The 72,089-nt window shown below is 38.0% G+C and overlaps 1 protein-coding gene and 2 long non-coding RNA genes across 3 annotated transcripts; 2 read left to right on the top strand and 1 right to left on the bottom strand.

Annotated features, from left to right (window-relative positions):
* Nucleotides 1-51,672: 51,672 nt before the first annotated feature.
* On the top strand, nucleotides 51,673-53,437 carry LOC107817360 (FCS-Like Zinc finger 1-like). The gene is made up of 2 exons (XM_016643165.2): nucleotides 51,673-52,131; nucleotides 52,780-53,437. The coding sequence occupies exons 1-2, from the start codon at nucleotides 51,746-51,748 to the stop codon at nucleotides 52,964-52,966; spliced, it is 573 nt and encodes a 190-aa protein (XP_016498651.1). The 5' UTR covers nucleotides 51,673-51,745; the 3' UTR covers nucleotides 52,967-53,437.
* A 4,298-nt stretch (nucleotides 53,438-57,735) lies between these two features.
* LOC142180105 (uncharacterized) lies at nucleotides 57,736-59,576 on the top strand. Its single transcript, XR_012708330.1, has 2 exons — nucleotides 57,736-58,495; nucleotides 59,187-59,576. It is a non-coding gene; the product is annotated as an uncharacterized LOC142180105 (long non-coding RNA).
* Nucleotides 59,577-67,831: 8,255 nt separating this feature from the next.
* LOC107817362 (uncharacterized) lies at nucleotides 67,832-70,689 on the bottom strand. The gene is made up of 2 exons (XR_001655163.2): nucleotides 70,249-70,689; nucleotides 67,832-68,110 (listed from the first exon to the last, which is right to left on the bottom strand). It is a non-coding gene; the product is annotated as an uncharacterized LOC107817362 (long non-coding RNA).
* Between the last annotated feature and the right edge of the window lie 1,400 nt (nucleotides 70,690-72,089).

Genomic DNA, 72,089 nt, shown 5'->3' with positions numbered 1-72,089 from the left:
CATATTAAATAGAAGAGAAAAACAAATATTAACAGAAAGTAATAAAAATTATAATCATAAATACAACATGGAATTATCGAAAAATAAAATAAAAAAATAAAAAAAAACTAATTATCCCATAGTTGGATTAAACTTTAAAATTGTTAGTAAGACTTAAGCTTATTGAAACTAATTATTTACAAATACTGAAAATTGAAAGAAAGAAAAAAAACTTGATTACTAAACCATATTTCTAAAAAATTTAAACAATTTAACCTTAACTAACTTTGTTTTAATTCACATCATGTCCTAATACTTGTTCGCAAACTAATTCATGTTTTAACTGAAATTGACTACATGATTCCGATTAACTTATCGTTGACGAAAAACCTTATGAATAAGGAACTTATTTAATTTTTTGCCAAACTGATTCAATAACGCCATTTTTACGTTATTTCTTCTATTTTTTTTTATTAAACAGTTTTAATTAATAATCAGGCTTAAATATATTTCCTAATAATCTGGTTAAGGCGTTATTTAATATGTCGCTATAATATGCCTAGTTATGCCAAATGACAGTGATTTACAGAATAATAATACATGAATAACCTAAATACAATACAAAAAATTAAATTAAACTAAATTAAAAATTTAACACTCCATTCTTCATTTCAGCTTACAAAATGCCAAAATTACAGTTGTGTACCTGATATTGTCAATATAAGAAGAAGAAAGTCAGCAACGTAATACGTAACACAGCAACAGCAACAATAACCAGCAATAACCAGTCAACGAAAATCTCAGTGACAGCTTTGAAAAATTCAAAATAAAATCCAGGAATGCCGAAAATAACGGACAGAAACCAAGGGAAATTTTCAGATTTTTGAAAGGCTAGTTAATCTTCAACCCTTAATTTCTACACCTGTATACCAGAATATTTATCAGGTGTGTACTACTTTCTCTTCTAATTTTCAATTTTTTTTTATTTTTCTTTGTATGTTTTTCTTTTCTTGAGAGTTTCAATGTTTTTTTCGGAATAAATGTTCAGCTCCTTTTTTTCTTTAATCTCTCTTTTTTCTTCTGTCTCCCGATTTTTTCAGACCTCTCTATATATAATCCCCACCCTTTAATCAATTAAAATCAATCCCTTTCTCTACCAAACCCATTATCTTCCCACTCATCCCCATTACATTAAATAAATATATCACACCACCCCATTATATTTTGTCCCCCATGCCTAACATAAACAAATACAAGATTCCCCCACACTAAAATTTTGTCCCCCCTTTATATTAAATAATCATATCACAACCCACCCCATTTCATTTTGTCCCCCATGCTTCAAATAAACAATTACAAAATGTACAATTCCTAAACTACCCCTTCCGACCTTACTGAAATTACCAAACTACCCCTGAACGTATTACAAATTTACCAAACTACCCATCAGCTATAACACATCAATTAATCAAACTTAACCAAAATATAGACAATATGATCAATTTCTAACAATGTTCAAACAACAATATGAACTCGGATGAACATCATAACAACAATATCACATGAACATGATTTTAACAACATTTCAACAACAAATCACATGAACACAAATTGAACAACCAAGAACAACTAAAATTTGATTGAACAATATTTTTGGCAACAACAAACCTATTTTTCGGATTTAAACAACAACAACAATCAAACAAGTATATTTAGATTCCTAAATTCAATAATATTGAACTTAAAATCAACTCTAACAACATTACAACAAACAATTCTTATATTAAACTTTAAACAAGATTATGAGAACAATTCAAGAAATAATCATAAATGGTAAACAAGAAATCAAACTATACAAAATTCGGATTCAAGATCATCCAAACATGAACATGAATGAATCTATTTTAACACAACAAACATGACGGATTAAAACGATTAAATCAATATATTTCCTTTAACACAACTAAATTCTTTTTAGACAAATAACAAGATCGACAAATAAACAATTATGACCTTTGAACTTAACAATTTCTAACAATACATAAACACATGAAACAAATTGAAGAAATAGTTAATTAAATTTCAATTTGAATCTAACAAACATCAAACTAACAAATATTCACTTAAACAATAATACAAACATGAAATGAATATGAAAACAATTAATTAAACTTCTATTTTGAAATCTGAAAATTAATTTTAACAAAGCACATGAACATGAACAAACTAGAAAAATGATTTCAACGATGAACAACGAACAAAACAAGAATTGAATTCTTTAACGATTTTGGATCCGGAAAATACCAAACAAAAATATGGACGATAAATGAGATTCAAAAATCAACTAACCGGAAATGAAACGACGAACAACGATTGTAAACAAATCCGTCCGGGCTTCGACTCAACGAAAAACCCTCGACCTTTGACAAATCGAAGAAGACGAAGCAACAACGAAACAATAGCAACTGCTGCGACGAGCAGCAGCAGCAGTCCGTCGAGAAGCAGCATGAAGCAGACGCCCTGGCAGCAGCGCGACGGAGGAAGAAGAAGCTGCATGAAGCAGTAGCAGCTGGGAGCCGAACGCAGCAGTAATGACGAGGATGCAGCAACGACGGGCAACTCGACGAGACCGGCAGAACAGCCGCGATAGCAGTGTCGACGAAGCTTGGAAGAAACAGTCGCAACAGCAGCATGGTGGAGAAGCAGGCAGCCATGGCAATCTTAGCTCAAACTTGAGCTCGACGAGCTTCATTAATGGCGGATAGGGCTGGGGTCGTTTAGTCGAGCCGGGGTCGTGAGGGTGACGTGCGTGTGTGTGTGAGTGTGACGGGGTGAGGGGGAAGGGCTGGAGGGGGTGGTCGTTGGGGTAAGGCATCCATGGATGGAGCTTGAAGTTTTGAGGAAGAAGAAGGAGAATAGGGGGGATGGGGGGGATGCTTTAGGCATTTTTAGGGTTTTCTTACTATTTTTTTTTGTTTTCTTTTGTTTTATTTTTTTGAAATGCAAGATAATAGGGTGTTGGGTTATGGACCGGGTTGACCCAGTTCGAAATGGACTGGGTCGTAGGGAAGATTGGGCCATTTTTTGGGCCTGTGGCTTGAAATTGAAGAAGAGGCACAATTCCGACTTTCTTTATATTTTCACTCTCTTTTCTTCTTTTATTTTTCTAAAACTAAATTATAAAAATACTTAAACTATTATTAAGAACTAAATTAAGTTATAAAAGCGCAAATTAACTCTCAACAACAATTAACGCACAATTAAGTATTAATTAAGCATAAAATTGTATATTTGGACATTAAATGCTAAAAATGCAAACGATGCCTATTTTTGTAATTTTTAATTTTTGTAAAACAAATTTAATTATTATCAATTGTAGAATTAAATCCTACATGCAAAATGCGACATATTTTTGTATTTTTTATTAATTTAGCAAATAAACACGCACAGACAAATACAAATAATTATTCAAAATATCACAAAATTGCACACCAAAGAAAAATCATTTTATTATTTGAATTTTTTTTTGGGAGTAATTCTTATATAGGGCAAAAATCACGTGCTTACAGCTGCCCCTCTTTGCCCGGAGACACGAAGGGTTTTCGTGCAAAGATAAAGCGAGCGATTTTTGCCCATCCGAGTACTCTGTTGAAGCATTTTTGAAAAAGATTTGACCGAACCTTTGATTCAAAGGTTTCCTACATATCCTGGGCTAAACAGGAATCAGGTCAATGTAGTTCGGGAAGTCTTGGTAGCTGGGACTACCATGGGACTGCAATGTTACTGCTGTTGCATGCTACTTTTACTGTTTGCTGACCTCCTTATTACACCATGCTTAAAAAATAAGAAGCTAGACTAAGCTAGAAATTACAGAATCTTATCTGTTTTCCCCCTTGCTCCGGTTGCCTTGCTTTTTGTCGGTTTGTGTTTCCTCTTGTGCCTTTTTACCAAGACTTCTGGTCCTTCGTTTTTTTGTGAATACCAATTTTCATCATTTTGTTCGGTCCGCTGGGGACATGGCTTTCTTCATTAAGCTTTTTGGCGGTTCCTCTGGGGACACGATTATCTTCATCAGATTCATTAGGTTGGACATGATTTAATGTTCACACACCATTTTTCAAGACGCGTCTTTTCTTTCTTTTGACTCATGCGCTTGAATTTGCGCTGGGACTTCTTGTTGCCACCTTCTGCCTTCCGGTGTTGGGATTTTTATTGTTTCCTGCTGGGGATTCTTGTTGTAACCTTCTGCCTTCCGGTGGGGTTACTGACTTCAAAATCTGCAGTATAAGACTGAAAAGTATTCCTCTCGTTATACAGGTGGGCGCCTGGACATGAAATGAAAATGTATACCCGCATTATACTGGTGGGCGACCTGGAAATGAAAAACTGAAATGTATGCCCGCATTATACTGGTGGGCGACCTAGAACAGAAATGAAAAGACAGAAATGTATTCCCGCATTATACTGGTGGGCGACCTAGAACATGAAATGAAAACATAAATGCATACCCGCATTATACTGGTGGGCGACCTAGAACATGAAATGAAAAGAGAAATGCATACCCGCATTATACTGGTGGGCGACCTAGAACATGAAATGAAAACATAAATGCATACCCGCATTATACTGGTGGGCGACCTAGAACATGAAATGAAAAGAGAAATGCATACCCGCATTATACTGGTGGGCGACCTAGAACATGAAAAACATAAATGCATACCCGCATTATACTGGTGGGCGACCTAGAACATGAAATGAAAACATAAATGCATACCCGCATTATACTGGTGGGCGACCTAGAACATGAAATGAAAACATAAATGCATACCCGCATTATACTGGTGGGCGACCTAGAACATGAAATGAAAAGAGAAATGCATACCCGCATTATACTGGTGGGCAACCTAGAACATGAAATGAAAACATAAATGCATACCCGCATTATACTGGTGGGCGACCTAGAACATGAAATGAAAACGTTCTCACACCCGCATTATACTGGTGGGCGACCTAGAACATGAAATGAAAAGAGAAATGCATACCCGCATTATACTGGTGGGCGACCTAGAACATAAAATGAAAACATAAATGCATACCCGCATTATACTGGTGGGCGACCTAGAACATGAAATGAAAACATAAATGCATTCCCGCATTATACTGGTGGGCGCCTAATTGGTAAAGAATAATTTGAATTTGTTTCCTCGATTCTCCGAGAAAATTTCCACTTATGGCAGAAAATTTTCTGCCCCAATTCTGGCGATCTTTCTTATGGCGTATCTTTAGGCCATCATCAACACTTTATTTTCCTGTTCAAATCAAAGAAAATTTAGTTAGTTTTTTTTTTGAAATATGGCGAGTGGTCATGTCACTCCTGATGGGGATGATTGTTCCCTTTCCCTTATTCCTGTTCGGCGTTCTCAAAACTTGTTGGGGATGATGTTATTTGCTGGGGATAACATTCTGCTGGGGATGGTTTTTCCATTTATCCCTTCACCATTTTGTATCTCAAAAATTTCTGGAGGTTATTTTGCCGAAGATGGATTTTCCTTTCTTCCCTTCCCATTTTGTGTTGTCCGACCACCTCGGAGCTTGGTCGATATTCGGTCGGAGTTCTCTGGGGATCGTCTTGGAACTTGGCCCACAATTTCTCAACATGTTTTTTTTTTCGGCTCTTCCCCGTACTTTCCTTGCCATTTTAGGACAGTATTATTCGGCCTGGCAATCAACGTCTTTTGTCTTATTGCCTTGTCTCTGGATTGCCCTTTTCACATTTTATGTTGTACCATTTTGGCAACTGGTAGTAAGCTCTGAAAGACCTTCCTTAAAACATAAATTTCTAGAAAAATTCTTTTAAACAAAGAAATGAAAAGATAGAAAAATGAGAAAATCTTTCTGAACAAATGATGGAAAAAAATGAACTTATCTGGGTGATATAACCGATTCCAATGATCATGTTGTGCATTCCGGATTAATCAACCCAGTCTATTTGTGTTGATCAAACTTTCTGATGTCTTCACTTGATGGGGATAAATAGGTGCCCAATTCTTCGCAAAATGCGGATCTTTTCCGTCAATCTATCTTGTCGCCTCATAGTGCCCTTCGCGGGGTTTTCACTAACAAGGCTCTCTCATTTCTCACAACTCCCGTCGCCTTATGGTGCCTGTGAAGGTTTTCACCGATAAGACTCTCTCATTTTGTATTTCTCAGCTTACGTCGCCTTATGGCGCATGTGAAGGTTTTCGCCGATAAGACTCTCTCATCTTATTTTCTCAGCTTGGGATTGGAGTGTTGCCGATAAGATTTTTCTCTGCCGGGAATTCTTTTGGCTATCAATTCTTTCAATTCATGATCCTCATTCAGTCAGGGACCGACGTTTTATTCTTGGTTTTCATTTGCCTATCTTAACACCTCTCGGATACTGATCGGGAGGTCTTTTTTGGATATCAATATAGGTTTTAGAAGAAAAGGATATAAAATTCAAAATAACTTTGATGGGTAAAGTATTACAACTCTTGGAATCAAACTCTTTTTTTTTCAAAATTTAGAAACATAATTTCTGCCCCAGTTTTCTTACTTGGGGATTTTTCTTTTGATTTTTTTTTCTTTTTTTTTGTTACCTTATGACCGAGCCGTGAGGCGCCTACGTATCCTCTTTGAGGAATCAGGTCGAACGTAGTTCACTGACTCCTTTGTTTTCTTGCGACCTTCAAAAAGTTTTTTTTTTCATACATTTTTTCATTAATGATTCCAAGAGAGGGGTATAAAAAGATAAGTATGGCTCAAAGGGGTAAAGCAAAGGTTAAAAGTGTTTGGATAGAAGAAAGAATTGCCTCCGTCATTTCATTATCCGATAATCACTAAGTACAAACAAACAAAAAAACAACAAAAGAAATGACACATAATATCTTTTGACTGCCTCAGAATTGATAGCCATGTCGACGCATCTTCCTTCAACATCTGTCAGACGTAAAGCGCCGTTGGATAATACTCTGGTCACAATATACGGCCCTTGCCAATTCGGGGCGAACTTGCCTTTTGCCTCAATCTGATGTGGGAGGATCCGTTTCAATACTTGTTGCCCTACTTCAAATTTCCTGGGGCGCACCTTCTTATTGTATGCTCTTGCCATTCTCTTTTGATATAACTGGCCATGACATACTGCTGCCAATCTTTTTTCATCCATTAAACTCAGCTGCTCTAGTCGGGCTTTGACCCATTCATCATCGTCAATCCCGGCCTCAGCGATAATTCGAAGGGAAGGAATTTCAACTTCTGCTGGTATTACTGCTTCAGTTCAGTATACCAACAAATAAGGAGTCGCACCTATTGAAGTACGAACAGTAGTGCGGTATCCTAACAACGCAAATGGTAGCTTTTCATGCCATTGTCTGGATCCTTCAATCATTTTCCTCAATATCTTCTTTATATTTTTGTTGGCTGCCTCAACTGCTCCATTCGCCTTGGGCCGATACGGGGTGGAATTACGGTGTGTAATCTTAAACTGTTCACATACTTCTCTCATCAAGTTGCTGTTAAGATTAGCACCATTGTCCGTGATTATTATTTTTGGGATCCCAAATCTACAAATGATATGGGAATGGACGAAATCCACCACTGCCTTCTTGGTTACAGACTTGAAAGTTTTGGCTTCAACCCACTTAGTGAAATAATCGATGGCTACCAGAATGAACCTGTGACCGTTCGAAGCTGCCGGCTCGATAGGCCCAATGACATCCATGCCCCATGCTACAAATGGCCATGGTGCGGACATTGTGTGCAATTCCGTTGGTGGAGAATGAATCAGATCTCCGTGTATCTGACACTGATGGCATTTTCGTACGAAACTGATACAATCATGCTCCATAGTGAGCCAATAATATCCCGCTCGCAGAATCTTCTTTGCCAACACATATCCGCTCATATGGGGCCCACAGACTCCAGCATGTACCTCTGTCATCACTATCGTGGCTTGACCTGCATCAATACATCTCAGCAATCCCAGATCTGGGGTTCTTTTGTACAACATTCCTCCACTGAGGAAAAATCCATTTGCCAGTCGTCGAATGGCTCTCTTTTGATCTCCGGTTGCCTGCTCCGGGTATATTCCCATCCTGAGGTATTCCTTGATATCATAAAACCATGGCTCGCCATCCATTTCTTCTTCTATTATGTTGCAGTAGGCATGCTGATTACGAACCTGAATATACAATGGGTCAACATGGATTTTGTCTGGATGGTGCAACATCGATGCTAAAGTGGCCAAAGCATCGGCAACCTCATTGTGAACTCTCGGGATGTGTCTGAACTCCACTGATCGAAATCGCTTGCTCAGATCGTGCAAACATTGTCGATATGGTATAAGCTTCAAATCCCGTGTTTCCCATTCACCCTGGATCTGATGTACTATGAGGTCCGAGTCTCCCAAGACCAAGACGTCCTGAACATCCATGTCTGCAGCCAATCGTAGGCCCAAAATACATGCCTCATATTCAGCCATGTTGTTGGTACAATAGAAACGTAGCTGAGCTGTAACAGGATAGTGATGTCCTGTTTCTGAAATAAGTACTGCTCCTACTCCAACTCCTTTTGTATTAGCAGCCCCGTCAAAGAAAAGCTTCCACCCTGGTTCCTCATTCAGTTCTAACTCCTCTATATGTATCACTTCTTCATCAGGAAAATACGTCCTCAAAGGCTCGTATTCTTCATCAATAGGATTCTCAGCCAAGTGATCGGCCAATGCTTGAGCTTTCATGGCCGTCCTCGTCACATAGACAATGTCGAACTCTGTGAGTAATATCTGCCATTTTGCCAATCTTCCTGTGGGCATAGGCTTCTGGAAAATATACTTTAATGGATCCAGACGTGAAATAAGGTAAGTAGTATGTGACGACAGATAATGCTTAAACTTCTGTGCTACCCAAGTTAGAGCACAACATGTCTTCTCAAGTTGAGTGTACTTATTCTCATAGACTGTAAACTTCTTGCTGAGATAATAGATGGCTTGCTCTTTTCTTCCTGTGATGTCGTGTTGACCCAACACGCAACCAAACGAATGATCCAGGACCGTTAGATAAAGGATTAATGGCCTCCCCGACTCAGGTGGAACCAATACAGGTGGATTGGATAAATAACCTTTGATCTGGTCAAATGCCTCCTGACATTCTGCCGTCCATTCTATCGCGGCATCTTTCCTCAGCAATCGAAAGATGGGTTCACAAGTTGTTGTGAGCTGAGCGATGAATCTGCTGATATAGTTCAACCTTCCCAACAGACTCATTACTTCTGTTTTGTTCCTCGGTGGCGGCAATTCCTGGATGGATTTGATCTTTGACGGATCCAACTCAATGCCTCGCCGACTGACTATAAATCCTAACAGCTTTCCAGATGGAACACCAAATGCACATTTGGCTGGGTTGAGCTTAATGTCGTACCTTCGAAGTCTTTGGAAAAACTTCCTAAGGTCTGCTACGTGGTCTTCCTGATGCTTGGATTTGATGATCACATCATCTACGTACACTTCGATCTCTTTGTGTATCATATCAATGGAACACAGTAGTCATTGCTCTCATGTACGTTGCCCCAGCGTTCTTCAAACCGAATGGCATTACCCGATAACAATAAGTCCCCCATGGCGTAATGAAAGCTGTTTTCTCTGCATCTTCTTCATCCATCAAAATCTGATGATACCCAGCGTAGCAATCCACAAAGGAGCCGATTTCTCGCCCGGCGCAATTGTCGATCAAGATATGGATATTGGGCAATGGAAAGTTATCCTTTGGGCTTGCCCTGTTCAGATTACGGTAGTCGACGCATATCCTGATCTTCCCATCTTTCTTTGGTACTGGCACCACATTAGCCAACCAATCAGGATATCGAGAGACCCGAATAACCTTTGCTTGCAGCTGCTTGGTTACTTCTTCTTTAATCTTCACACTCATATCTGTCTTGAACTTCCTCAGTTTCTGCTTGACGGGAAGGCATGCCGGGTCAATGGGCAATTTGTGAACCACTAGCTTGGTGCTTAAACCCGGCATGTCGTCATACGACCATGCAAAAACATCTTTAAACTCAATGAGTGCTTTGATTAATTCTTCCCTGATGCCAGGCTCAATGTGGATGCTGATTTTGGTTTCTCGGACATTATCCGCATCCCCTAGATTTACAGCCTCGGTGTCATTCAGATTAGGCTTGGGTTTCTCTTCAAATTGGCATAATTCTCGGTTTATTTCTTCGAAGGCTTTATCCTCATCATATTCAGACTCATCGTCATAATCGATCTCTTGTATCATTAAATCAGAGTCAGATTGATTTATTAGACTAGGTTGAAGATCCGTCGTGCATTCCATGTCATTAGAACCAGTAAAAAGAGAACTGTTCAGAAAGAGAAAAGAATAAAACAAAATTAAAATGAGACAAGAAAAGAATTTTATTAAAATGCGGGGTAACAGGGTTCACACTTTTACAAGACAAAATAAGATTTGGATTACACCCTGAATAATCCGAAAAATAAGAAAGCAAAAATCAAAGCCTACTACCAGGACTCTCCCCGAGTAGGAAGAGGAGTAACCGTCCAATTGTTGGTTTTGGCCTCAGGCCCCATAAACTGTATGTCTGTTCCGCTGGAACCCTCTCCGACTTCTACCATATTGACATTAGTGAACAATCTTTCGAAGCTCTGATTCAGATCCCCGTCAATCCCAATCAATGGACCGAGAACTTTCGGGACCGGTGACCCCTTGGCGCTTGCTCTAACAAAAGATCTTGAGAGACGTGGCACAGGTTTGGGAAGAAACCAAACTTTCTTTTTCATTTTCCGCGCTCGTTTTACATCTGCCGCAGTCGGTTTGAACCCCAACCCAAAGGTCTCCAAATTCTTGGGCAAGGAAACAGGTTGAACAATTCCCTGAAGTTCAGCTCCCAAGCCTTTTCCTGGCATAAACCCATTACCCAGCATTTCTGAGACCATCATAACCGTTGCGGAAGCTATCCTAGGATGCTGAATGATTTCACCCTCGGGGATCTTGTTTGCCGACACTGCATCAAAAATCTGGTAGACCCAGGGACCTTTATCATCATTGGTCTCTATGAAGGGTACAATGGCGCCTCCTACGGTGCACGCAGTGTCCTCGCCGTGCAACACGACCTCTTGTCTATCCCACTCGAACTTGACCATCTGATGCAAGGTGGATGGCACTGCTTTGGCTGCATGGATCCACGGTCGTCCCAACAGAAAGTTATAAGATACCGTAGCATCTAATACCTGGAATTCCATGGTAAACTGGACTGGACCGATGGTCAACTCAAGTACAATATCCCCCACGGTGGCTGTTCCATTTCCGTCAAATCCTCGGACGCAAATGCTATTCTTGTGGATTCTTCCGTGGTCGATCTTCAATTGGTTCAGGGTGGATAATGGACAAATATTGGCACTTGAGCCATTATCCACCAATGCCTGAGTAACTGTCGAATCTTCACATTTGACAGTTAGGTAGAGAGCTTTATTATGCTCCGTGCCCTCCACTGGCAGATCATCATCTGAAAATGTTACCCTGTTCACCTCGAAAATTTTGTTGGCAATCGTTTCCAGGTGATTTACAGAAATCTCATTGGGCACATGAGCTTCATTCAGTATCTTCATCAGGGCCCGACGATGTTCATCCGAATGGATTAATAATGATAGCAGTGAGATCTGGGCCGGTGTTTTCTTCAACTGTTCGACCACGGAGTAATCCTGCACTTTCATTTTCTTTAAGAAATCCTCAGCTTCTTCTTCTGACACAGGTTTCTTTGTTGCAGCTGGATTGGGTCTTCTCAACTCCGCCGGAGCAAAACACCGTCCTGATCGAGTCAGTCCCTGCGCCTCACAACTATTCTCCTCCACTTGTTGTCCCTTGTACATCACCACTGCCTTCTCATACTTCCAAGGCACAGCCTTGCTATCAATCACTGGTGTTTGGACTACTGGTTTTATGATGACCGGTTCCCTGCAGACCCCCTTCACAACAACCACGGGTGCAGATGATGCTCCCGTTATTACCAACTTGGCTGGTTCTGGTTTCCTTGTAGCGGCAGATGGATTCTTCCCCAATATCACCACTGGCTTGACATCTTCCCCCTTCAACTGTACCCCTGCTTCCTCATTGATCGATTTTTCTTTCGGAGTGGCACGGATCATCATCACTGTCTGTGAGGGTTTCTTCGGCTCCCCTCCTTCGTGCACAAGCTCGATCATGTGGGCTTCAGGGTGCTTTGGCAATGAGTTCTGGTTAATGTTGGGTTCCTCCGGTGCCTGTACCTCGATCTTGTTGGTATCAATAAGATCTTGTATTGCATGTTTCAGCCTCCAACATTTCTCGGTATCATGTCCGGGAGCTCCCGAATAATATTCACTTCTTACCGAGTGATCCATATTTTGGGGTAAGGGATTTGGTAATCTAGGCTCAACAGGATTTAATAAACCCAACTGCCTCAATTTGTGGAACAAGGCAATATAAGTTTCCCCCAACTCAGTAAAAGTTTTTTGCCTCTGCAATCTTTCATTTCTGGCGGCCGGATTTCCCCTGAAACCCATCCCTGGAGGGTTCCTGTAGGCTCTTGGTGGTGGATAGGTGTTTTGTGGTGGTGGGTATGTGTTATGTGGAGGTGGGTATGTATTGTGGGGAACCGGCGCGCGCCATTGTTGGCGAACCGGAGGTTGGGTGTATGTCTGGGCTTGATGGACGGTGAAATGTTGTTCTTGTGGTTGGTAGTAGGGTTGTGGAGGGTAATTTGGAATGTGTGGGTAGTTTAGACGATGGGGTCTGGGTTGGTAATGAGGGGAAGGACCTCTAGATCTGGACCAATTGTCGGCCTCTAATGTCGTGACCTCCTCTCTCCTTTTCTTCCCTAGCGCACCTCTCGTGCCGCTCTGAATGGCCTGAGTTGTTGCCTTAATTGCCGAATAACTCAGGATCTTATTGGACTTAAGTCCCTCTTCTATCATACCTCCCATTTTCACCACTTCATTAAATGATTTGCCAACTGACGTCACCAAGTGACCAAAGTAAGTTGGCTCGAGAGTTTGTAAGAAGTAATCCACCATTTCCCCTTCTCTCATTGGGGGATCAACTCTGGCTGCCTGTTCTCTCCATCGGAACCCAAATTCCCGGAAGCTCTCTCCGGGTTTCTTCTCGAGCTTTAGCAATGTGAGACGGTCTGGGACTATCTCAAGGTTGTATTGGAAATGTCCTGCGAAAGCCTGTGCCAAGTCATCCCAGGTGTACCACCTGCTCGGATCTTGTCTTGTATACCATTCTAATGCCGACCCGCTCAAACTCTGGCCAAAGTAAGCTATTAATAGCTCATCTTTGTCCCCTGCTCCCCTCATTTTGCTACAAAAACCTCGTAGATGTGCCATAGGATCACCATGCCCTTCGTATAAATCGAACTTGGGCATCTTGAACCCTACTGGTAATTGAACGTCAGGGAAAGGGCATAGATCCTTGTAAGCCACGCTGACCTGGTTACCTAACCCGTGTATGTTCCTGAAGGATTGCTCCAGGCTTTTAAATTTCCGCATCACCTCGTCCTGCTCTGGGCTCTTAGCCGGCTTTTCAATCTCCGCCGGGACCTCAAAGTGGGGATTATAGGTATGTGGCTCGGGTGCTTTGAATGTGAGTTCAGGGGGTAATATTGTGTATCGTGAGCCTGAAACAGTGGCTCACTAGATGATCTGTGCAATGGGGCTGGGGGAGGTGCCACAAAGACGGGAACATTTGGTGGAGGAGGGTTTTGAGTGGGTGGTGGAGCTTGGGAATCATAAGCCTCTCTTCCCTGATAATAGTGATGGCTTGAGAAACTTGTTGAAGGACCGGGAGAGGGGTATTCCGGCGTGTGTACTGGTTGGAGGGTAGGAGTAACGGGTAGTTCTTGCCCCTTTTGGGCTCTAGCTAAGGCTATATGCATTTCATTCATTTCTAGCCTCATTTTTTCCATTTTCTCCAGGGCTTCCTTCAGCATCTGATTGGCCGTTTTTTCTGACTCAACGCTGTTATCTGACCCAGTCATGCTTTCTGGTATAGGACCTTTTGATCTTGTTTGATAATGGTACGGTGCCAGTACGCTCTAACAACTAACTGATATTGATTGGAAAAACAACAAACTTGTCAATGTTAGAGTCTTAACAGATATTGTAATTGCACATTAGGGGGATGCAATGCTCCTAGGCAGTTAATCATTTCTAACATGCTTTTGCTCTGACCGCATGCATCATCCCGGCTTATTTTTGCTCTGACAAATATATATTCTTCTTTTTTTTTTTTTATAATTACGGTCGAATCCTATAGAGATTGCCTACGTATCGTGACCCCGCACGAATCAGACCAAGCGTAGTTCGTGCCACAAGACCAAATTTTATTTTATTTTTATTACTCAAAATAATGCTATTACTAGCCATCACAAAAAAAACAAAAATACAGACTTTATATATATATATATATTTTTTTTTATTTTATTTTTTTGAGAATGTTTGAAGAAAAAAAAAACATATGGGTAGACAACAGACTCGAAAAACAAACAAGTGCAAGATTGAACTAGGGATACATTAAAGCTTTGAATTTTGGTGCCCGCGAGGCATCATTCGGCCTTTCCGCGGGCTTGGGGGCCAGACCTCTTTGCAAGCTTTTTAGTTCCTCCATGATCTGATGGACATAACCCATGACTGAGGCAAAAAGGATATCACGAGGCATCTCTTCACATGTTAGGCACTTCATGGTGATATAGCGCCCTATATCATTGATCCTACCCCTAATTCTATCCCTCTCTATGCATAGCTGTTCTATCCGTTGATTCTTTAGTCCCAATATTCGAGTATTGTCAATGAGCTGCTCTTGGAACCTCTCCATTTGTTCTTCCATCCGGGCTATCGACTCATAGCAGCGTTCTCTATCTGTTCTAGCATCCTGGGCTTGTTTGAGGACCCGATTATTGAGAATGGAGTTTATCTCTCTCAATGTCGCAACACTCATTTCGTAGTCCCTTTTTACTTGCCATAGGTGCTCTCTCCGTGATGTTGTAACTGTGGCCCACCTGACCCGCATTCTTGTTATACAAACCTGGGATCTCTCCAAGTCTTCTCGGCTTTGGCTGACTTGATTTCTCAATTCCGCTATCAACCTTTCATCAGAGCGACGTTTCTGTCGGTCGCTATCACTCTTACTGACTTGGCGAATTCGGGCTTTCAGTGCCTGGTTTTCTTTGGCTAATTTGTTCTTCTCACCCTGCTCTGAGGCTACTTGAACGTTGTTTTCAAACATAAGCCTTTCAATTTGTCGCTTCAGCTTCCCGATTTCAACCCGGTAGCCTTCCTCTCTCACTAACCAGCCCCACTGTTCCTGTGAATCATCCGTAAATTGTTGGACGTGAGCTCTTTTGGCAGGCCTCTGACGAATCTGAAACCTTTTCCCGAAGCAAACATCGTATTTTGGGTCTACCTCACCCTTAGCCAGCTCTCGAACCATAGTCTTGGGTTCAAGGAATCTACATTCGTGCCACAGCTTTCTAATTTTCCCTTCGGGGAACACGACTCCTGGACTCAACTCAATGGCGTGCTTGCTTAGATCCTCATCAGTGGGAATTACCTGAAATCTTCCTAGTTGGCGCAATACCCGATGAGGAGCATATGGCTGGATGCTATGAAGTCCCATCAAAAGAACATGACATTCCTCGGCCGCCATGTATATTACCTCAGTATCATTCAACCACCCAAATGCCCATTCAACTTGGTCAGCTGTTGTTGACCTTAATTGTGCAAGCCATGCTTCGACGCCTTCGGGAAATATGACGCCTGTCATTCGTTTCTCAAAGCCGCTAATGCAGTTTCTCTTAGTCAACCCGTGGTTCATGTATCCCACTCGGTGATGGAGGTGTTCTTGCATCCACAGCTGGAGTAACAGATTGCATCCCTGAAAGAACTTGCCTCCTTCTCGGCATATAGTTAATGCTCGGTAGATTTCGGACAAAATCAAAGGAACCACAGTACTGTCGGTTCTTTTGATTGCAACATCGGCCATCCCTACAAGGCCTATCTCTATTTTTTTATCTTTGCGGGGACAGACCACAACTCCCAGAAATGCTGTGACAAATGCCAAAGTACGTCTTGCTTCCCACTTGATTCTGTTCCCAGTGTGAATTAATCCGAGGTTTGGTTCTTCCAAACCCTGAGGAATTCCGTACCGTTGATACAAGAATTGGAGAGTACAACATCCCTTCGACAAATTATCATTCTGCACCTTCCGACTAATGCTTAGCAAATCCAAGAACGCGTGCGGAGATACTGGTCTTTGTGAAAGTAAATACTGCCCTCTTAGTTTCCCATTCAACCCCGCATATCCGGCGACTTCCTCTAGTGTAGGTGAAAGTTCAAAGTCAACAAAACGAAACACGTTGCGTGTTGGGTCCCAGAACGGTATTAGAGCCTCGATGATATCTGTCCTTGGCTTGATATTCAACAGATCGACAAAACCTCCCAAAACTCTTTCCACTATCTTTATACTATCCTTTCCCATATCATTCCACCACATGTGGAGTTGCAAAGGGACCTCGCTACACACTGAGAATGGTTCATTTTGACTTGTGCTCATCCTGCACATTTATTATAGTGATTAAAGAAGGAAAAACTTTTATTTGACTTAAAAACTATCTATATTCTAAAGAAATATTTTTTGGATTTTATTTTTTTTTTTTTTTTGAAAAAACTTTTAAGGAGAAAGGAAATATTTTTGAACTAATATTCTGAATTTATGAAAGAAATACTACAGAAAAAAATATTTTTGAATTTTATTTTGAATATCTTTTAAACAAATAATTGGGATTTTGAGATTAAAAGGAAATATTTTTTTTTAAAAAAAAATTGAGGTCTAAAAGAAAAACTTTCTAAAGAAGTGAGTAATGTTAAATATTTTTAGATTTTTTTTTTGAATACGGTGAGCCGAAACCAAAGAGGTTTGCCTCTGATCTCACATCCGGTGAGAATCAGACCCGCGTAGTTCAAGCTATAAACTAACTAATTTTTGAAAACAAACATATTTTTTCCTTTTTCTTTTATAGCAAAAAAACTATTTTCCTTTTTCATTTTTTTTTTTTTTGAAAATAAAGCAAATTAAAATAAAAGACTTATTCCTACACACTTTCTGCTTGCTTAGGCAAACAAACAATTCTAAAAGTAAAAATATATATGTTTTTTTAAAAAAAAAAATTCGGCAGCATTTCGACAGTACTTGGACACTGATTTTTCTAAATTAATCATCTAACTTTCCACTTGCTATTTTTATTTTATTTTATTTTTTACACTCCCGAGACTCAGAAGCCGGTCAACATGCAAGACCGAGCAAATAAATGCACATAAAACAAATAAGATGCATCAGGATGGTCATTTTCATTTTTGGTGCACCTGTCCTAGACAGACCCAACCCCTGTGTTGAGCCTCCAAAGTCAGATGCACGTGATGCAAACAAACGTTCCTACTAGGGATCCGGCATGTGGCTTTGTTATACTAGGTTCAGAACCTGGGTGTTTGTTCTAGACCTGGCTTACCCGAGCGGACAGCTCGAGCCGGGGGGGGGGTAGCGTACCGGGAATACAGAAGCTTCACCGGCTTAGCAACTTGTCCGAACCTCGTTCTAAATTGGGATTTTACACTATACAGAAAAGAAGTCGTACGAAGTACACCCTTCTTCATGATTTAGAAGACTCAGAGAGGAGATGGGTTTCGGCACAGTTTATACACAGTTCACGTAATATCAAAGCGGTAAAAGCAGCATTTAGCACATTAGGCTCAAACATGTAAAAATCAGATAAAACCAAATATAACAATTTATATGAGCTCGAATTTCTAACCCTGAACCACTGGTTCTGGGTTAAGTCCCCAGCAGAGTCGCCAGAGCTGTCACACCTCCTTTTCCGGCACCGCGAGGGGCGTAGGGAGTTTTTCCAATTAAAGGACAATCGAAACGGGATTTATTTATTTATTTCAGAGTCGCCACTTGGGAGATTTAGGGTGTCCCAAGTCACCAATTTTGATCCCGAATCGAGGAAAAGAATGACTCCATATTACAGTCTGCGTACCAGAAATCCGGATAAGGAATTCTGTTAACCCGGGAGAAGGTGTTAGGCATTCCCGAGTTCCGTGGTTCTAGCACGGTCGCTCAATTGTCATATTTAACTTATTTATCTGATTTTAATACAAATTGTGAACCGATGTGCCAATCTTAACTTTTTACCACTTTATTATTATAATTATTATTTTTAAAAAAATAAAAAATTGTGAACATCATTTAAAACATGTCTTTGGATTACGTCACATGAAATGCACCCACAATACGAAACATATTTTATTTGATATTTTAGGATTTAGATTTGGGTCGCATGAAATGCGCATCCGAGTTTAAGAAGGTAAAATTAATTAAATCGCGCCTAAAGAGTCTAGCGCGTCATTATCTTTGGGGAAGGAAGTGAAATTCACTAAACAATCCATCCCAAATTCTAAGTAATTTTTTTAAAAAATAATTAAATAAATAAATGAGATTGGAGAATCCTGTAAATTTGTATTATTTACATTTATTTATTTTTAGCGAAATCCTTCCTTATTTTAAGAATATCCTTTAATGACTACCTTTTTATTATTACTAAGTTTGTCTATAAATATAAAATCAATATCTACATTCTTGAAAATAACATATTAAATAGAAGAGAAAAACAAATATTAACAGAAAGTAATAAAAATTATAATCATAAATACAACATGGAATTATCGAAAAATAAAATAAAAAAAAAAACTAATTATCCCATAGTTGGATTAAAATTTAAATTGTTAGTAAGACTTAAGCTTATTGAAACTAATTATTTACAAATACTGAAAATTGAAAGAAAGAAAAAAAACTTGATTACTAAACCATATTTCTAAAAAATTTAAACAATTTAACCTTAACTAACTTTGTTTTAATTCACATCATGTCCTAATACTTGTTCGCAAACTAATTCATGTTTTAACTGAAATTGACTACATGATTCCGATTAACTTATCGTTGACGAAAAACCTTATGAATAAGGAACTTATTTAATTTTTTGCCAAACTGATTCAATAACGCCATTTTTACGTTATTTCTTCTATTTTTTTTTATTAAACAGTTTTAATTAATAATCATGCTTAAATATATTTCCTAATAATCTGGTTAAGGCGTTATTTAATATGTCGCTATAATATGCCTAGTTATGCCAAATGACAGTGATTTACAGAATAATAATACATGAATAACCTAAATACAATACAAAAAATTAAATTAAACTAAATTAAAAATTTAACACTCCATTCTTCATTTCAGCTTACAAAATGCCAAAATTACAGTTGTGTACCTGATATTGTCAATATAAGAAGAAGAAAGTCAGCAACGTAATACGTAACACAGCAACAGCAACAATAACCAGCAATAACCAGTCAACGAAAATCCCAGTGACAGCTTTGAAAAATTCAAAATAAAATCCAGGAATGCCGAAAATAACGGACAGAAACCAAGGGAAATTTTCAGATTTTTGAAAGGCTAGTTAATCTTCAACCCTTAATTTCTACACCTGTATACCAGAATATTTATCAGGTGTGTACTACTTTCTCTTCTAATTTTCAACTTTTTTTTTATTTTTCTTTGTATGTTTTTCTTTTCTTGAGAGTTTCAATATTTTTTCGGAATAAATGTTCAGCTCCTTTTTTTCTTTAATCTCTCTTTTTTCTTCTGTCTCCCGACTTTTTCAGACCTCTCTATATATAATCCCCACCCTTTAATCAATTAAAATCAATCTCTTTCTCTACCAAACCCATTATCTTCTCACTCATCCACATTATATTAAATAAATATATCACACCACCCCATTATATTTTGTCCCCCATGCTTCATTTAAAATAATGCAAGATTCCCCTTTAAATTAAATCTTGTCCCCCTTTATATTAAATAATCATATCACAACCCACCCCATTTCATTTTGTCCCCCATGCTTCAAATAAACAATTACAAAATATACAATTCCTAAACTACCCCTTCCGACCTTACTGAAATTACCAAACTACCCCTGAACGTATTACAAATTTACCAAACTACCCATCAGCTATAACACATCAATTAATCAAACTTAACCAAAATATAGACAATATGATCAATTTCTAACAATGTTCAAACAACAATATGAACTCGGATGAACATCATAACAACAATATCACATGAACATGATTTTAACAACATTTCAACAACAAATCACATGAACACAAATTGAACAACCAAGAACAACTAAAATTTGATTGAACAATATTTTTGGCAACAACAAACCTATTTTTCGGATTTAAACAACAACAACAATCAAACAAGTATATTTAGATTCCTAAATTCAATAATATTGAACTTAAAATCAACTCTAACAACATTACAACAAACAATTCTTATATTAAACTTTAAACAAGATTATGAGAACAATTCAAGAAATAATCATAAATGGTAAACAAGAAATCAAACTATACAAAATTCGGATTCAAGATCATCCAAACATGAACATGAATGAATCTATTTTAACACAACAAACATGACGGATTAAAACGATTAAATCAATATATTTCCTTTAACACAACTAAATTCTTTTTAGACAAATAACAAGATCGACGAATAAACAATTATGACCTTTGAACTTAACAATTTCTAACAATACATAAACACATGAAACAAATTGAAGAAATAGTTAATTAAATTTCAATTTGAATCTAACAAACATCAAACTAACAAATATTCACTTAAACAATAATACAAACATGAAATGAATATGAAAACAGTTAATTAAACTTCTATTTTGAAATCTGAAAATTAATTTTAACAAAGCATATGAACATGAACAAACTAGAAAAATGATTTCAACGATGAACAACGAACAAAACAAGAATTGAATTCTTTAACGATTTTGGATCCGGAAAATACCAAACAAAAATATGGACGATAAATGAGATTCAAAAATCAACTAACCGGAAATGAAACGACGAACAACGATTGTAAACAAATCCGTCCGGGCTTCGACTCAACGAAAAACCCTCGACCTTTGACAAATCGAAGAAGACGAAACAACAACGAAACAATAGCAACTGCTGCGACGAGCAGCAGCAGCAGTCCGTCGAGAAGCAGCATGAAGCAGACGCCCTGGCAGCAGCGCGACGGAGGAAGAAGAAGCTGCGTGAAGCAGTAGCAGCTGGGAGCCGAATGCAACAGTAATGACGAGGATGCAGCAACGACGGGCAACTCGACGAGACCGGCAGAACAGCCGCGATAGCAGTGTCGACGAAGCTTGGAAGAAACAGTCGCAACAGCAGCATGGTGGAGAAGCAGGCAGCCATGGCAATCTTAGCTCAAACTTGAGCTCGACGAGCTTCATTAATGGCGGATAGGGCTGGGGTCGTTTAGTCGAGCCGGGGTCGTGAGGGTGACGTGCGTGTGTGTGTGAGTGTGACGGGGTGAGGGGGAAGGGCTGGAGGGGGTGGTCGTTGGGGTAAGGCATCCATGGATGGAGCTTGAAGTTTTGAGGAAGAAGAAGGAGAATAGGGGGGATGCTTTAGGCATTTTTAGGGTTTTCTTACTATTTTTTTTTGTTTTCTTTTGTTTTATTTTTTTGAAATGCAAGATAATAGGGTGTTGGGTTATGGACCGGGTTGACCCAGTTCGAAATGGACTGGGTCGTAGGGAAGATTGGGCCATTTTTTGGGCCTGTGGCTTGAAATTGAAGAAGAGGCCCAATTCCGACTTTCTTTATATTTTCACTCTCTTTTCTTCTTTTATTTTTCTAAAACTAAATTATAAAAATACTTAAACTATTATTAAGAACTAAATTAAGTTATAAAAGCGCAAATTAACTCCCAACAACAATTAACGCACAATTAAGTATTAATTAAGCATAAAATTGTATATTTGGACATTAAATGCTAAAAATGCAAACGATGCCTATTTTTGTAATTTTTAATTTTTGTAAAACAAATTTAATTATTATCAATTGTAGAATTAAATCCAACATGCAAAATGCGACATATTTTTGTATTTTTATTAATTTAGCAAATAAACACGCATAGACAAATACAAATAATTATTCAAAATATCACAAAATTGCACACCAAAGAAAAATCATTTTATTATTTGAATTTTTTTTTGGGAGTAATTCTCATATAGGGCAAAAATCACGTGCTTACAGTGTGTTTGAGAGTTTTTTTTTTGAGCTTGATGTGTGTTTGGTTTAAGCTAGGTTAGAGTGTGTTTTATTTTGTTTAGTGTTTTGGGCGTGTAAGTGAGGAGGTTTGAATAAAATAAGGGGGGAAATTAAAATAGGCCAAAAAAAACTTACCTGGCATCGCCAGGCCCTTTACTTGGCCTTACCCAGGCATCGCCAACTCCAGCGCCTGGTGTACCTGGATTTACCCCAGGTGGCGCCAGGCTTATAGCCTGGTGTCCTTCAGGTGACGCTGAAACCATGCTCGATTTGCCCAAAATTACCTGCAAACTTGTTAGTACCTAAAAACAAAAACAAAAATTCTAACAATACTAAAAATCAACTACGAATTGGGTTACCTCCCAACGAGCGCCTTAGTTAACGTCGTGGCACAACAAATACAATAGTCCAAAGTGTTGCCTCTTATAAAGCGCATGATTTAACATTGCGCGACATAGGTAAGCTCATTTAAGGCACACTCAACATCGGTGGCTCGCGCAAATTAGTCACTGACACTACTTTTGCGTCATCCATGCCTAAATAATGTTTTAATCTGTGCCTATTGACTCTGAACTTGCGAGAGTCATTTTCCACAGCAATATCTACGGGACCAGTGGGATGAATCTCTACCACATGAAATGGTCCTGACCATCTTGGCTTTAATTTTCCTGTAAATAACCTCAGTCTTGAATTGTATAGCAATACCTTATCTTCGGGTTTAAAACTCCACTCAAGAATATTTTTGTCATGTATAATCTTCATTATCTCCTTGTATATTCTTCTGCTCTCAAAATCTTGGTATTGAAACTCGTCAAGCTAGTGCAACTCTGTGACTCTACTTGTACCCGCAGCTTCTATATCGAGATTCAACTGCCTCAATGCCCACAAAGCTCTATGCTCCAACTTCACAGGTAAGTGACACTCATTCCCAAACACCAATTTATACGACGACATGCCAATTGGAGTTTTGAAAGCGGTAATGTTACGCCCCGCAATATTATGTCGATATATCGTCCTGCAGCATTATATTACGATTATGTTACGTCTTGCAGTATTTTATTACGAGGATGTTACATCTGGCAGTATTACATGACGATGATGTTATGCTTCGCAGTATTAAATTAAGACGATGGTGTACCCTATAGTATTGTACGTTGAATTTGTCGTAAGGTAATTGACATCAGTCCAAAGAAAATATTATTTGGATATTATGAGGATTATGCTACTTTAAACAAGTAATGAGTAAATTCGTGAAGGTGAGAGGATAAGCAAATCGAAGAAAATGAATTTCGTCGAAGTTCGACATTTTGGGATAAAATACGGTCTGAGATATAATACCCGATATTTATGGACTAGTACCATACAAGGTACCACATGACCATAATAGTAAGGTGTATAAGGTGTGTTAAAAATGAATAATATTTTAAGTAATTTGAGATAATTCCTAATTATGTGAATAATTGGACAATTATTAATTTTAATGGGGGATTAACATGTAATTGGAGATTTGTAGATAAAGTTTGGTGGAACTCTTAACGTGGCAGCCAAGGTGTTTTAATTAATGCTCAAATGTGACTCTTTAATTCACAAAGTAAGGTGGCACAAATCTAAAGATCTTGGTGGCTTAGTCATCACAAAGGATATGGAGCCCATAACCCATAATCTTAAAAGCCTTTCTTACATTATGAAATAAAGAAAGATTGGCTTGCTAAGTATTTCTCAAACAAGACAACATAATGAATCCTTTACAAAGCTTCAAGCAAAAGATCCTATTTTCAAAAGTAACGTGAGTTACTTCATCAAACTCATACAAGACTTCAAAAATTAACGGATGAATGCTCAACAATTAATATGAAAAAGCAGCAGCGTGATATCCCAATTCTAATAAAGTACGGTACAATCTTTATCAAGAATATTATATGAATTTTTTCCTAATTCGATCTGATGCTACGTGTTCTTCGCAAAAGATATGTGTTAGAGGGATTGTTAAGAGAATTGGTTCAGGTATGTTAAGGTCATCCCTTCTTTCTTTTTGGCATGCTCTATACGACACGAACAAAATGAGCAAATGCACATCTTTCATAAATTACACTATTCGTAGAAATGCTAGAGATGTGTATATTATTATTCTCCCATGTGTCATAGTATTCTATCATCTATTCATGGGTCTCAAAAATACGTAAGTTGGTAAAGTTTATTTCATGATATGAATTAGAGGCATAATGGTCTTATGATGGACCGAGAGATTATATTAACGTATTCCATATGCATTTCATATGTATTTCATGCATTTATACATACACATTGACCCATGACCGGATGACATTATATATGCGTATATATATGTATATGGATATGGTAAAGGTTATGGCATTATATACGCACCACCACCTGATCAGCTGGTATACGTTGATGATTTGCCCACAGAGGCTGAGATGATATGATGGGATGCCCTCAGAGGCTTGATGATGCTATGAACACATATACCCATGCATGGTATGATATTTACACGTATATGCACGACATTATAATATTAAATGATTCACAGAGTTATTCAGATATACATGTTGAGTCTTTTACTCCATATTTCTCTCATGTCTACTAGTTACTGATTTTTATTCCTTACATACTCGGTATATTATTTGTACCGACGTCTCTTTTTCTTGGGGACGTTGCGTTTCATGCCTGCAGGCCTTGATACACAGGTCGAGAGTCCTTCAAGTAGGCTGTCAGCTCAACGGAAGGTGTTGGTGCGCTCCATTTTCTCCGGAGTTGCTTCTTTGGTCAGTATGGTTATGGCAGTAGTCTGTCCCGACCTTTATGATATTATGTGTTCTTAGAGGCTTGTAGACAGATATTATGTATAAAGATACTTGTATGGCATTGTCGGACTATACTTTGAGTATATAAAGAATCACGTCGGCCTTATTGGCCCGTACTTCATATGTATAAGTTCGTATTCCCTCATGCTTTATTCTAGTTCATTTACCTATAATAGAATGATATAAAAAATATGTTATGTTGGTACTCGGTTGACTAAGGTACCAAGTGCCCATCGCGGTCCATCGGTTTGGGTCGTGACAAAAGTGGTATCAGAGCAGTTCGGTCCTAGGGAGTCTACAAGCCGTGTCTAGTAGAGTCTTGTTTATGGGTGTGATGTGCACAACACTTATAAGTAGGAGCCTACAGGGCATTTAGGACTGTCGCTCTTTATTCTTACTCTAGATCGTGTGGTAAAGCTCAGTTGTAAGAACTCAATTTCCTAAACTCTATTTTATTCATAATATGACGATGCCTACATCTGGAAAGACGTTTGGTAAAAGATATAACTGGAAGAGTTGAGTCAAAGGAACTCGATTTTTGCATCATGCTTATGATGAGTAAATGTAAGGTCATCAATAAATCATGTGTGTGTAAGCTGCAGCCTCCACCCATTTGGACACGTAGTCCACAGCTACGAGTATGTACTTGTTTCCGTATGAGCTGACGAAAGGCCCAATGAAATCGATTCCCCATACATCAAATACTTCTACCTCCTGAATTGGGTTCATAGGCATCTCATGTATGCGGGAAGTATTCCCGGTTCGTTGGCAATCATCACAACCCTTCACCCACAAGTGTGCATCTTTGAACAATGTTAGCCAGTAGAAGCCCCACTCAACACTTTTTCCGTTGTCCTTACTCCCCCGAAATGGCCACCATATGGTGATGCGTGACACGCCTGCAAAATAGAAGATTGGTCTATCTCGGGAATACATCTGCGGATCATGTTATCAATACAAATCCTGAATAGATAAGGCTCATCCCAATAATACATGCGACAATCACGAAAGAACTTTTGCTTTTGAATATAGGAAAGTTCATAGGGAACAATACCGCTCGCCAGGTAGTTTGCAATATCCGCATACCATGGCGCTACCTCAAGACTCTTAGCTAATAGTTGTTCATCTGAGAAAGTTTCCACAATCTCTTCCATCTCAGTCTTTTTCTCGGCTCCTTCTAGCCTAGATAAGTGTTCAACCACTTGGTTCTCTGTTCCCTTTCGGTCATGGAAACCCAAGTCAAATTATTGCAGCAATATCAGCCATCGAATTAGGCGCGACTTTGACTCCTTCTTCTCGATTAAGTACCTGAGAGCAGCATGATCAGTTTAAACAATTACTTTTGAGCCTATCAGCTATGACCTAAATTTGTCAAATGCGAACACCACTGCTAGCATCTCCTTCTCGGTTTAGTTGGGCACCACTTAGAGTTCTACTTGCGTAGTAAATTGGATGAATGACTTTGTCTTTTCGCTGCTCGAGAACTGCTCCCACAGCATAGTCGCTTGCATCACACATCAGCTTGAATGGTTGCTCCTAGTCAGGTGCAACTATGATAGGTGTTGTTACCAGTCTTCTTCAATTCCTCAAAACCCTGCCATGCAGTCATCAAAAAACATAAAAGGGTGATCCTTTTATAGCAATTTACATAAGGGGTTGGCAATTTTGGAAAAATCTTTTATAAATCTCCTATAGAAACCGGCGTTCCCGAGGAAACTTCTTATTGCTTTGACGAAAGTGGGTGGTGGAAGATTTTCGATCACATCAACATTTGCATGATCTACCCCAATGCCTTTACTTTTCACTAAGTGCCCCAAGACTATACCTTCCCGCACCATGATATGGCCTTTTTCCCAGTTGAATACCAAATTAGTATCGATACACCTCTTCAATACTCTTCTCATGTTCATAAGGCAATTGTTGAATGAGTTCCCCACCACTGAGAAGTCATCCATGAAAACCTCCATTATTTCCTATATTATATATGTGAAGATGGTCATCATGCACCTTTGGAATGTAACGGGTGCATTGTATAGGCCAAACGGCATTCTCCGAAAGGCATAAATTTCATAAGGGCAGGTGAACGATGTTTTCTCTGTCCTCCGGGGCAATAGAAATCAGATTATACCCCGAGTACCCATCTAGAAAGTAGAAGTGGGACCTCCTTGCTAATCTATCTAGTATATGATCAATGAATGGTAGTGGGAAATAGTCTTTATGGGTAGCTATGTTTAACTTTTTGTAATCCATACAGATTCGCCAACCTGTACTGTTCGTGTTGAGATAAACTCGTTCTTCTTATTTTTCACTACCATCATACCACCTTCTTTGGCACACACTGAACTGGACTGACCCAGTTACTGTCAGAGATGGGGAATATGATTCTCGCATCTAACCACTTAATCATTTCTTTCTTCACTACTTCTTTCATGTTGGGGTTCATCCTTCTTTGATGTTCTCTGGAAGATTTGTGACCATCTTCCAGTAAAATCTTACGCATACAAAAGGCTGGGCTTTAATGTCTGCAGTAGTCCAACCAATTGCAGTTTTGCACTCCATCAATAGCTGCAAAAGTTGTTCTGCCTGCACATCTAACAAACTAGATGAGACAACAACAGGTAAAGTTGAGTTAGGTCCCAAGAAAGCATATCTGAGATGAGGTGGTAGGGGCTTCAGTTTCAACGTGGTGGTTCTTCTATCGACAGCTTAGCTTCCACAATCTCTTCCATATGGGAAGTATTCCCGGTTCGTTGGCAATCATCACAATCATTCAATATTGGATGAATCATTCTCTCTATTTACATTTAGTGTCATTTAACATATTTATTGCTTACCATTATTCTTCTCTTATTTCTGATCATATAATTTAATGTACATCGCATTAAAATTGTTTTAACTAACCCCCACATTATCCTCATATACTCTTTTCGGATCTAGAAGTTATTATCTCTAACTAGGATTTACCCGTTATCAACTTATATAATATTGGTTTAACCAAAGGTTTCATATTTTTGGTCAAATAATATGTTTTTTATGTACGCTTTTCCATTTATCTTTAATATATGTGTGTGTACCTGTTCACTTAAGTTTATTACTTAACTATATTAAATTAGTGTAGTTTGATCTAATATATAATTTTCAAATTTTAGGAAATATTTGTTGTCCTTATATTTTATGCAGGAAATGGAGCAGCTCCTTGATTCAATGGTCCTGGTCTCGCGGATGACGATGAAAGGAGAACGGGAGATGGTACCGTGACCCCGAAAATCAACATATATTTGTCGACCATACAATTTTCCTGTAAATCAATCTCATCATCAAAAATAAAAATACAAAAAAAAATATAAAATCCCATAGAGAAAGTAACTTTGCGAAGACTGGTCTATGGACGTTAAATATTAATCAAATAGTGTTAATTAATTGTTTTAGCAGAGTTTAGCTTAACATATTTGTTTACCCTAATAACAATTAAATTTGTACGTGGTTTAAAGAATATGTGATTTGCTTCTATAAGAATAATAATACAACATGTAATTAAGTTAAAAATAAAATAAATGATCAAACCAACCGCAATGTGATGATCAAGCATGGTCATAGGTTGAACAGTGAGATTCGTTCTCGATCGGACCCTCGATACAAGCTCGGTTGCGAATAAAGAAGATAACAAATGAAGGACACTTTGAACAATAGCAGCTAGAAAACAAAAATAAACTTTTATTGCTTTGGTTTACGTGTCACAATGTGATAAAATAAAAGAAACCTTCCATTTTATATAGTAGGGGAATTTTGAGTCTTAGTACAAGTCTAAATAAGGTAAAAATCTCCATTTTTCGATAAATGTCGATTCGCGATTGATATCAGACGGGATTCGCGCCGTAATATCCGGTTGAGGGCGAATATTACGGCTTCCTACTCATCATGCGTATCCGTTCTCCGTGTTTTCTATGGTCCGGAATCATTACTTGGTCTGCTTTCGTTATTTCACCGCGCCCGATCCCAGATGCATCATTCACTCCTCTGGGTTCCGATACGAGGGGTCTTTCAGCCTCGCTTGTAGTCATGTCAAGCCATGTTTCCCTTTTGTTTCCTCATCGGGGAATCGAGGAAAACTCTATCCCCGATTTTACCCGTACACAATAATATTAGTATATGATTTGGTATTTATTTATAATCTAAGTTTAAATTCAGCAAAATGAAATTTATTTATAATCTCACAAATTAGTCATCCGCTTTGAAGAGAAATCGTCTTTCTGTAAACACAAAAAATCATCACAATTTGAAATAAAATCAAATTATATGTGTATTATTATTATAAAACCATGAAGATGCAACACGAAATGTTGATAGATTTTTTAACCTTTCTGAGTCCACTAAATTGAGCATGTCTACCAAAAAATAATTCGTTAACTCCTTTTCATCTTTTGACTTTCTTTTCCAAGTGAGGGTTGGTATGTTTCAGTATCAAAGCTTTCTTTTTGCCTGAAACAAACACAAAAGAGAGAAAAGAAAGAAAAAAAAAAGACAAAGAAGACTTTTACATTTTCAGTGATTTAATAGGTATATCTAATTAATTAGTACTCCCTTCAATTCACTTTAATTGATTTTTTGTTTGTTTTTACACATATTAAGGAATTCATCTTTTAATATCAATTGATATAAAATTGACTATATTAATTTTAATTTATTCATTGAAAAGATAACAAGTACTCCTAGACCCTATACTCCCCTGAGACTTAATTTATTAATTACTTCTTGATTTAAAAATAAATAAATATTATGGACTGCAAAAAAAATAACAAAAAATCAATTAATATAGACCTGAGAAATTATATTTGCAGATTACATTTACCTCATAGTGTATAAATACTGCACACTTCTTGTGGTAAGAAGTTAAATTCAACAAAAAAAAACAGTAAGTAAATTTTACTGCACCAGTAAGATTTTTGTGTGGAGAAAAGAAAAAATAAGTTCGAGAAAACGTATGTCTCCCAAAGACCGGCAACTCAAGTTCTCCAACGTGAAACCTCAATAATATCTCATTGGACCCCCTTTTTATTTTTATTAATTAGCAACTGTCCTACTTTCATTTTATAAAATTAAGCAAGTAGTACGTTTGAATTAATTACCACGCAATAGCACTTTCTACTTTCAACAATAGAAATATATGCTGCTTAAATAGTAAAATATTTCTTTTTGTACTTTGCTCCTTAAGGTGGCATCCAATGATCCAAAGCTCCTTTACTTTATGTAATTAATTGGAAAAAAGAACATCTAATTAATTGAAATTACTGAAAGTTCTAATATTCTAAACTTTGTTCTATCAACTTTGTAGATTCTCACAATTATAGAAGCTGACACAAGTGCACCGTACACGTGTATTATAAGGTACTACAAAAAACAAATTTATTACTTGTAATGAAATCAAGCCTAAGGTTCTTTTTCTGATTTCATTGATTTTATTTTAGAGTATTTTATTGCAGTTTTGATTTCGAAGGTAGAGAAAGTGAGACATTGCATGTGCTGCCTTTCTCTTGTGTTCTAGACATCAAGCAGCACATGAATATTTTCTTTTTTCTTTCTTCCGAGATTCTAGAAACCAATCTGGTCAATTTGCTTATTTTGAGGAATTTATCTTTTGCATATTAATAATGTTAAATTTTTAATGGCCTTTAAAACATCATTGGACTATAAGAAATTGCAATAACATGTGTTTTCTATAATTAGTCAACTTTGATAATTAAAAAACTATATTAAATAACATCTACTCAATTCTATACTGTTGAGATTCACATATTATACGAGAATGTAAGTATTTATTTTATTAAAAATATTATAAGAACTGTATCCACGGATGAATCTTTTATGGTGAGGATTCTATTTAAGATTGAGGTATAATTATTATTGTTATTATTATATAATATATATAAATTATACTAGTTTTTACATATTTCTATGGCTTAATAGTCTAATCCAAATGCGTTGATTATTTCGAAAAAGAAAATTTTACTGCCATATGGGGTGAGTAAAAATTGTCCAATCAATATTTTTACGTAATGGTGTGACTTTGGGTTACGTGGCAGGAAATTAAGGGAAATAGGTGTTGGCGTGGAACAAGGTGGTATTCTCCACTTGTTACTCTATCTCTGTAATGCCTGACCGTACCCTCATGGGCGGCGGCTAGGTCAGAGTTTCCTTGCTATCTTAGCTCATGCTGCCTTCTCCTCTCTCTATTCTCTTCCCTTGGACATCTGTCTATTTCCGTTTCTCTTTACCAAAAAAATAAGTACTCCTCTCCAACTGGCAAATCGTAATTAAGATTTCTTACCATTTTAAAAGATAAAAGCTGTAAAATTATTATAGGACAACAAGCTGAAACATGACTGTTTATTAGTTCTATAAGCAGGGGCGTGTCACGACCCGGAATTCCTACTTTCGGGAGTCGTGATGGCGTCTACTAATGAGAGTTAGGCAAGTCAATCCTTAACTGCTTACATCGTTAACAATTACTTCTTTTAACAATTATCGACGATAACATGAAAGCAACGGAATTAAATAAATATGCGGAAGACTTAATTTAAAGAAAACTGAACAATAATGCGAGAATCAACATATGCCTCTACCCAAGAACTGGTGTCACATTACTCACGAACTTCTAAGAGTGCTAAATACAACCGTTTGAAAGAAAATATAAACTGTTTGTCTCGAATATATGAGATAACAGACGGAAATAAAAGATAGAGGAGACGTCGGACCTGCGAACGCCTGCAAGGCTACCTTAGTGTCTCACTGGACTGAAGGCTAGCTCCCGCGCTACTGCTGTTGTCCAAAACCTGGATCTGTGCAAAAGAGCACAGAGCGTAGTATCAGCACAACCAACCCCATGTGCTGGTAAGTATCTGGCTTAACCCCGGCGAGGTAGTGACGAGGCTAGGACCAGACTCCAGATAAACCTGTACAGTTATATAATATATGGCGGAAAAGTAAACAAGTAATAAGCAGTTAAAGCTGGGGAAGGGGAACATGCTTCGGGGATAGCAATTAAAAGGAATAACAGGGAATAATAAAGAAGCTAGCACTATAACTTCTATCACAAATGAAGAAAATAAAGGCAACTTTCACTTTCAGTTTCCTCTTGTTGCAGGCGTACAACCCGATCTCATTTCTCATATCTCATGGTAGGCGTACCACCCGCTCCCATTTCATTCTATCTCGTGGTAGGCGTACCACCCGCTCCCATTTCATAATATCTTGTGGTAGGCGTACCACCCGCTCCCATTTCAATTCACCACACAATCACAAAAAATTCCGGCAAGGGAACATAAGTAGTATAATAACTTCCCGGCAAGGGAACATAAGTAATATAATAACTTCCCGGCAAGGGAACATAAGTAATATAATAACTTTCCGACAAGGGAACAAGGATATCGAAATAGTCAACTAGGCAAGGGAGAATCAGCTATAACCAATCTCACTTTGCTAGTACTCAGTTCAATTAATGGAAATACTTAATCATAGAGGATCATTAATTAAAGTATACAAGGTGTCATTCAAAACACAACAATTTTCAAGTTAAGACCCACGATCATGCTTGACACCAACGTATAGATACTCGTCACCATGCCTATACGTCGTACTCAACAAGAAGCAAGTAGCAAATATGACCCAACTCATAATCCCTCAAGCTAGGGTTAAACCAAACACTTACCTCGATGCCTTGAACACCACTCAAGTCTCAATTATAGCTTTACCTCTTGATTCCACCACCAATCCGCTCGAATCTAGTCATAAGTTACTTAATCACATTAATAAATGCTAAATAATCAACCCCAATGCATGAAAATGAGTTTTCAAAAGTCTTACCCAAAAATCAAAAATGATCTCGGGCCCACGTGGTCGAAACCCGAGGTTCGAACCAAAACCCGATTACCCATTCAAACACAAATTAAATATATGGTTTGTTTTGAAATCGGACCTCAAATTGAGGTCCAAATCCCCAATTTTTTGAGAAACCTAGGTTCTACCCAAATCACCCAATTTCCCCATGAAAATATTTGATTTGAAGCTGAAATCATGTGAAAAGATGTTAAGAAGTGAAGAAAATAAGTTAGAAATCACTTACCAATCGTTTTGGAGAAGAAAGGTTATTTGAAAAATCGCCTCTTATGTTTTGGAGTTTTGAAAAGTGTAAAATAACTGAAATTCACGTGTATTTGTACCCCTCCGAAGTCCCCACCGTGGACCGCACAAAGGCGATCGCGGCCGCGCACGTTTCCTCGCGGGCCGCGCCAAACGGTTCAGAGGCCTGCAATATTTTTTCTGAACTTGCAACATCTAATCTTTTTAAGCCTAAGGTATCCCGGAACCTACCAGAAACTCACCGAGCCCTCGAAACTCTAAACCAAGCATGCACACTACCTCAAAACACCCTACGAACATATTCGTATGATCACATCACCAATATAACGTCATGAACATCGAATTGAGCCTCAAGATCTATGAAATTTCTCAGATTTCCTTTTAAACATCATTTTTCCCAATTTGGGTCCGGATCACGTCAAACGACGTCCGTTTTTTACCAAACTTTACAAGAGTGATTCAAAACATATATAAAACTTGTATCGGGCGCCAGAACCAAAATACGGGCCCGATACCATTACTTTCACATCAGTTTTCATTTCACTTTTCTTTAAACATTTTAAGAGAACAATTTCACTTAAAAATTCATAACTCGGGCTGGGGACCTCGGAATTCGATTCCGGGCATACGCCCGAGTCCCATATTTTCCTACGGACCCTTCGGGATCATCAAATTATGGGTTCGGGTCCATTTACCTAAAATATTGACCGAAGTCAAACTTATTCATTTCGAGGTAAAAACTTAGAAATTTTCACAAGATTTCACGTTTAAACTTTCCGGCAACGCGCCCAGACTGCGCACACAAATCAAAGCGACTCTAAATAAGGTTTTCAGGGCCTCGAAGACAGATTTCAATTAGAAACAGGTGATGACCCCCTTTGGGTCGTCATAGGGCGGATGTAGAGTTTCGTCACCGAGAACATTTGGATCCAGTACTATCGATACCGAACATAAATTTATGTATAAAAATTTATTAAAATATTAATAAATGATAGGTCTGAACCCATAAGTTTAAAAATACAATAGGTTCAATACTAAAAACCTTAAAAGTTAAATTCGTAGAATTTAAATCTTGAATCCGCCTCTATTTTAAAGTATTTGGTTTGAAAATATTGTTGTTTAAAATAAAATTGATCTTCTAGCTTATTCTTCGTGTTTTGTTACTTAGGGCTCATTTGGTAGGAGGGATAAGGGATAATTAATCTCCGAGATTAAATTTGAGATGAGTTTATCCCATGTTTAGTTGGTATAAAATCATGGTATAACTAATCTCGGGATTAGTTATCCCTGGATTATAGTATTTTTTCTATCCCTATGGGAAGGTGGGATAACTTATTCCAAGATAACTAATCTCGGGATAATTAATCATGGCATAACTTATTTGCCAACCAAACGACCCCTTAATGCTTTAATATGATAGAAACTAAAAGTCCACCAAACACTATAGAGAACGAGGTTCTCAATCTTTTCCCTGGGTAAATAAGCGAAAAGTAAAATCAAACAGCATAGGGAATCAGGCTCTCTATCCATTCCCACTGTAAATAAAGAATACACGATATTTATGAAGAAAACTCCTTGCTCAAGCGATTAAAAACCACGGCCTAACCTAGGAGGATTTCAACTCCACTAAACCAAGCAAACTTCAGATAAAAACTTATTGCAATCTAGGAATTAAATTCTTAATCCCTCACCTATTGCAATAACTCTATTGTAAGCCATTTGCAATAACTCTATTACAAAACAACAAAACTTACTAACTCTAGTCAAGAAATCAAACCAAATAATGGTTGAAATCAATCCAACAAAGACATTTATTGAAAGTAGTGTAGGATTATTACAAATGAAAAACAAAATGATAAAGACTCAACAAACCTAAAGACTTAAGTTATCTTCAATCTCTAGATCTGGTCCTTGAGGTTGTAGCAGCTTTATTCTTGAAAGAGGTAGTGGCTAATAATTGAGAGAATATGATTTTTGGATTTGCAAGTGTTGAATGAAATCACTTGCCTCATGTTGATAATGTATGAGCGAGGTCACGAGAGATGATGCAAGGGAGTGTCCTTTAATTTGGCCTTAGCAAGCTACAGTTGTGTTGTTGTACTGCTGCCAGACAGTACAATGCAACAACTTTTACAGCTGTAGAGTTGACTGCACGACGACAAGAGGATCTGACTCCTATGTGCAGAGGCGGATCCAGGATTTAAATTTTATGGGTTCAACTTTAAAGATTTTTAACATTGATACCATTATATTTTTAAAGTAATGGGTTCAAATCTATTATTTTTTACAATTTTAATGAATTTTTACATATAAATTTCTACTCCGCGTCGAAAGTTATGGGTTCAATTGAACCCGCAACTATCACACTGCATCCATCTCTACCTATGTGTTCTCTCTGTTGTTCCCTTATCTAATTTCATTGAAAATTGAACCAGACATTTGACTAATTAGTCTGAACGTAAAAGAACTAATTGTACCATGTTCGTTATTGATTCTCTCATGAATTTTGTCAAATCATCAAAATGAAAGACGCATAACTTATCACTTTTTAGTAGATTTTTCAAAAGCTTTTTCACACTTTTCTCTATTTGACACGATTTTAAGAAGGAAAGATGACACTATGAGATTGATGCGAAGGAAGCACCATAAACGAATGTATTATGTCTAAATTACAACAATAATAAACTCAGTATAAATTTATTGAAATACCCAAATTACTGACCATATAAACTTTTTGTTGGACAGCTGACTTACAGCTTGTTTGGTTGGTTGTTACGCGTCGTTTCATAATGTATCGTAATCGTATTGTATTGTATTGTACTGTATCGTTTGATAAATATAATGTTTGGATAGATTGTGCCGTTTGCCATTGTTTCATGATATCACGCACCAGCAATATGAAGAATAAACTTGCAATATTATAAAGAAAAATTATGATACAACGTAAAATTACTATATAAAAAGGTAGGATAAATGATAAAATAAAATAATTTAATAATAATAGAGGGTGAGATTGAGAGAAAAAGACAAGGTAACGACGCGACCACACCAAATCGGTCGTTACATAAAGTGACACATTTCGTTATGTAACGACGTATTTAACGATACGATACAATAAAATTTAAGTAACAATCAAAACAAACATTGTATTTAAAGTAACAATACGATACGATACGATACAATGGATAACAACCATCCAAACAAGCTGTTATTGGTTACCGACGGCGGAATTAATGGTTGATTATACTGTGCATTAAACAATAATCACCCTGTAACATACTAAAAGGATTTTGATATTATTAGCGCACAATCACTATTTAAAGACGTAGTCAAGTGACAATATGTCCATTTTTTTTAAATTTAGAAAACAATAATAGTATTTTATTCTACATTTAGGGGTCGTTTGGCAGGGTGTACATGAATTTTGCGGAATATTAAGTGTATTAGAAATGCAAATATTATTTCTTATCTACTGTTTGGTATGGTGTATTAAAATTATAGTGCATTGTATAATTTTTAAGATAAATAGTTGTTTACAAAAATATTCTCCATATTCTCTAGCTTTAAGAAACTTTAGGAACTATTTTTGTTTGAGCAAATAATTGCTAAACTAATTACTAACAAACTAATGGAGTGAATCTCAGTTGAACTTAATAATTTCTAGATCAAATGGAACGAAATTCTACTATAGTGAGAACGGTTTAGAAGCGTTAAGTGATATACTCGACGCGTTATGATTAGCAAAATATATAATAACCTGAAAATGCAATGAATGCAAGAAATGATAATGGTCAAAATATAAAGGGACTGTCACCTAATGATTGCGTGATTGGATGCCTCCTCTCTCTGATGATGTGAAACAAAATGCAGCCGATATGAATATGGAATCTAGAAATTTATGGATGAAAGTTAAACAACGCGTGCTTGAGTAAAGTGAATAAAACAATTCTTTCGTATATTCTTCTCTCCTTTTTACAATATGTTCTCTCTTCTTTCAAATGGCAGCCCCTTTTTGTTTACTAACTCCTCATATTTATAAGGGACATTTTTTCAAAAAACCCTAAAAAGTACAAAATAAAAAATATCCAAAAGGCATATTCTTCTTGTCTCTTTCTAAGTTTAGACTATCGTTACTATCTTATTCCGGTTGCCCGCTCTTGGTCGTCGACCTTTATCACAACGACCATCCGTCATTGTGTTGTGGCAACCTCGTTCCATGTCTCGCTCATCTGCTGTCATGGTGGCCAAATTTGGACCCATACAGTTAGTCCCTCCGCTTGTTGAAGTCGTGGCCCTGCATGTCCTTAACAAGCGGTAATCGTCTGTTTCTGTTGGAGAATTTGGCTGTTGAATTGCGTCGATTTGGCTGAGATCGAGAGAGCGATGCGTTCCACGGAATCCTGGTTGGTGTATTTTATTGAGATGCGACGTCACTCCCACGCGCGTCATCATTACGCACCTTCCCATGACAGCGTCTGGTTGCTTGCCGCTTTGGTTTTAGCGCCATTGGCAGTCTTCCGCTTCGATTCTCATACCATCCAACCCTATAAATAGATGAAGGTTTTGTTTTTCAGGAACTTTTAGTCATTTCCTCCCTTGTGTATGTATTGCTTCCTTTGGTCATCTTTTTCAGTTCTTTAGCTTAGTTTCGGTAACTCTGCTTCTCGTCTTTCCGTTTAGTCACCGTTACTCATTCTAGGTTTACCAGCACACCCTTTATTACCAAGATGACCCGAACCCACCGTGCACGTGATGAGGTTTCCGATGCCACGCCGTTGTCTATGGCACCTCCTTCCGGTAGCGAGGATGTAACGCTTGAGGAAGGAGATAGTTTCCCCACCATAGAAGAGATACTCCCCAGAAACCCAATGTCCAGGAACAATTTCCACAAGGAGCATGTCCCTTCCCCCGTTCCGGTGATCTCTGAGACCGGTCCAACTCACATAAATGAACTCCGGTCTACGTATAATATTCCTCCTCATGTCGAGATGGTTCTAGTTGGGTGGGACCTTGCGGAGGTCCACAGACTGGGATACTGTGCTTTTCATGTGTATCCTTTTGTGATTTGTCATACCCTCCCTCTTCTTCCATTGGTGGAGGAGTTCTGCCGTTTCTACAAAGTCTGCCCGACGCAGCTATCTCCATATACGTATAAGATATTTCCGGTGCTGACGAAGTACGCAAAGTTGGTTGGGTGTGATGTTGACATTTACCATCATTTACATTTATTTTCCCCGAGTTTTCATAGGGGTACCATGATACATTTACAACATCATGGGACCAGGGGGTTGGTGTTTGGAACGGATGATAGGGCAAGCCGAAAGTTTTGGCATAAATATTTCTTCATCAAAATGGAGCACTTGGTGTCGGACCCCGCTGGATTTCCAGAGCAGTGGAATCATAACTGTAAGTGTTGGTGGTGTACGCTTGTTGTTTACTTTCGTTACTTCTAATTTTTATTTACTCGTGGCTTTTCTACGCAGCTGAGAGGCATGCACCCTTTCCCGTCATCGACATCGAGGATTGGGTAGCTAGTTTGTTACCTCACGCGGTGGGGACTCGAGATTGGCCCGCCTTCCTTAAACGTTTTGGGCCAAAAGTTTCGTCTGGTAAGTGTTCCTTTCGTTCTGACCTTTGTTCGTTTGCCATCGTTTATTGATACGACCTATTTGTGGTGATACGTCGTAGGACTTCCAAGAAGAGGGCTCCAGTCCCGGCAATTTTCCAGGCCGTCGCATCGGCGGTGATGCAATTTTCCCTTTCTAAGTCCATCCGAGTGGATCGTACTCAAACTGTGCCAATAAGGGACTCTCCTCATGACGTCGTTATACGGGATGAGATCTCCTCTCGGACCATCTACCACTTTGTGGATGATCCTTCCAATGGGGACGAATCACTATCGAGGAAAAGGAGGAGGGTGGAGCTGGGGAAGGTCGTCGCCACCGACCTTGAAAAGAAAAGAGTTGTTGCTTCGGGAGTGGCATCCTCGTCTAGGTCAGGCACATGAGCCATTTTTATGACGGATGCCATTTTGGTGGGGAGGTCCCCTAGGGCCGAATGGGTATGTCAAGGTAGGGGATCTGTACGATCTGCTAAGGGTGGTGCATCGTCTGCTGTTGGAGGGGGTGGAGTGGTGCATGCCGAGGACGATGGTTCAGGTTCAGACGTCGATCCCAAAGATGTGCGAGCTTTCTTAGAGCGACATACTCGTGTGGAAGTGAGGACAGAGGGTCCTGACCGACACATAGCCATCCCCGTGGATTACGATTTGTTGGCGAATTTCTAGCAGGCAGTGTCGGCGTTTGCCCTTTATGCGCTGCTTCCGAGAATACGACGCTTAAGGCGATGAGTGATGCAGATCTATCGTGGAGTATTTCCGGCAGGGCTTTGCGAGTAAGTGTTTTCTCTCTTCTTTTTGTTCTTGATATTGTTTTGTATACTTGATCCATTAAAGCTGGCTTTCTTTCCTCTTCATGTTAGACCCTCATCATGGAGATTGAGCGCAATCGGAGGGATAAGTGGAAGATGGCCGTTTTTGGGACAAGTGGACTCCAAATACAAGGAGGACCGCACCAAGCATCGTGCGTTGTCCGATGTCCTTACTCAGGACAATGATTTTAGTTGTTCCGTGACAGGCTTAAGCAGAAGGAAAAAGAGTTTGTGCAAAATGTTGAAGAGCTGAAAGAGAGGGACGAAGAGCTGATAAAGGCCATTGCCCGATGTAGTGAACTTGAGGCGGCCCTTAAGTCCAAGGAGGATGAGTTTGAGGTGAGCAAGAGGGTGATGGCCGAGAACACCGACCTTCAAGCAAGGATGGCCACCTTAACTGCTGAGCTTGATCGAAGGGAGGCGGAGGTTGTCGATCTGAGCGGCGAGCTGAGTGTTAAGGTTGATGGATTGGCTCGTGCTGAGAAGGGTAGGGCGACTGCCCATCTCTGAGGTAGCAGCTTTGAAAGACGCCATTCGCGTTTGTAGATCTGAACGGGACAATGAGATGGAGACGTCCGCGCTCAAGTTAGCGAGGTTTGAAGAACGTATCCAAGATTTGGAGGCAGAGTTGTCTGTGCTGAACGAACAAGTTATTGCTTTGAAGGCGGAGGAACTGTGATGGCAGTCGCAGTCCTCTATGTTTCATGCTTCGGCTGATCCCATCTTGCCGCTTGAATTATATGAGATGTGGGTCCACGCCGAGGCTCAACTTGACGTGTACAAGTCCCTGCAAGCCAAAGGGAAGGTTTTCGAGGCAGAATTTTGGGATGTGTGTGTTAAAGCACGTGCAGCTCGTGAGGCTTGTGGTTACGACCCCGGTACGCCTGATGGGGACGATGTTGATGATGATGATACGGATAGGCTCTCCTCTGATTCTTGGTATAATGAAGAGTATACCACTGGGATGATGTGGCGTAGGATTTTGTTGTATTCATTTTTTGCTTTGCTATTTTTGAGAGGGCGTCCTTGTGCCTTTTGTAAGAAAAACTTTTACAATGTATCCAGTTGTAATGGACCAATTACTTTTTGCTATGTACCTCCGAATTATTATTTTTGTTTGTTGCGAGGGGGTCTCCGATTTTTCAGCCTTGTGTGGTGTTTTGTTGTAGACGACCGCAGATTTTAGTAACTTGAACAAGGTTGTATAAAGTAGTTAGGGTGACATCGAATATCAAGTAATTCGAACAACATCGACGATTAGACGATTAGGATGAGGTTCTTTTGGCAAAGGTCTTCTGCCGTAGGGGAGCAATTTCGAGTTGGTCAAAATGTTAATCCGTTGTAATTCGAGGGAGGTCGAATATTAAATGATTCGAGCGAGGTCAAATTTTTCATTTGGCGATGGCCTTTTACTGTAGGGGTGTTATTTCGAGTTGGTCGAAGTGTTAACCCATTGTAATTTGAGCGAGGTCGAAAATTAAATGATTCGAGCGAGGTCGAATTTTTCATTTGGCGATAGCCCTTAGCCGTAGGGGTGTTATTTCGAGTTGGTCGAAGTGTTAACCCGTTGTAAACTGAGCGAGGCCAAATTTTTCATTTGGTAATGGACCTTGGCCGTAGGGGTGTTATTTCGAGTTGGTCGAAATCTTAACCCATTGTAATTTGAACGAGGTCGAATGTTAAATGATTCGAGCGAGGTCAAATTTTTCATTTTGCGATGGCCTTTAGCCGTAGGGGTGTTATTTCGAGTTGGTCGAAATGTTAACCCGTTTTAATTCGAATGAGGTCGAATGCTAAATAATTTGAGCGAGGTCGAATTTTTCATTTGGCGATGGCCTCTGGCTGTATGGGAGTTATTTCGCATTGGTCGAAATGTTAACCCAATGTAATTCGAACGCGGTCGAATGTTAGATTGCAAAAGAATGATGGAGAGTAAAATGTTGCTTTATTTCATTTGCTGGAGTATTGTACATGTTGATTTCATATATAATATTGTAGCTTCCCTGTATCTAGTCCCTTCATCGTTTGACCTGAAGAGCTCGCCGGCAGGCGGGGCGATGAATTATACTTTGAACTTCGAGACGTCCCCTTCATCGCCTCGTTAAAAACCACCCCAAGAAAACCCAATTGGGAAAAAACCCAGGTGAGGGAAAAAAAGTACGACTCGAGGGGCGTCATATTCAGAAGTTGAAGTATTTGAGATGGGCGACGTTCTAGTTATTTTGTAGTTTTTCTTCCATTGTTTCAAATTTGAATGCCCATTTGCTTGCTACCGCTGTTATTTTGTACGGCCCGTACCAATTGGTTCCCAGTTTTCCTTCTTTTGGATCTTTGGTTGCTTGTGTGTTGGCCTTGAGGACACAGTCCCCGACTTTTAGCGGTCGTATTTTGGCCTTCTTATTGTAGTACCTTTCCACTTGTTGTTTCTGGGCTACCATCCTTACATGAGCCATGTCTCTTTGTTCTTCTACTTCGTCAAGGTCTTGTTTCTTGTTCTCATCGTTGTTCGACCCGCTTTCATTGGAGTATCTCAAGCTAGGTTCTCCAACCTCAACGGGTATAACGACATCAGTCCCATAGACTAATAAATATGGCGTTTCGCCTGTGCTTGTTTTTGGCATGGTGTGGTAGGCCCATTATATCTCTGGTAGCAGTTCCGGCCATAGCCCTTTAGCGTCTTCAAGATTTTTCTTTAGGATATTCAATATTATTTTGTTGGAGGATTCGGCTTAACTGTTACAAGCGGGATGGTATGGCATGGAGAGTATTCGTTTGATGCGCAATTTTCGAAGAACTCGGTCGCCTTTTTTTTGTGAACTGAGGTCTATTATCGCAGCTGATTTCTTTGGGGCTGCCGAAGCGACATATGATGTTTTTACGTATAAATATGATGACTTTTTGTTTGCGTATTTGGGCGAACGCACTTGCTTCCACCCATTTGGAAAAGTAGTCAGTTATAACTAAAAGGAAACGTGTCTTACCTCGCCCGACTGGGAGGGGTCCGACGATATCCATTCCCCATTTGATGAACGACCATGGTGAAGTAACGGAGTGAAGGAGTTCGCCCGCTTGGTGTATCATGGGTGTGTACTTCTGCCACTACTCGCCTCTTTTGATGTAATATGCGGCTTCCTTTTTCATAATGGGCCAGTAGTACCCTTCCCGAATGAGGCATCTAACGAGGGCTTGGTTGCCTGTATGGGCACCGCAGTGTCCCTCGTGTACTTCTTCGAGCACGACTCTTGTTTGTTTGGGCCCTAGGCACTTTGCTAGGGGGCCGCCGAACGTTCTTTTGTAAAGGTCGTGATTTATGAGGTTGTACATGGCCGCCTGCATTCGAAGCTTTTTGGCTTCTTTTTTGTCTTGTGGGAGTGTTCCTTCCTGCAAATATGTTATGATGCAACTGCGCCAATCCCCAGTCAAGTTTATATAATATACCTCAGTTTGGTCTATTGCCGAGTGGAGGAGGGTGATCACGTTCTCCTTGGTGATATTTTTGGTTGTTGCTGCTAGTTTGGCGAGGCCATCTGTTTTGATGTTTTGCGCCCGGAGTATCTAGTCGAGTCGGCATTCATCGAATTCTGGTTGTAGCTTATGGATTTATGCCCGGTATTTTCGTAGCGTTTGCTGCTTGATTTGGAAAGTCCCAATAACTTGGTTAACGATGAGCTGTGAGTCGCATCTGAGGACGACTCGTCGTGCACCATATTTGAGGGCCAGTTTCAGCCCTGCAATTATAGCCTCATATTCGGCCTCGTTGTTAGTCATTTCAGGACACTGTATGGATTGGCAAATCACTTCGCCTGTTAGGACATTAAGTACAAGTCCCAGTCCAGACCCCGACGCATTAGATGCTTCGTCGATGTAGAGGACCCAGAGGTTGGGTTGCCTAGGGGAGGTGCGGAGTGCTTCCTGCTCGACCTCGGACGATATTTCTACACTGTGTGCTCGCTCAATTCTATGGCCCATTTGGCCAATCTTCCCGACTGTTTGGGTTTATGCAGGATGCTTCAGAGGGGGAAAGTCGTCACCACTGATATGGGGTGTAATTGAAAATATGGTCTAAGCTTCCGTGAAGCTATAACCAATGCCAAAGATAGTTTTTCGAGGTGGGGATACCTCGTTTCGGCGTCAACCAACATTTTGTTGATATAACAAATCGTAGATTGCGTACCTTTATTTTTGCGGACCAAAACTGCGCTTACCACGACTTCTGACACGGCTAGGTAGATCAGGAGGCGTTCGCCGGGATCTGCCTTAGTGAGTAGTGGGGGAGAGGACAAGTATGCTTTTAGTTTTCTCAGGGCATCGATGCAATTTGAATTCTACTGGAGCCCGTTGTCTTTCTTCAGCACATTAAAAAATTTATGGCATCTATCGGATGACCGTGAGATGAACCTCGATAGGGCGACTATCCGGCCAGTCAGTTTTTGTACCTGTTTTTTACTGGTTAATATTTTGGGTATTCCTTCGATGGCCTTGATCTGATCTAGATTGACCTCGATGCCTCTTTGTGATACCAAGAAACAGAGGAATTTGCTAGAGGTTATGCCGAAGGCGCATTTTGGGGGATTTAGCTTCATTCCATATCGTCTTAATATGCCGAAAGCCTCTGTAAGGTGGTCGATGTGGTCATCTTTCCTTTTGGATTTGACCAATATGTCGTTGATGTAAACCTCCATTGTTTTGCCAAGTTGGTCTTTAAACATTTTGGTGACCAACTTTGATACGTGGCCCCTACATTCTTTAACCCGAACGACATGACTTTCTAGCAATACGTCCCCTTATGGGTGATGAAAGTAGTTTCTCCTGGTCTTCCTCCTCCATGAGGATTTGGTTGCAACCCGAGTAGGCATCCAGAAAGTTTAGTAGTTCGTGCCCTACTATTGCATCGATAAGTTGGTCGATATGAGGCAATGGAAAGAGTCTTTCAGGCAGGCCTTGTTCAGGTCCGTGAAATCTACGCACATCCGCTATTTCTCGTTTTTCTTCTTTACCATGACCACATTTGCGACCCATTGGGCATATATTGATTCTCGGATAGAACCGTTGGCGAGCAGTTTATCAACTTCAACGCTGACAGCCTCGTTGATTGTGGCATTGAACTTTCTCCTTATTTGCTGCACCAGTGGATAGAGCGGGTCGACATTCAGCTTATGCGTAGTGATATCTTTTGGAATGCCTAGCATATCTGAATGGGAGAAGGCAAACAGGTCGGCATTGTCAGTTAAGAATTTATGAAATATACCCGATTTTAAGAGATTGTGTCCGATATAAGCCTTCTTTGTGCTGTCATTGTTGTCTAGTTAGACATGATCGAGATCTTCTATTGTCGACTTAACGGCCTCCACGATGTCGGGATCCTTGATAACATCTGTTTGTGCATTGGATTTGGTTCTGGCATTGCTAATTTCTATGCTTTTGCGTTCGTTCTCTTTAGTTGATGGGTGTGTGTGCAATCTTGAGCAATGCGGTAGCATTTTTGCGCAGTGCGTTATTCGCCTTGGATGTTAAATATTCCCCATGGGGTAGGGAACTTGATTACTTGATAGAGGATTGACGGGTTGGCCCGCATGGCGTGTATCCACGGCACCCTGTGATGACGTTGTAGGTCGTATCTTGGTCCATGATATAAAACGTTGTTTCTAAGGTGACTCCTCCGGCTAGAACGAGTAGTATTATTTCTCCTGAAGTTCGCTCAGCTGTATTATTAAAGCCCGTTAGTGTTATGCAACGTGGTATTATCTTATCTTCGAGTCTCATCTGTACAAGGACTCAAGGGTGGATAATACACATGCCGTTTCCGTCGTCCACCATTATTTTTTTCACATCAGTATCTGAAATACGTAAAGCAATAACAAGAGCATCATAATAAGGGAAAGACAAACCATCGGTATCTGACTTATCCAAAACAATACTATATTTGAGGTCATCATACTGTTCGTGAGTGATCGACCGCTTGAGTTTGTGTGAAGTGATGAATTTCACATGGTTGATTGATGCCCCGTCGCCTCCATCGATGATCATTTAGATAATGCGGGCAGGGGATGGGGGCTTTGGAGGCCCCTGTGGTTGTTCGCGTCCGCGAGCTAAATTGGCTCACCCTCGGTCGCTCATTAGTTCCCTCAGGGGTCCCTCAGCATTCTCACTACCTCCTGCCGCAGACCTATGCAATCTTCGGTCTTGTGACCCCGCTCCTGGTGAAATTCACAGAGAGCGTTCGACTTCCGAGTATTTGGATCGGATTTCATCTTTTGTGTCCATTGTACCTTTGTGTCGAGCTTTTCTAGCGCGTACACTATTTCTAAAGGGGAAACACAAAAATTGTGTGCAAATAAGAGTGAAGGTATACCTCTTTCATTTTGCTGAGTCCCTGTGAGATGGGGCAGACCATCCGTGTGCCGAGCTGGTGGTGGGACGGTTGTTCTGATGTAGGGATGATGTTATTCTCGGCCGAGACGGGGACCCAATTGATCCTTTCGACTGTCGTTACGACGATCCTTCTTTGATTTTGCTTGAACTGATGTGAGTTATTGGATCGGACCGTTGAGGTCGTCCTCATTAGCTCTGACCTCGGCGTAGTAGGCATTGTGGATTTCTTCCCATGTGGTGGGAGGATATTTTATGAGTCTTCTCAGTAGTTTTCTGGTTGCTATCGAACCATTCCTGCTCAACCCATTCTGGAAGGCCGCTACCGCCATCCCCTCTGACACATTTGGTAGGCTCATTCTCACCCTATTAAACCGGGCGAGGAATTCCCTAAGTCCCTTGCCAGGCGATTGCCTAACGGTGAATATATCATTCACCCTGGCTTCCGCCTTTTTAGCCCCTGCGTGAGCGGTGACAAACTTGTCCGCCATTTCCTCGAAAGTCGCTATTGACCGCGCCGGCAGTTGGGAGTACCAGGTTAGGGCTCTCCCCATTAGGGTTTTGCCTAATTTCAGTAGCACTGACGGTACTTGCTCCTTTGAAAGGTCATTGCCCTTTACCACTGTGGCATAGTGAACGATATGATCTTCTGGGTCCGTAGTGCAATCATATATCTTCAGATATGGTGGCATTTTGAAGGTTTTTGGGATGGCATGGGGGGCTGCTCCTTCGCTGTACGGTTGTTCGACGAATCGACCAGCGTCTCGTTTCGGTAATAACTTTGGGGAGCCCGGTATTTTGTCGACCCTTTCTTGATGTTCCTTCATCTGATCACGAAACGCCTTATTTTCGTTTTCCATTTCTTCCATTTTCTTCAGAATGACTGTGAGTGCGTCATTACCTGCATCAACAGTGGCATGAGTGTTACGTGTTTGGGGGCGTCCTGTTTGCTAGTGTTTGTCATGATATCTATGTGTGTAGCATCTCTGTTCTCCTTTGGGACGAGTTTATCGAGTATGTTGTTCAGAGTTCTTGTTAGCCACTCTTCCAGTAGTCTTTTTATTACTGATGGTGCTTCCTCTATTGTTGACGTGGAGGCTCCCTTTTCGCGTGAAGCAGTTATGCTTTCGTGGGGGGAGGCGAAGCACTCCGTTTGGGTGTAGCATTCGGTGTCGCGTTTTCATCGTTTTCCCTGCCATCTTCATTGCTTGTGTTCAAGATGTTGGTAGCGACACCTGCTATCGTTTTCAACCTCGCATCTTCTTTTCCTGCCATTTTTAGTGGTGCAAACAAGGAAGAGATGTATTTTTTTATGATCTAGAAAGAATTATAGTTTCAACTAGAGAACTCCCCACAGACGGCGCCAAATTATTTGAGCAAATAATTGCCAAATAATTTCTCGATCAAATGGAATGAAATTCTACTATAATGAGAACGGTTTAAAAGCGGTAAGTGATATACTCGACGCGTAATGATTAGCAAAATATATAATAACCTGAAAATGCAATGAATGCAAGAAATAATAATGGTCAAAATATAAAGGGGCTGTCACACAATAATTGTGTGATTGTATGCCTCCTCTTTCTGATGACGTGAAACGAAATGCAGCCGATATGAATGTGGAATCCAGAGATTTATGGATGAAAGTTAAACAATATGTGCTTGAGTAAAGTGAATAAGACAATTCTTTTGTATATTCTTCTCTCCTTTTTACAATGTGTTCTCTCTTCTTTCAAATGGCAGCCCCTTTTTTGTTTACTAACTCCTCCTATTTATAAGGGATATTCTCCCAAAAAATTCTAAAAAGTACAAAATAAAGAATATTCAAAAGGCATATTCTTCCTGTCTATTTCTAAGTTTAGACTACCGTTACTCTCTTATTTCGGCTGCCCGCTCTTGGTCGTCGTCCTTTATCACAACGACCATCAGTCGTTGAAATAGTTGTTTACAAAAATGCTCTCCATATTCTCTAGCTTTAAAGGACTTTAAGTACAATTTTATCTTTAACCATACTAATGCAAACTTTAATAGCTTTGATATTACTAATGCCATAGTTTTCTATACATTACTTATACATAGGATAATACCAAGAATAATATATAACCAATACAAGTATTAATTATATATGAGTTAAAAAAATATACCAACTAAAATATTAATAATGTATAAAAATAATGATTTCATTATTTTTTCTAATATCTCCTGCCAAAACATCCCTCCCTCTGTATGTAGTATGTTTGATTATTACAATTTAATATTTTAGAGATTTTTTTCTGATTTGCTAGAGCAAACCGCCTCTAAAAGTTCCCTTCTTTTTTTAACCAAGGCAACAAGACGAATTTGAAGGCACAAATGAACTTTTACGGATTGTTTGGTAAGATGTATTTGAAAAAATAATGTATGCATTAACTTTTGATATTATTAATTTTTTGTTTGGTACATCTTTTAATTTATGTATTACTAATGTAATTATTAGTTATGCAACCTATTTAGTATTATTTTATGTATAACTAATACATAGCAAATTATGGTATTAGAAATATCAAGGCTATTAATGCATATATTATCATGATTAAAGATAAAATTATCTTAAAACCCCTTAAAGTTAAAAAATATGAAGGGTATTTTTATGAATAATTAATTTTCTTAAAAATTATGTAATGTATTGTAATTAATAATGCATCACACTAAATAGCAGATAAGAAATAATCACTGTATAACTAATACTTACATTATTAATTCAGACTTGACGGTTTGTGAAAGTAGAGGCAATAGTTTAAAAATCTCATTTATTTATCATGTCTCCACAATGATGATGATCGATGGGTTTTGACAGGAAGAGTTAGGTCCCACAGCTAGCAAAATGGGCCCCATAGCTGATGTTTTCTATGGTTGATTCCGGGGCCCACACAACTTGGAGTCTTTGAGCAAAATAGCTGTGAAATGGAAGAAAACGACAAAAGAATCTGGCGAAAAGTGTTAAAACTACGGTGACGTTATCGAAACGGGTTCGTTTTGAGTGACGCGTAACTTAGTGGGCTTTTTTTTTCAAACAGAGGCCGTGGTGTGGTGTGGGTGCATCATGCATGACTTCCACGTACGGATTCGTTTCCTCTTGTCTTTCCATATTCTCATTGAATGCACGTGAATCAAACGCTCCTCATTTTGTTTTTTGAAAATTATTTGGATTTTCTTCTTTATTTATTTTCGAGGTGGGTATTTAATAATGGAGGAGTATTTTTCTGCTATTCTGCGGAATTGACTTGTGCACTAAGTAAAGGAGTAAAGACCAGTGCGGTGGGCAGGAAATGTCACGTCTCTAGGCTAGACTAAAAGTTGTTGATCATTTATAGGCATTTATTTATGCAAAAATTGAGTTAACCTTTTTAGAAAAGAATTTAAGTTTACAAGCATCACAATGTAAGGATTTACATGATGGTCACAAAATGTGTCGAATAAGGAATTGCGCAAGGTCTTTTGACTTATGTTACAAATAGTAATATTTTTCGTCGAATATTCGTGAAGTCTAATTAATTTAAATTCGCATAGAAAAATCAGATTCTTTTGGAGGAGTTGATCCTCACAGTAAGCTCGGAGTTACCATATTATAGACGAAAAATACCCAGAAAATATCCATCATAGGGCATAGGTAGAGGAGAGTAATGTAATAGGAATATTAGTAAGAGGGTGACATGGTTTAAAATTGACGCGCAAATAATGGGGAGTGGAGTTGGTGCTTGGCTTTTTGTGGTATTAATTTTATTTAACATTAAAACTTTTTGAACATTAGAAAGCCCAAGCATATCATGTGCAGTTAGGTTGGGAGTGTGCCACGGGTCGAACAGGACCCTACCTAAGTCCAGTTCCAATCACTTTATTTCTCCTTCCTCTCTTATTTGAGTTAGAAAATATTTATATAATTAGACTATTTTTAAATAATTACATACAAGAATTAACAATTAATTTACTATTACAAAATAAACTTTAGTATTACTTCTAAGGGTGTTCATTTTTCGGTTTGGTCCGATTTTTTTTAAAAATAAACCAAACTAAGTAAGTCGATTTTTCAAATATTGAAACCAAACCAATTAAGTCGATTTTTGTTGTTTTTTAATTTTTTCAGTTATTTATCAGTTTTTTCTTAAATATGACACATACACTACCAAACACATATTCCGGCGACTACATTTTCAACGTAACACTATCAAATCAATTGCTCTTTGAGAAATCTATCATTTACCAAGATATATTGATAATAATTGAATCAAATAGTGATGAATAATTTAATTACTCAATTAAAAATCGATTATTTTTAACATAAAATAAATTCTTGTACTTAACAAAAGAAAAACTACCAATCAAACTAGAATGTAAATGCAAAGAATTAGATTATTATAATGGCAAAGAACTAGATAAAAAATACAAATGACTAGTATGTACCATAAAATTTTAGAAACTTTATATAAAAATATCCATATATATAGGTGTAATAATAAATTTAAATAGCTACTTTTATAATTGGTTTGGTTCGTTTTTTTTAATTATTTTTTTATTAAAACCAAAACCAAACCAAATTTGATCGGTTTTAAAATTCAAAACCAAACCAAATCTAATAAGTATCGATTTTTTTGATATGTTTGATTTGATTTTCGATTTGGTTCAATTTTTCGAGTTTTTATGAACACCCCTAATTACTTCAATTCTCTTTCCTGGGACCTTTACTTCCCTTTTAACCTGGCTAATAAAAGTAAATATAGCTAATTGTATGCCATAGTCTTTCATCTTCTATTTTACTTTTTTGAAAAATTATCGATACTAAGCCTCCTATTTAAAAATAATGATTCATCGTGAATTTGCAAAAGTTTATAAGTTCTTACAATTTTTTTTTTAAAAGACTGTGAGGTGTGTTTTATTCAAACTCTAAAACAAATGTCACTTTTTCTTTTCATGAAAATTAACTTTTTATACACGCCATCAACGGTAAAGAACAAGTTGTTTGGTTGGAAAAACAAGTATTTCTGAATTAATCTAGATTAATTATTCTGAGATTATTATTTTTATAGGAATAAAAATAATATTAAATATAAAATAAATCCATTTTAAATTTATTCTCGTAAAGATGTAATAAAAGGACAGATTCCAAGAGTCCGTTGGACATAAGAAATTTTTCACTTTTTTATGAATTTTTTTTTCACTTTTTTACAATTCTTTATGTCCAAACGTCCACTAAGGGTAAAATATATGACCACCAAAGGATGTGATGCAAAAGATGAGACTGCTCCTTCCTTAAGCAGAGGTCTCGAGTTCGATTCCTGGGTATGGAAAAATTCTTAGTAGTGAGTGCTTCTCCCGAGTAGGGCCCTACGCGGCACGAATCCGAATATAATCGGGCTCCAATACATGTACCGGACATCGGATGGAAAACAAAAAAAAATATATGAAAATATTAAAGAATAAGTATTAATAAATAATAAACAAAATGATGCAAGGGGCCAGGAAGTGTCGAGATACAAGAAATTCTCAAGCCAATAGATTCACTTGCACAGAATCCTGAACCCCTGCAATGGTTTACACTTCTAGTCCCTTCCCCCTCTCCCCCCCGGCCCAAACCCCCTCCTAAATCTCCCCCCTACCCTCCAACCCCTTTAAACCCCCAACAACTTCTTTTATAACCTTACCAATTCTCCACCTCAATTACTCCAAATCCCACTTCCCCTCTTCTCTTCTCTCTTTTCACAAACCCTCAAAAAATGGAGTCACCATCAACAAGAAGAAGACCATGTTTCATTGAAGAAGATGATGGTTTAGTCTCTTTAGCTGAAACTGAAGCTGGATTTTCAGGAAACAACAATAATCAGAACCATCCTAATAATAAGAACTATAACCAATATCCAGTGATTTCAAGGCCACTTTATTATACAGTTTCACCTAGAAGAAACAGTTTAAGGAATCTCTCTTCTTTTTCTTCTTCTTCATCATCTTCTTCTAATTCCATGTCTTCTCCAAGATCTGTTGTTACTGCTGCTGGAAAGTACTATGATGGTAGATTTGATGAACCCCAACAACAATATTTCTTGGATGCTTGTTTCCTTTGCAAGAAACGCCTGGCTGATAACTGTGACATCTTCATGTACAGGTTTGTTTTCTATTTTTTCAAACTTTTAATGCATAATATTGTTTATTCCTTTATATTGGGAAATTGGGTTCCTTTAAATTCATGTTTTCTTTTATTTTTGCTTTAAAGATTCGATTTTTACTCTAGAAATGGTACTAATAGATGCTAAATTTTTGTTTTCTCTTTGAATATAGGGTTCCTTTAGATTCATGTTTTCTTTTATTTTTGCTTTAAAGATCTGATTTTTACTCAGGAAATGATAGTAATATATGCTACATGTTTGTTTTCTCTTTATATATGAATATGGGGTTCCTTTAAATTCATGTTTTCTTTTATTTTTGCTTAAAAATCCGTTTTTTACTCGAGATATGATAATAATATTTGCTAAATTTTTGTTTTCTCTTTATATTGGAATACGGGGTTCCTTTTAATTCAAGTTCCCATTTTTACTCGGAAAATTGTTGCAACATATGCTAAGCATATTTCTTCATATTCTAGTATGCAAGATCTAATTTTTATTCAAGAAATGGGACATTCTATGGTTTACAAGATTGATATAGTTTATATATTGCTTCTAGAACAGAGGATTGGCTGTTGGGCTTTGATTGCTATATTAGGTGTGGGGTGTCAGTACTGATTGTGATTGTGATTGTGATTTGTGTATTGCAGAGGGGACACTCCATTCTGTAGTGAAGAGTGCAGACAACAACAGATAGAAATGGATGAAGCTAAAGAGAAAAAATTGAACATATCTTCCATTAAAGCCATGAGAAAAAAGGACCAGAACAAATCCACTTCCCCCAACAAATCTTCAGAAGATTACCCTTTCAGACCTGGAACTGTTGCTGCTGCTTGAACAAATTAAAATGGATCTTCTTTGAGAAATTTTCAAGAATGTTCATCTACCACAAAATCTATAAATAGCAAAGAAAATATTATATTAAAAAAGAAAAAGGAAAAAAAGGTGGGATGGAGATGAAGAAGAAAGAATATACAGAAGAGTTTTCTTTTTTATTTTATTTTTTATGTTTTGGTTTATGAAAAGTAACTAGTAATGCTCTCTGAAAAAGTGGAAAAGAGTGATGGCTCTTTTTTTTTAGGGTTTGCCCCAAAGTTTTTTGGTGCCCCTTTTGGGGTTTCTCTTGGGTTTTTCACTGTGGAATGAGAAGCAATAACAAGGAAAGTTCTCCTTTCACTATTGACTGAGTCTGCTTTTCCATTTTTTTCTTGATTTTTTTTTTTGGGGTTGATTGTATATTTGTGTTTCTGTTTTGAAACTGATGTATGCATTCATTAGAACATGGATAAAAAAATTGTGAAGGCAAAACAGATCCTTCTTATTGAGTTGCATTATTTGATGCTTTTCATCATCTGCAAAAGAATTTTCACAATTAGATTAATTAACATATTGATAATGCATTAAACTATCTCAGCTTGAAAACATTGTGGGCAACTTGTTAAAATAGTTCAAATTAATTTCAGTGTAAATTCTTTTTTTTTCCGGGTCGGAGTCAAGTACTCCCTTTGTTCATAAATTGCCTATTTTTTCAGAATATTGAACAAGTGAAAGAGAACGGACGGGTATAGTTCAATTTAATATCATAGACCATTTGTCTTTAGTCCGCAGTGTCAGCTGATTCTATTCCGTACTGGAGAAGATGAAGTAGTTTGAATTTATTTGTTTCTATTAATATTGTTTTGTTTTATTATTTACCTAATATCTTGACATTGGTGTAAGAATATGATTAAATTGCACACATGAAACTGATTGTACGGCCCATTCTATTCATGGGGGGTGAAAGTAGTTTTCTTAATTTTCTTTTAACAAAAAAAGAAATATAAGCTTTTGGTAATTGAATGAAAGTACATGTTTAATCTGGTAAAGATGTGTTGTTCTCTGATAGGTCATTTGGTTAGAATACGATTTATATCGGTATAAGTTATATTGAGATAAATTATGCTGGGATTATTGTTTATTAATTGTTTGGTATGTTGTATTAAGAATGACAATTGCATAATTTTTAAGAAGACAATATAAGTTATATCAGTGCTAATTATTTCACCTTCTATAAGGTATAAGTTATCTCAGTATTAAAATTAACACCGAAATAACTTATATTTGATTTGCTAATCAAACAGAGTATTAAAGCGATATTAAATTTTTATACCACAATTATACCTTATTATACCTCGTACCAAATGACCATGAAAAGTGAAAAATAGTGATGGATCTTTTTTTTGGCGTTTGCCCAAGTATTTGGGTGCTCCTTTTTGGGTGTTATTTTCTTACTGTGGAAATGAAAAGAAATGACAAGGAAAGATTTCGTTCACAAATTGAGCGCTCTGAATCTGATGTGTGTGTCCATTCCAAGAATAGAGAATTATAAGAAAATACACATGACCTTACATCATAACAAAAAATGATCTAAATTTTTAATTTTTATCTTACCTAACCCATATTGTACATATTTTGAAAGTATTAATAAATTCAAAATCTGTGTTCTTATAACCATTGCTTCTAAAAATTATGGAGTTAAATCTCACAACTATTGCTTTCACTCTCTCTTCTTCTTACATCTTCTACATATGCTTTAAGGGGTCGTGTATTTTTTGCTTCTCCCCTGTTGCAATGTAAGAAAATTGAAGAGTAGAAGTCCACCATTGAAGGTCATTCAAAACTTTGCTTTCGAAAATAGGATTTTTTGAGTTTGTTAGTTGTTTGGATTGGGTGTTGTTCCAATTGATTGAAAATATCAAAAGGAGTTCAAAATTTAAATATGAAGTGATTTGGAGTAGATTTGAGCAAGATTTGAGTATAAAGTTCAGAAAAAAACGCAAGGTATAAAACGAAGCTAGTTTTTTTTATAATCTTGTATAATAGTGTATATGAGTGTATAAACACTCTTATACACTATTATACACTTTTATACACCTTTATACAAGCATCTGTAGACGAACTTCTTCTACGATTTTCAGTTACAATTCTTGTTCAAAACTAATCCAAATCTCCATTAAATGACTTCAAATTTTATATACAACCTCCTTATACTATTTCTAATAAGTCTAAATAACACTCACTCTAAATTTCTCACAAAATCAAATTCGAAATTTAAACCCACATATTTTAGCTTGTTAAAAATCTAATTTTCGCCACTCAAATGGATTTGGTTTGTTGAACTAATATTTGAGTCGCAGTTACTGATTCAAAAATTAACTTAAAAGCTTGAGCAATCTTTTTTAAAAATTAAATAGCAATTTCAAAAATTTATTGGAGTTGAATGTTGGGTATTAGCCTATTATTTATGGGCTAATTGGTTGTAAATTAAAATATGAGCTATAAAATTGAAAAGTAGGGAGCACAATTGTTCTTATGTGAAATTTTCCCTTCCAGGAATGAGAAATGTGAAAAGTATTAACATTTCCGTAAGATGGACCATAGGAAACCAGCAAGTGTAAGAAAAGAATATCATTTAATTAAACTGATTTAAACATAACACTAATAAATTAGAGTCATTAATTCTTTTTACTTTGTCTTTATTGTGAGATGCTAAACCCAAATAACTTAGCTAGCGTTTCACTCTGTCGATTATGAGAAGATGCTTTTGTCGACCTGAATGAAACTTAGAAGAGCTTATTTGGTATGTTAATAATATCTACGTTATATTATTTTGTTGTTTGTTTGTTTGTTTGTAAAATCACCGTCAACAGAAAAAGTTATAACCAAAGTCACCAAATAATGGGGGACCGCAAATTAGAGAAAGTAAAAGTTGTTGGGCTGAATTCAATTTTTGAGGACTTTTGAGAGTGAAGCGTAATAATAATTGCCTAATGGACCAGTAACACTGACCTGAAAGATGATGACCCTGGAATTGGGCAGCACTGACTTCTTCTGAAAATGACTTAGTAAAGTGGTAAATATCTTTACCTTTAATCAAAAGTTTTGGTTTTGAGTCTTTAAGGGTAAAAATGTCTTTGTTAGATAGTGTTTTACCATTTAACATGAGACTTTTCTACATGTATTCCGAGTTAATTGAGCCCAACGTGAATACCGAATAACAAATGAAAAATTAAATCCCAAAAAAGTGCAGCATAGTGACGAGTGAGTACTTCTAAACACAAATAAAAATAAATAGTGGGATATTTGAAAGCAAACATAACTTAATAATTAAGGCATGCTCTTATTGCGTGTCAATTTCCTTTGATTAGTCGCTGTTATGTGCTTATTTCCATGACCTAGCTAGCCGTTCATCATATTTTCTCAGTTTACTCCAGTTGTTGCAGTTTTGCATTATTAGCCTTTGATCACGACGTGCATTTGGAGTTTTCTTTGCCAACTTTACTAGTTTCGATATTTGAAAGTTCTCTTTGATATCTCTTTGTACTAATTAACGAGGGATACAAACTAAGCATTTTTATGTGTTTTAAATAAAATAAATTATATATATATATTCGTACGAGATAAGTCAAAATCCAAGACATGTTAATACTAATTTCTTTCGGGTAATATGGTTTTTCTTTTGGTTCGACGATCAAATTATTAAAGTTTGTTTCGAGTTATTATCACACTTGCAAATCCTCCTGCTAGAGTGATCTAAGTGACTCTCTTTAACAGTGGCGGAGCCATATTGAAGCAGGGGTGTCAACACCTCTTTGTTGGAAAATTATACTATTTTACTAGATAAATTACTTTATTTTATGTATATTTACTAAATTGTTAAATAACTATTTTCTAAAGCATATGACTGTTATCAACCTGTATTAACTACAAATTATGAAACAGTAAATTTTCTATAATAGAAAACAGAAGCAGAAAATCAGAGTATAGCAGTATCTCGAAATGATCAAAACAGAATCTGAAAAATAAATTTTCGGAATGAAATCGAGCCCACTGAACGCATAATGTGTCTTTAAGAAAATTATTCCCCTCAAGTACCCGAAATATTGGAATATTATCCTCCCAGGATAGAATAATTTAACTCACCAGAGTATCGGTACCTAAAATGCTGGTGAACTATGAATCACTTAATGAATGTGTGAGCACGTAATTTTTGCCATATATGAATTGCTCCCATAAATTCAAGAAAATAAATTTTTTCCATTATTTGCAATTTTATAGATTTTTGTAGAATTACTTGCATTTTCGTGCACATTTAATTTCCATTAAAATCATGAAAAAATACAAGAAAATACCATGCATTACATTTAGGTTTGTGTTTACATTTTTTAGAATTAATTAGTAATCATTTCTTTTATTAAAATGAAAATAAAAAATGACTCATGTTTACTTTTTACCTTTTAATTTTTAGTTTATTGATTTTTCCTTTTTAATTTAGGACTAAGTAACTTTTATAATTATGTTGATTAGGTAATTAGTTTAATTTTATAATTTAGACAATTTAGGATTTTAGTTTTAGGATTTCATTATTTAAAAAATTAAAAAAATGAGGAAAAACGATTTTGTAAAAGGGTTTAGTTCCAGCCCAATTACCATTGAAATCCCCTCAGCCCAAATTCCAGGTTTGCCCTCCCCAGCCCAAAACCCACTCCGCGACCCATTCCCCTAACCCGACCCATACCTAAATATACACACACAATACACAGAACCCTAAATCCCAATCCCAAGCAACAACGCCATCACTGTTCACTCGCCTTCTTCGCCCAAACCAGACCCTAAATCACTCAAAACTCATGGCGAGTGAGCCCCAAACTCACACCACGTGTTTTCCTCTTCTCTCCTCTTGCTATATGGTAACCGTTTCTGACAGATTCCCTCTCCCTCACATGCTTCTTTGATTTATTTCGGATTTTTCACCCTTCAGATGAAAATGAGGAAAAATGGGGAGCGTTAGATTGGATTCAAGTTAATCTACTCCCTCCATTTGTCCCTTTTTTCATCAGAAAAGGGGTAAGAGATCAGATTGGGGGAAGGATTTTCGTTTTGGAGTTTTCTTGGAGAGAAAGGAAGAAGATTCGAGAAGATCTGAAGGTCTATAAAAGGTGAGAACGTTTTCTTATGTGGGGGATTTTTCAGAAGATTTTGGAGAGGATTTTAGAGAGATTTTGGAAGAAAAGTAAAGATTGGGGTTCGAAATTTTCTTTTTCCTTTCTATTGTTCTTTTATTTCCGGTACTAGAATAGAGGAAAAACATTACTGAGTGTTCCATTATTTCATTTCTGTGTCGATTATTGTCTAAAGTTTTCGAAACCTCTGAGTCCATCTTTTCATTACAATTATGGGTTATTGGTTAAAAAAAGGAGGTCGTTGAGGTTTAAATCAGTTGCTATCGATTGGGCTGTAGCTGCTCCCTTTTAAGTTCTGTTGTGGGTTATTTCTCAGAAATCAGAGATCCGTTTTCCTTTTTCTTTCGCTGTATTGTTTTTCAAGGTATGAAATTTCCAACTCTCTCTATGTATTAAGTGAGTTAAGAATAGGCAAGAAACCTCTTCTATCGAACAATGTTGATTATGATCCGTTTCTCCTACTGATGATTCTGCTCTTGGTTGTTAACTATTTGAACGAAACTCAGAGGAGTTCTTATGATTTAAGGACTGAAAATCTGATTTAGCGTGGCTTGTATGATTATATGTGTTATGTTCTTGATGTCAGTCAACTTGTTATCGTGAATCTATTCTAAGAGTTAGTGTATGAGGCTTTTATATGTGTTAACTGTTATCATGCCTTAATTGGACTAGTATATGCAGTATAGATGTGTAAAAGAAGCTCATGCTTTCAATGTTAATGGCTTTTATCAAATCTCTCCATTACTATTTTACATTTGCCGTCTCTGTTTGTGATCCTCTTTTAAAAATTTGAAGTTTATTTCCTTTAACTTGTTTTGTTCTGGGAAAGAGTTTGAGTTCATGTTGGTGAAATAGAAATTGGCCTTTTTACCCCTATTTTGATCATCTGATGTCGAGAACGTATCTTGAGAATCTGCTTAATTTCCTTGAAGTTTATATGGTAAGATGGAGCTGTGTACTTGAGTGAAAGTTCATTCTTCACTGATTGAGAACTTTTTGTATATTATAGGAATCCTTTAGTTTATTAATTCAGCTTGTTCTTTTGGTTCTTAAAGGATTGAAGTTTGCTTGATTAAGTGAGTTGAATACCCTTCCTCTAAAGTAAAAAGTTCTGTGGCGTGTTATTTCGATGGTACAAAGGCTTTGGACATCTGGTATGAATTTTGGCATGTGTCTTTGGTGAGAAGCAAGTTTTTCTTGTTGAATCTGCAAATTTCAGGGCGGTATCTATAAAAATGAATTCATTTTTCCCTAGCAATGATTCTGAGCAGGTCCCCTGTTAAAGTCTTGCCCCCCCTTTCTTTGGTTCTCATGTTATAACGTTCGTAAGGAAATCTCATGTTGGTGATCCTTTGTCGTGTTAAACTTTAAAATTCTTGTATTGGAAAGTTAAACGTTCCGAGTTTATTCTGTTGATTTGCTATGGGAACACAATTTTTCTTTGTCATGTGTGACCATACTTTAACTTCTTTTCTTATTTAATGTTTGAACCTTGCTGCTATTGGTATCGTTTGTGTGTGAGCTATCATTGGCATAAACGAAGGCACCAGGAGAAATAAGGCTATTTGATCTATTTACAAATACAAATGTGCCTTTAGCTGACATAAACGAATTGCATAATTGAGCTTAAGTGAGGAGAGTTTTGTCCAACGTGGGCTTACAACTAATAAGGGTAAAATTGAACCTTAATTTAGAGCAGACCCACATCTTGGACCCTTTTAATTAAGTATTGTCCTTCACAAATAGATTGAGGTGTGCCATATAATTAAATCGCCTATGGCCCTCCTATTAATCTTATGACTTAGTTATAAAAATGACAAATGTTCTAGTTGCTCTAGGCCCGTTTAATATATCATTGTGATTGTGGACGCGTTCGCGTGATATGATTACGATTTCTAAAAACAAAATCGGAAAATGCGTTCGCGCAACTTCGGCCAAACTTTTTTTTTAAATAATAATAAAGCATTATTAATTGTGGACACGTTCGCGTGATATGATTTTGACGCGCCAAAACAAATGGGTACACGTATGCGTGACCTGTTTCAAGATAATTTTCTAATTAAAAGAGGCAAATGCACATAGGTTCTAAAATGAGTAATTAGATAAATTGATTAAGCCAAGTATGATCAAAGTGACCGTGCTAGAACCACGGAACTCGAGAATGCCTAACACATTCTCTTGGGTTAACAGAATTCCTTACCCGGATTTCTGTATTCGCAAACTGTAAATAGCGTCAACTTTTCTCGATTCGGAATTTTAAACCGGTGACTTGGGATACCTTAAATTATCCCAAGTGGAGACGCTGATCTTAAATAATAATCTCATTTCGATTGTCACTTAAATTGGAAAAAACTCCTTTATATACCCTTCTCTGGGGGTAGCAAAAAGGTAGTGTAACAGCTCTGGCGACTCTGCTGGGGAAAGGAACCCAGAATCTCTAGTTCAGGGTTCAAGAATTCGAGCTTGTTAAATGATTTTTACTTGGCTTCATTCATTGTTAATATTACTGTATTCTGTGAACCTTTTGTGCTAAATGCTATCTGTTTACCGCTTTAATATTGTTTAAATTGTATATAACTATCTTCTTACGCCACCCCTCTCTGAGTCTTCTGAAAATGGTGCACACGTTCGCGTGACCCTCTTATCTGTATAAATTATACTAAATAGAACGAGGTTGGGCCAGCGACAAGGCCGGGCAAACTTTAGTGCTCCCGGTACGTCGCCCCCTCTTCGGCCCTAGTTGTCCGCTCGGGTAACCCCAAGTCTAGAACACAACTCCAGGATTTAAACCTAGAAAAAAACAGCCTTATGCCGGATCCCTAGTAGGAACGCTTGTTTGCATCACGCGCATTTGACTTAGGGGACTCAACACAGGGGTTGGGTCCGTCTAGGACAGGTGTGCCCCAAAATAATAGACCATCCTGATGCATCCTATATGCTATGTAAACATTTATTTGATTCGGCCTGCATGCTGACCACTAGGAAAAAATAAAGCAAGAGAAAAACCAAGAGTGATGTAGGGAAGGAAATAAAACCCAGTTCTGAAAAATCCCTGGTATTTGAAAATGTCCCAAAACTCTGCCAAAATTTGCAACAAAAAAAACAGAAAAAAGAGAGTCATTTCAAAAAAGAGTGAATATTGTGTCCTTTTCAAATGTGTCAAACTGGCTGAACTACGCAGGACTGATGCTTGCCGAATGTGGGATACGTACGCAACCTACATAAGGTTTGGCCTTATTTTTGAAAAGAAAAAGAAAAAAGATTCAATGGTCAAATAAATGTAGTTTGGAGTTTTTGTCAAAATAAGCTGATCCAGCTTCGGTAATATCTTAAACCGTTCTTGCCGAGATAGCCTTAGAGTATCTTCAGTTGTCGAAGGGCTATTTTCGTAAAAGAACGGACAAGTTTGTGAAGTGTCATTTTTCCATAAAGTAGTCCTCCCCGACCTCAAAATTCATTTAAAATTTGAAAGGGGCCACGTTTGCAAAACGATCATTTTGCTAAAATTAGCATATAGAGAAAGGAATCGTGGTCCATTGATTTTTTTTGTAGAAATTGGAAAACCTGTTTTACAAAAAAGGTCCAACAGAGTCAACCCTAACCGTAACCCTCCACAGGTACAAATGAATACTGTCCAGGACCCGTCACAAATGAACACCGCCCAGAACCCGTCAGAAGTGGTCAGAAAACAGGCTCAGTTGCAGTTGCGTATGTGGTGGAATGATCTAGATGAATATGGTCAGAAGTGGGTGAAAAAACAGTTAGATGCCCTTATAAACATTTTGGAAATCAAACCACGGGAAGATTTAATCAGGGCTTTGGTGACTTTTTGGGACCCTGTCCACAAAGTTTTTCGTTTCTCGGACTTTAAGATCACCCATAATTTGGAGGAAATGGCCGGGTACATTGAGTTTGGCCGGGATTTGAGGAAGCAGCAACTTATTTTTTCGAGGGCTCCTTCGGTGCACAAGTTCTTTGAACTCCTGAATATCAGTAAACAGATAAAGAAGGCCCATGTAAGCAAAGGGTGATATTCTTTCCATTTATTGTCTCAGCTAGGTTCGAAACGCACGAAAAGAGGTTGAGCAATAAACAAGATAAGGGCCTTTTGCAAATTCATCGCTGGTTCGCTTTTATTGTGGTGTTTTTGGGGTTCATGGTTTTTCCAAATGAGGAAGGGACAGTGGATACTCGTATGGTCAGAATTGCACAAATCCTCACTACCAAGGAAGATCATACACTTGTCCCGTTAGTGCTGGCTGATATTTATCAAGCATTGACATTATGCAAAGCTGGGGCTCAATTCTTTGAAGGTTGCAATATCCTTCTACAAATGTGGTTGATTGAGCATCTTCGCCACCACCCCAAATTCATGAGTTATGGTTCAAGCCCGGATAACTTTATTACAAGTTATGAGGAAAGGGTAAAGGACTACAACGTGCCAGAAGGGTTTGAAGCCTGGGTTTCCCGCTTGAAAGCTCTAAAAGTAAGTCAAGTCGAGTGGACTATAGGATGGCTCCCGATGACGGAAGTCATATACATGACGGCTACCAAGGGTTACCTGAGGTTGATGGGTGTAAGGAGTATCCAGCCATATGCACCGCAGAGGGTATTAAGGCAGTTGGGAAGATATCAGATTGTGCCCGAAGATGAAGATCTAACCACCCATGTCATTGAGCTACATCCCTAAGCTACATTGCCCGAGGCATTAGTTCAGCATGATTGGAATGGCTGCCGGTATTTGAAAAATGGCACCCAGGTACCAGATGTTGCAAAGGGGAAAGTGAATCCAAATTATGCCGAATGGTTTGAGAAAAAGTCCTATGTAAACAATGAGCCAGAGCCCGAGCCCAAGCCCGAACCCGAGAGTCCTGCCAAGAGACCTCATGTTCAAGATTTTGACGACAAAATCCAAGAAAGGTTGGCCTGGGGAGAAAATGAGAAGAAAAATCAAGCCGAGATTCACGCCTTGAAAGAGAAGCTGAGAAACATGGAATTCAACAATGATCTCCAAGCACAAGAAGCCGAAGGTGAAAGAAGAAAGTTGGCCCAAGAGAATGAAGCTCTCCGAGCCCAAGTTCGAAAAATGAAAATAGAAATTGAGAACCCGGGCAGGAGTAGAAAAGACGAAAAGCTCATCTACAACCTTACGCAAAAAGTGCATGATTTTGAGGATGATTTGCTAAAGACTGAAGCGGAGCTAGCAAATGCCCGAGCTAAGTTAGCTAAGAATACGGAGGGATGGGCCAGTTTCGTTCGGCAACTGAAGGAGATCGTGCGATTCCAAATTTCCAATTCTAAAATTCTCTCTTTCTTCATTTCTTCTTCGCCATGGAAACTTGTGGAACACTTCACTTTTTGACATTCAAAGTTGTATATAGAAACTTGTAGACATTCACAGTCACATCGTTAATAGATATTTGAATTGAAGAATTGATCAGTTGAAAGTTCGCGAAGATGTTGGAAGATCAGGTAGCGTACTTGTTGCAGAGGTATTTGGGGAACTATGTTAGAGGACTCAACAAAGAAGCTCTCAAAATCAGTGTTTGGCAAGGTAAATTCCTAATTCTCTGAATGTACAGTTGATTTTCTATTTAACCATTAGCTTTTATGTAATTCGATTTGAAATTGTGTGATGAATTTGTGCAATAAAGTGCTTTCAACGGTATAATTTGGATTTGTATTACTTTGTTATCCGGCGTTTCACATCATATATAGGTTTATTGAATGTTAAATAGTATAGGCTGAAGTAGGCATGTGTGTGAAGAAAGTGTTGAAGCAAAAGCGCATAAATGTTTGAGTGATTAGGACAAAAGTATCTTTAGTTAATTTGCTGCGTGTTCTATTCACAAATGGCTATCTATTTATAGCTGTAGGGTTGGTCATTCTTGTGGTGCATTGTTTAGAGCTACATCGGCTAACTGTCTTCTCCCACGTTCAGTCGACGGTCCTCTATTCATATTTTCCGGAGAAGTGGTTATTTGACTGAGTCTTCTGGCTGTAAAAATTGTTCTTGACTCAGTTAATAACTGTAATCCTTCTTGCACCATTGTAATTTAGGTGTTATCCAACTCTTTGAAGGCGAATCATGGACTTACCCATCTCCCTGGTTGTATACTGGTTCTACAACATTGCTTAGCCCGTGTGGTTGAATCTTCTTTTGGGCTTAACCCATGTTCATTATTCTTTTGTTCTGCTAGGCGTGGTCCCTTTGACTCCTACTTGTTAAATTTTCTTGTTAGCTAGTTGTATTCCAGTTATACTGTCTGAGGGAAACAACATTGTTTCATAAATCTTGTACAACCTATTCCATGTATAGTTTCTTTGTTCAATTACAATGAAGTACATTAGTCTACTATTTGGAAATGGATAACAAAACAATCTGGTCCAACTTTCATGTTGCCGAGTGGTTGGTTTATTTTTTCCACAACAGTTTTATAGTTCATCTGGATTAGTTTTTCCTCCATTCAGTAAACAAAATTTCACGGAAACACATCCAAGGGGATGTGAATCTTCATAGAATCAAGATAACATGATGTAAGAAAGAGGAACCCGCAAAAAGCCCCAGTGAAACCCCGTCAGAAAGTAATAGATACTTCTAGTTCATACAACATAAAATTTAAGTGGTCCTACGGGAATCGTAAGTCATTATGTTATGACGACTTCGATCTTTACATCTGCACCAGTGTCAGATATCTGCACTGTGTTCGAGCAACTGAGGTTTTTATAAGGACCTAGCAACATGGATCCCAGTGATTAAGAGAGTTGAGAAAAGACTGGCAGCATGGTGAAAGAGGTACATATCGAGCATCTCTGTGTAGTTCATGTCATTTTTTCAGGCACTGGACGATGTCACAACTCACTGGTAAATTGGAAAGACTCCAAAGGAGCATCCTACGGGATTCGAGAAATGGGGTTAAGAAGCTCTACTTAGTCAGCTGGGAGAATGTTGCGGGAGGGATCTTGGGTGAAAGGTCTTCGAGTTTTCAACAAGGCCCTATTAAGAAAATGGTTATCTATTACTTGGGTTGTCATGTACCTGTAGAGGATTATGTGTGACACTTGGGGTATTACTGCCTTGGACCACAATTATTCCTTCTTGAATCATTCTTTCTATTTCCTTTTTCAAAGCACGACAATCTTCAACAGTGTGCCCCTGGGCATTAGAATGGTATTCATACCTTTTAGCAGGGTCAAAGCTTCTCGCACGTGGGTCTATATAATTTAGAGGAATAGGTGTAATCATGTCGCAATGCTTTAATCTCTCAAACAAACTTGCATAGGACCCTCCTATTGGTGTAAAATTATCTTTCAGCCTTTGTTCCCTTCTACACCCTTGGCTTGAATGTGGATTATAGGGCACTTGAAAATTTTGTGGAGGCTGGTGAAGCTTTTACGGTGCTCGTGCTCGCCTATTGGAGTAACCCAGTGGTGGGACAGATGGTTGGACGCTGCTCGGAGGATAATACTGGGGTGGATTATGTGGAGTTTGGGGATGTTCATGGGGTCGGTATTGAGGCTGAAAGCATTTAGCAAGAATGCCCACTAGATCCTATCGTTGGCGGGGCTCAGCAACATCTTTTCTATCAATGTGAGGATTGTCCCGAGCAATTTGTTCCTTCCATCTGAGCCAAAATTTCCTAAAACTTTCCTTGGGTTTCTTTTCCATCTAAGATAGGGAGGAGAGGTCTGAGACAATGTCAATATTGTACTGAAAGTGTCGCACAAAATCTTGAGTCATGTCATCCCATGTATGCCATTTACCGACATCTTGACAATTATGCCATTCCAAAGCTGCCCCAGTCAGGCTCTCACTGAAATACGCCATCAGCAACTCGTCTTTCCCGCCAACACTTCTCATTACAGTAACCCCTCAGATGGGCTACCGGATCTCCACGTCCATTTTACAAGTTAAACTTTGGCACTTTAAACTCCGCCGGCAGATGAACATCAGGGAGCATATTAATCTGATTTCCTATCCCTTGCATGCTCCTTAAAGACTATTCTATACCTTTCAGCTTCCTGGATATTTCATCTCGCCCTTCTTTTCCTGTGACCTTTTCATTTTCAGCATGAGGCTCATTTCGAGGGCTCTGCTTGTACGAGTCAAGAACCTTATGGGCAACCTCTGAGGGGTAATATTGAGCATCATGAGCTTTGAATGGGTATTCATTGTTGGGGATAGTGGATATGATAGGAGGGCAATTTTGGGGAAAGGTAATTGGAGGACGAATGATGGAGCTACTAGGGTGATTGGGAAAGCTGTGATAAGCGGGTGGATCTGGAGAGTATGGGGGATCATCTGGCACTATGACCGGAGTTTGGGTAAGGGTAGCATCTAAGAAGCTAGGTGGTGCCTTCCCAGTCATCAGCCTGATACATGTTCGCAATGTGATGTCTTAACATCCTTACCTTTTCAACCAGACCATTGCCCTTTCAACCAATTGCTTTTGGGCACCAATATCAACCGACTCGATTCTGTTGTCGTCTGCCATTGCCTTTTGACCTTATGTTGTAGAGAAGAGTTATCACTTTAAGAACTACAAACCAACCACCTTTCTGCTATGAAGATGAAGCCATCACGTTAGCGTTAGGGCATTTAACATAAGATAGTCTCACTTTATGTGCAATGCACATAGCCACAGTTATCGGTTCTAAAATGACTTCGAGGGTATGAAGGTCATATAGCATCATCCCAATTTATTCATTTCAATCTTCTCTTTTCCTTTTTAGTCTAACACTTGCTTGCTCATTTTCCTTCCTTTTTTTTCTAATTATCACTCTAGTCTTTCCTCTCATTTCTCACATCCCCTAATTTCACCATATCTTTTTTTGTTTCCTTCTTTTTTAAAAAAAAAATGATTCGATCGAACCCTATGTAGGTTGCATACGTATCATGACGCCACATGAATCAGATCTTTGCATAGTTTGGAAAGATCGAGAATAAAGTAAACAAACTAACGTTCTCTTTTTCTTTTCCTTTTCTTTTTTTTTTACCTTAATGACTACTCTGATGAGAAAAGAGAAATAAAAGAAGCAAATCTCTTTTTTTTTAATTTTTTTTTAATTTTTTTTATAGACTTAATGTTCTATAACATATACTAAACTCAAGCTTAAACGAGCATATATCTTTTTTGAAACAAATACTCTATGGGAAATTATTAAGGAAAAAACCCTAGAACAGAAAAATATTTTTTGATTCTTCTTTTTTTTTCAGGAAGGAAATCTAAAGAATAAACCACAGAAAAATATTTTGAATTTTCATTTGATATCCTAACGCAAGATTTCGAAACAAGCAATGAAAAAGATAAAACAAAATATTTTTGGATTTCAATTTTTGATTGCCTAAAGGAGAAATTCTAATGATAAACAAAGATAAAGTATGTTTTTTTTCTGTGTACAATGTCCTAAAGTTCTAATGAAAATAAAAGAATTTTTTTTCCAATTAATTTCCCAAAGAAAAACCTCAAAATAAAATCTTTTTCTTGAATTTTGGAATTACTATCTTAAAAGAAAACTTTTAAAGAGGTACTAAAGAAAATTCTTTTTTTTTTTGAATTTTTAGTCTTAATGTATTCAAAAGAAACATAAAAGCAATTTTTGTTTTAAGTTCTAGATATTAATTTTCTAAAGAAAACCACAAAAGATTTTTTTTGAAATTCTAGAGTTAGTATTCTAAAGAAAACATCTAACAGAAATATAAAAACGCCAATTTTTCTCTGGATATTTGATTTATTAGACATATTTTTTTCCAATACAAAATAGGAAATATAATAATAAAGAAACTCAACATTACTGTACAAATCTAGAAGTTAAGAGACGACATAAAAAGAAAAACAGAATCAAAATATTAAAAAAAAAAGAAAGAAAAGAAAATCATCTTTTAATCCACTCCCGAATGAGCGATCCTGCCTGGATGGTCCCAAGGTGTCTGCCATGCTTAAACTCCGGTAAATAGATCCACACCTATATGAGAAAACTATAACCAATAGTATGTGAGATAATGACACTCCCTATTAGACCCATGCAAGACATGATTGAGGCTATTTTTGCAAAATGACTTATGTGGCCAAAAGGTGGCTAGAAGTGCAAAATTTGGCTAAGACCCCGCGAAGCCAAGAACCTAAGATTTACTAGGAAGACTGGCCCTATGTGGGTTGCCTACGTATCTCGCCCCGAAAGACGAGAATCAGGTATGCGTAGTTCGGGCAGATTGGATACGGGCGAGAAATAAAAATAACAACGAATTCGGAGAAAAAAATATTTTTTTGTCTTTTGTTTTGAAAAAAATGATAAAACATGTAAACATCTTTATGGATTTTCTTTTCTATTTTTTTTTTTGATTTTTTCCTTTTTAAAAAAAATGACCGGGAAAATGCAAACTCTTTTTTTTTGGATTTGTTTTTCATTTTTTCAATATTTGGTTTCTTTTGAAATGGTGTGCAAGAAAATTATAATAGGGCCCCACTTGCTTCATTTTTATATTTTCAACCTCTTTTCTTTCTCATTTTTTCTTTTTCCATTTGTCCTCAACTATCATTGATCCGCCAAATGACCTTTTTACCCTTGAAGAAATGCAACATGTAGCACATAGGATGCATCAAGATAGTCTGTTATTTTGGGTACAACTATCCTACACGGACCCAACCCCTGTGTTGAGCCCCGTAAGTCAAATGCACGTGATGCAACAAACGCTCCTACTAGGGATCCGACATTAGGTTATGTTATTCTAGGTTTGAAAATATAGGTTTATTTGTTCTAGACCTGGCTTACCCGAGCAGACAGCTCGAGCCGAGGAGGGGCAACGTACCGGGAATACAGAAGCTTCACCGGCTTTGCAACTTGTCCGAACCTCGTTCTAAAATTGGAATGACTCTAATAGAAGAGAAGTCACACGAAGTGCACACTTCCCAGATGATTTAGAAGACTCAGAGAGAGGAGGGTTTCGCAACATTTTATATACAGTTCAACAATATCAAAGTGGTAAAAAGCAACATTTATCACATTAGGCCCAAACATGTAAACAAAACCAGATAATAAATAAAGCCAAATATAATAATTATTCTAAGCTCGAATTCATGAACCCCAAACCGAAGATTCTGGGTTACTTTCCCCAACAGAATCGCCAGAGCTGTCATACCTCCTTTTTACCTACCCGGAGGGGTATAAGAAGTGTTTTCCAATTTAAGTGACAATTGAAACAGGATTAATTATTAGAATTCAGAATCGCCACTTGGGATAATTTATGGTATCCCAAGTCACCGGTTCAAATCCCGAATCGAGGAAAGATTGACTCTGTTTTATAGTCCGCGAACACAGAAATCCGGGTAAGGAATTCTGTTAAACCGGGAGAAGGTGTTAGGCACTCCCGAGTTCCGTGGTTCTAGCACGGTTGCTCAACTATTACTATTGGTCTAATTATCTGATTTTAAAACACTTTTAAACCTATGTGCATTTTTAACTTAAAAACCGCTTTTATTTATTTAAGGAATTATTTCAAGGTTGTTTAAAACACATCGCGAGCCACGCTACATGAAATGCACCCATGAATCACGGCACGTTCCATTTAACCTTGTTGGAAATTAGAACCGGATCACATGAAATGTTCCTATTCAATGCATAAACTATGTCCAAAACCCAGATTTTAATTAATTCCGATTTACGAGATAAATGCCGACCCATCAACCCAGTTAAGTGAAACAGTCCAAAACATATGTTCAGCAATTGTATATGAGATTAACGCTCATTTTCTTTTATTTATTGTAGTTTCTCTTTTTTTTGACTATTATTGAAGTAACCAACTCATTTTCAGAATCACTAAGATCTATTCAAGCATGTCCAAGATCAATATTAGATGGGATTGTTCACATGTTTTCAACAACGAACAAGAAATCTTCATATTATGGAAACCATATTAACCTATTTCAAGAACTAAAGGCATAACGTAGATTCAAAGATTTTTTTAAATTAAATTTGTTTTAAGAAAAAATAAAGAACTACTCAAACAAATATAAAACTAAGAGTAAAAATCGTCCACTTAACAATGACTAGAGTACTGTAGTAAAGAAAACATAACGTTTCCATATGAAAAGATAAGAGAAGAATTTAGAATCAAACCTCAACACTAGAGCCGAAATTTTCTCAAAATCATATTAATGATAGATCTCAAAACCAAAGTGTACATCGAACCTCGTCGGAAAATTGGCAATAAAGGCTTGGACCCGAAACCTTAACGAAACAACTTCGACATAGATCGTATCTCAGCCATGATGAACCCGAAAACATGTAGCGGCAGATTCAGCAATCGAACAATGCTTCTACAGCTCCAATGTCACTTGAATTTCAGAGAAACTTAAGTAGAGGACTGGAAATTCGGACAACTTTCAAATCTTCCCTTTTGGTCTCTGATTTTGTTTGTTTTTGCATGTGTTCTTGTGTGTGTGTGTGTGTGTGTGTTAATGGGATATGAGAGAACTAGGTCGCTGGATGTGAGGATGAATAAGAAGAACGACGGGGGGTGGTCCTGTTGAAGAAGACGACGACAAAAGGGGCGAGTCTGTTTTTGGAGTTATACGGGTGATCCTATTTTTAGTCTTGATTTTCTGATTTTTCAGCTTTTTGGCGTTGTTTTTTTTTGTGGTCTTCTTTTCCACTGATTGCCTCTAGATCTAGGGCTCTCTAGAGTGTGTCCCCATTTTCAGAAAACGACGAGTGCTTATCTAGCCTCTAGCATTTCTTTTCAGCTCCTCCTCTTTTTTTGCTGAAGAAGATGTCCAGTTGCCTAGGTCTTTATTGTGTATTTTCAGCCGATTTTCCTTTTGGGTCCAGGGGTCTAGCTCTTTTTTTATAGGTTTAGGATTTTAGGGTTATATTTAGGTTAAGGGGTATAAGCTTAGGAATTATGGGCTTGGGAATTATGGGTTAGGTCCAAAAACTAGGCCTAAAAATGGGTCGCTTGAGCCCAAATTTATTCTTTCCCCGCGAATGAGACTAAAAATACGATCTCCTTTATTAATTAATCCTACGTAAGCAAAATAACTATTAAAATAAGACTAACAGTTAAAACAAAACTATTTTTGGGTATTTTTCAAGATTAAAAATGACTACAAAACATTAATGAAACTATTTTTTGTAATTTTCGTTTTCTCGTAATAAAATAAAGTAAAAGAGTAAAAATGAGTTGAAATAGCTATATTAGGCCTTAAGTAATTATTTACGTGCTAAAATATGAAAAATTTTGGGGAGGATCAAAAATCACATGTCTACAGCTGCCCCTCTTTGACTGGAAACGCAAAGAGTTTTCGGACAAAGAACGACTATACAGGTTTTGACCCGATCCTTATTTAGGGAGACCAAAACTAAGAGAAAAGGGGAATGTGACCGAGCCCTGATATCTGAGCTGCCTACATATCCTTGGCTATAAAGGAATCAGGCCACGTGTAGTTCAGAGGTGAGTAAGATGATGGAGTATACCGAGGTGGAGAGCTGGTCGACGTGCCGTTCCGCCGAGGTTCCAGTCCACAGTCCTGTTATTACATCAAAAATCAAAAATGAAAAAGACTAGCTAAGCCTGCCATCTACGAGTTACAAGATTCTTATCTATAAGTCTTCTGAAGCTTGATCTTGAGTCTTGAATGGTTCTTCATGCAGACTTTGGATTTGAACCTTGACGCTTGCTAGTTGCAGGTGCTAGTTCATTCTTCTTCAGCTTTTCAGACCAAAACCGGACAAACCATGCTTATGACTTCAACCATGTCTTGAGCAGCTCACATTTTCATCAACTTCTGCATCTGGATTCACTTCTTGCCTTTGTCTTTTCTTTTTTCTTTATTGTGACTAACTTCTGTTGATCACCACGGACTGTTGACTCGCATTCTTGCCGCGAGTTTCTTTTGTTGCTGACTTGCATTGTATTCTGAAGTGAATTCTCTTATCTCCAGGTAGGCCTGATTGCCAAC

The sequence above is a fragment of the Nicotiana tabacum genome, chromosome 1 (assembly GCF_000715075.1).
Source record: "Nicotiana tabacum cultivar K326 chromosome 1, ASM71507v2, whole genome shotgun sequence".
Lineage (NCBI taxonomy): Eukaryota > Viridiplantae > Streptophyta > Magnoliopsida > Solanales > Solanaceae > Nicotiana > Nicotiana tabacum.
The sequence above is the reverse complement of the archived record's forward strand: the minus strand, read 5'-3'. Positions and strand labels throughout refer to the sequence as shown.

What these genes read in the sequence shown, in the direction of transcription:
- LOC107817360 (XM_016643165.2), top strand. Translation starts at nt 51,746, where the DNA reads ATGGAGTCACCATCAACAAGAAGAAGACCATGTTTCATTGAAGAAGAT. An exon ending in TGTGACATCTTCATGTACAG is followed by an intron (nt 52,132 to 52,779) that starts GTTTGTTTTCTA and finishes TGTGTATTGCAG; the next exon opens with AGGGGACACTCCATTCTGTA.